Genomic DNA, 72,089 nt, shown 5'->3' with positions numbered 1-72,089 from the left:
GAGGTTACTAGGGAGGAGTTGGTTTTTATTTCCCCAGATTTTCTTAAATTCTTTGGTAGGAATCTTAGACTTTACAAAAGCTGATGGATGAAGGATGAGATTGCTCTTAGGAATTCAGGATATGCCTTTATTCTCTGTGTCCTTTCATCTTTGTTTACATGTTGATGGTATTTGTTGTGTGTGTTCTAGGTGGAAAGGTTCAAGGCATACAAATGAGGAAGGTGCCATCATCAAAGTGACACTGTTTTAACGAACTCTGAGAACTGGCCTCTGGTCAAATAGCAGGATAAAGAAAATGTCACTCAGAATGTGCTGTCCCAGGAGCATCCTAGGTATTAGCCAATTTTTCAATAAATGCTGATGCAAATATGGATTGGATTTTATACTACTTTTCTAAATTATTATACATAAAACACCTATAATTATTCACAGTAAGAAATGTGGAGATGACACACAAGTGCTTGCCCTCATCCCACACACTGGGGCAGCAGATGCCACTACAGTAAACAAATGTGTGATGGAGGTGTGGGAAAGACAGTGTGTGGTAGAGATGGAGAGAAAGAGAAGTACAGCAGTTCATGTGCTGTGGATAGAGGTGGAGGTTCAAAGGCTGTGAGGAACAGACAGATATGAGGAGCCTTTGCTGCCACTTGAAGCCATGTTGATGTCCTGGAGCGCTGCTGTTACTGGGGCCATACAGACTGAGTCGCCTTTCTGGCCATCTGAGGCCATGAGGATGTCTGGGCCATGGCTGTTGACAAATGCCATGTCTGAGTCCATGGCCCTGTCACAGCCTGGGTCTGTGTTGATGTCCATGCCCCTTGTTGTCACCAAGAACCACTCAGATATCTGTGGTCTGGACTATTGCTTAATGCCTTTCAGTTGTCTGGGAGCCCTACTGTCACTGGGGGCCAATTTGATCTAAGTGTCCTATGCTGCCTCCTGTGGTCATGGTGGTATCCTGGTCCAGGCTGCTGCTGAGGGCCACATCTGGGTCCAAGGAACTATGTAGCCTGAGTCTGTGTTGATGTCCACAGGCTGAGTCACCACCAAAGGTCATACAGTACTCCATGGACTGTGCTGCCACCTGAAGCCATAGTTATATCCTGGCCCATGCCTATAACAAGGGCCATGTTTGGGCGAGTGGCCCTACAGCTGCTTAGGTCTATGTTGATAACTGAGGCCTGGGTTACCATCAAGGGTCATTTGAATGATTGTGGTCTGGGCTGCATGGGGATGTCTGGACCTTGGGTGCAACTGAGAGCCATGGGACCATGGTCCTACTTTAGCTGGAGTCTGTGTTGATGTCCATGGCATGTGTTACCACCAAAGGCTGAGTGGACATGCAGTAGTCCATGGTCTCTACTGCTACCTGAAGCCATGTTGATGTCCCAGTACCAGGCTTCTCTGACTCCACCCTTCACTGGATGCAATAATTCTGATTTGACCCCTCACCAGCTGTATTACCCAGAAGAACTAGGCCCACCTTTTGACTGGTCAGTGTGGGGAAGCTGGCCCTGATGGCATGAGTGTGGGAGAGCTAGGCCCAACTCTTGTAGGCCCCTTGGTGTCTTAGGCTTGGAAGAGATGCCACCAATGTCAGGTAGGAGAACTGGTCCTTAGAGTGGGAGAATGTCCTCACCCCTTGCCAGATGCAGCACTCAGGAGATCAGGCCCCACTCCTTACCTGGGCAGCACTGTAACTGAACTTGGTGGCATAGGTATCAGTGAGGAAGCTCTGAGTGTGTGAATTTGGGAGAGCTGGTCTCGACTCTCACCTGGGCAGTGTGGGAAACTTGGCCTGAACGGCATGAGGGCTAGGGAGCTAGCCCTGCTGTTTGGGAGCTATAGCATGCCAGAGAGCAAGCCTCTAAATCATGAATATATTTTGTCTTATCAATAAAAACCAGGTGTCAAATATCAGGGTAATAACCTAAAAGATCAGAGAAGCAAAGAAGCGGCCACCAGAGACTTCTTTCCTCCTCAGATCCCGTGAACAAATGGGAACAAGATCCTGTCTTCACCTACCTTACATTCCTGTGTCCACCCCCAATTGTGCTGAGATTAAAGGCCTGAGCCTTCCAAGTGCTGTGATCAAAGGGATGAGCCTCCCAAGTGCTGGGATTAAAGGCATGCATGTCTACCACCCAGCTCTATGGTTAACTAGTTATTAGCTCCAAACTCTGATCTTCAGACAAGCTTTATTTGTCAGAACACAAACAAAATACCATACAACAAGCCCCACACCTTACCAGGGCAGCACAATAGAGCTGGCCATGGTGCCATGGGCACAGGAGAGCTAGCCTGAGGGTGTGAGAGTGGGAGAGATCGCACTGCCTCTTGCTGGCTGTGGCACTCAGGGAAGCTGGTCCTCACCCTCACTGGGCAATGATGGAGAGCTGTCTCTGATTATGTAGGTGAGAGAAAGATAACCCTGATAGCAAGGGACAACTGGTCCCATAACTTTATAACTACCACAGGCAGGAGAGCTGGCCACACTCCTCACCTGGGCAAAGTGGGAGAACTGGCCCTGGTGCTGGGTGCAGGAATGCAGATGGACTGACCAACTCAGCTAACACCCAGGCCCAGATCCAGGCCATTGTGCTGGCCAACTCTAACATTTACCCCATCTAAGAACTGCTGGAGCATATGAAGGGACCAGCCCAGGGTCTCCATGACACAGGGCAACAACAGGATATCTGAGGGGAATCCTCATAAGAATACAATATTGATAGTGTAGTAGAAGCCAGAGGCCTTCTGGGAGACTCACACCTTTGATCCCAGCACTTGGGAGGCTCAGTTCTTTAATCTCAGCACAATTGGGAGGTAGAGACAGGAACATAAGGTGGGTCGAGACAGGATCTCAGCCCACTTTGGTCAGAGAATCTGAGGAGGGAAGAAGTCTCTGGTGGCTGCTCCTTTGCTTCTCTGATCTTTCAGGTTATTACCCTGATATTTGACTGCTGGTTTTTATTGATAAGACAAAATATATTCATGCTTCAGAGCCTTGCTCTCTAGCATGCTACAGCTCCCAAATAGCAGGGCTAGCTCCCTAGCCCTCATGACTTTCAGGCCAAGCAAGTGTGACTAACAGACAATAAGCATAGCTTTTCTATGACCTAGTATCCTGGCTAGTTTTGGGTCAACTTGACACAATCTAAATTCATCTGAGAGAAAAAACCCTCAATTGAAAAAAAAAAGTCTCCATAAGATCAGCCTGCAGGCAATTCTATAGGACATTTCTATAACGTGTGATTGGTCAATGGGGGGTGGGGGGCTGCCCACTGTGACTGAGGATAGCCCTGGGCTGCTGGTTCTGGGTTCCATAAGAAAGCAGAACAAGCCAGCAAGCGGCACTCATCCACAGCCTTATGCATTGGCTTCTGCCTCCAGGTTTCCATCCAGTTGTGAGTTCTTATGCTGAGTTCCCTTGGTGGACTGTCATTCATGTAAGCCTGTGGTGGTATTGTGTTCCCCAAAATATTGTGCACCCTAATAAACTTATCTGGGGTCAGAGACAGAACAGCCACAATATTAAACATAGAGGTTAGGCACTGGTATCACATGCCTTTAATCCTAGCATTCCAGAGGCAGAAATCCATCTCTTCAAAGATACAGCCAAGCATGGTGACTCACGCCTTTAATCCCAGAAAGTGAGCCTTTAATCCCAGGGAGTGATGGTAGAGAGCAGAAAAGTATATAAGGCATGAGAACCTGAAACTAGAAGCATTTGGCTGGTTAAGCTTTTAGGCCTCTAACAGCAGTTCAGTTGAGACCCATTTGCATGAGGACTCAAAGCTTCCAGTCTGAGGAAACAAGATCAGCTGAGGAACTGCTGAGGTGAGGAAGCTGTGGCTTGTTCTGCTTCTCTGATCATCCAGCATTCACCCCAATAACTGGCCTCAAATTTGATCTTATTAATAAGACTCTTTAAGATTCCTGCTACATAAGCCAAATAAACCTCCCCCAGCCACAACAAGTTACTCTGGTCATGGTGTTTCATCACAGCAATTATAACTTTATGTGACACATCTACTGTCAGAAAACAACATCTCATCACTGGCTTATTCCACTCACCAAAATTTAGACACTCTGTCTTCATACAAATATATTTTCAAGAGTCTGTGTCTTGGTACAAGGGATGATAATTTATGGACATATTTTCTATCAAGCACAAAATCAATCCCGTCTTGACAATAACTGAGTTATAGATTTCTGATACATGTAAACTCCACCTATCTTCCTCAAAATAACCAAATCTTTACACTATTATACCAGAAGGTGAAAGCACACAATGTAACCATGTGTATCAGATCAAGGTGCTAGTCACATAGTCACCAGGTTTTGGTATGCTTTCATCCTAGGTACCCTATAAGCTTACATTTTGAATACCTAGACCCAGCTTGTTGCTCAATACTCAAAGGTTGGGGCAAAAATGTCATAAATAGATCATAAAGGCAAGCCTTTGAAGGGCATAGGCCATCTCTTTGCTCCATTCTGTGATTTCTGAAATGACAGATTTTATTTTATCAGTTTCTTCAAGGCTCCTCTCACTCATGTTAAATTTCATCAACCTACTCCTAAATGACCAGTTAAAAAGCTACTGCCACATTTATAAGAGTTTAATATAATGGCATCTGACTGCAGGGACCAAAGCCTATATTACTCATTGATTGGCACCAAAGAAACCACTTGAAACCTCGTCAACTTTTAACAACAATCTCTCATCACAAAGAGTTTCTGGACCTTTGACTTGTGTTCTTGTATGTGGTAGGACTCAAAATGTCAGCAGTAGATACAATAGTGAAAAGACTTGACTAAGGATATTTTTATCTTCAAGATAATGAAGTGCTGGCAGAGGACTTGATTTATCATGGAATCTGCAGAAATTTAAATTTACTCTAAGGCATATTCACCTTGAGTGACCTCAGAGAGAAATGCCAAAACAGCAGCCATACTGTCTGTTTGTTACCTGAGGTCTAAATCATAAGTCATGACTTCAAGGGGATAGGGGTTGTTAGTTAAAGTGTGCCTATATGAATGGCAAATAGAAGAGATAGGAAAATAATTCTCTAATTCTTAAAGATATGATTATCAGAGAACTTAGGGGAACTTTTTCACTGAACAAAAATTACATCACAATTTAACTTTCTTCTCTTAATAATACTGAGACACATTTGTGTTTCTAAATGTTGGTCCTATATATACCTCCTGTGAAACCTCTGCACACAAGATCCACCTTAAACTCTCTTTACCATGTTGTGGGAGCACAGTCCACAAATGGACTCAGGTGAGATTCTCAGTGCTTATGAGAAAACTCCAAGAAACCAATACAAGATTCTTGTGGTCTCAGTTTAATACCCAATTACGCACTAACCAATCTATTTAAAATGCTGGTGGGAAAGATGGCATTGGACAGTCCCTGAATGTTATCTTGAGAGGCAAGAGAAGGACTATAGCTATCTGAATCCAGACTAAAGAAGCATTTGTGGATGCTGTGGATCCTTCATGGCCTTTTAACTTACTTATTGTCCCCACTAAATTGTCCCCTGCAGGAATTATATATAGCACAAGACGATAAACCTTAGGAATGGATTTATTTATAAAATAAGGGCCCTAAAGTACTGTTTAACTTGTTCTTTGCCACGGACTGGATCTCAGCTAGACCACCAGACCGAGGGAGAATGGGGTGAAGGTACTCAGGATAAGTGGGATTCGGCGAGTGACAGACAGCCACTGCAAGCAGATCTGCATGGTTCCGTGTAGCCTGGCACCTTGATTCGGGCAGATTGATGAGGGGTCGCCGGGGGCATAGACCCGAGGGCCGCGAGCCCCCCTTTCCCACGTAACTACCTTATCCACGGCATTTGTCACGCAGGCAACACCGTCGTGGGCGTGGCAGTTCCCCCTTTTTTGTTTTTAAGGCGGAAGGCATACAGGTCCTCACGCACACTGCCTAGAGATCTGGTTATTGTCCTGAAAAGACAAGGGAAAATCACGATAACATAAACTACAATTAAGGCAAGAATGCCTATAAAAATAAAATATTGAATCCAATCTAAGGGATTCATGGCCTTAAGGTCTTCTTGTAATCCTTGTGCTAAGACATTCAATGAGCCAGCTTGTATACAAGCTTGGCTCATGGCCGATATGTCCTTTTGAATGGCTTCTAAATCATGAGTAATGGAAGAATCCTTCCATACCCCCAACAAATGATGCTTAACTTTATCCCAATTCTCAGAGGAATTGTAAGGAAGTGGAGTCACACAAATAGCCTTGTATTCTTGATGACATCTAGTTTCCATAAGTTTCTTAATATTGGCCACATCTTGTCCTAAGGCTAACACTACTTCTTCTAATATATTAATCTTTGCCTCTAATTTCTTGTCAATAATTGCTTGTTCAGATAATGCAAAGGAAATATTCTTATTTAAATCATTCACAAATTGAGCTGTATGAATCTCCTGAACCAGGGCGGTGGTAGCAATGGCAAAAGTAGTAATAATAGATATTAATGCTGCTATCCCTAATATCAATGCTGCAACAAATCTTCTCGGCCTTATTAATTCATGAAGCTGTCTAAGTACCTGTAAAGCTGAATTATCATACCAAGTCATGTTATGTAATTGCATGGGCATCATTATAAAAGGTGGTCTTTTCACAATCATCATAATCTGCATTTTTTGTCTTTCCCTTGGTGAAATACAATTAGTGATAATGCATCCAAAGCAAGTTACATGATATGAGTTAGACCCAAGAGCAGAGATATTTACATGTGCAGCAGAGCCTAGCAGCAGAGCAAAAGGATAGGAAATACACACTCTAACCGCAATGGGAGATGAGGTAGTTTCTTTGGGTCTTTTCTGAGACACTGGGCCTGAAGCAGCAACAAGCCGAAATAAGTCTGGATGTTTTTTCATGTTTCCGGAGGGGGTTCTAGCGACCCACACCAGCTCAACATACCCTGGTGAAAACCACCTAGTGATTTTTTCACCATGGCCCACAAATGTGTAATTATTAAACTTATCCTTATGCTTTGAGAGATAATCTTCATACTTCTTTTCTCCAGAAGAGGCGGAAAAATCCCAAATAAGCAATTTAGACAGTAAAGGATTATAGGAGGAGGCTGCATGAGGAAACCCACAATGCAACCAAGTAGGAAAAGCAGTAATACCATCATCCCAAAATTGATTCTTATCCCGATATTTAGTGATACAGGAATCAAGAGGCATAAAATTGACAGACTTAAAAGTTTCATTTATAGCGGGATGTCCCAGAGTAAGCAATTGAGTCTCCCAGATCCATCTAGGATCTCCTTTCTTACCGGTAGAGCTGGGGGCATCAGTTAAAAAGGTTCTGTAGCTGGTGGAGAGACACCCAGGAGGAGCTACTCCTTGCAGGGTGAAGCAAATTGGTAATGAATCTGAGCTTCCTGTAAAGTTTATAAATGAGGAAGCGCTTGCCCTTTCATCTGAATCTTGGAAACCCCCGATGATTTCTGTCTGATTGCTCAATACCTTATAAGTCTCATCATCCAACCACCCCGCTACATGTAGAAGGGGAGGACCAGGAATATAAGCCCAATAAGTAGAAGGGCTGGTAGAGGCCGTAGTAGGCCCGACAGCAATCAAGGACAACATGGCTACAAATAGCATTTTTAAAGGAGGGTTAGAACATTGTTGTGAGACAAGTGCTTTTGCTTCATTTGCTAGATGTTTCAGCTGGGTCCATGTTGGAAGCTTCTGTGACTTCAGGGTCAGCTTCTTCATTTCCTGAGTCAGCTGGGCCATCGCTAACTTCTCCTTTCGCTTTTGCAGTTTTCTGTGGCACCGGCCTGATGAGTTGGTCTGGAATACACATGTGTGATTCTGTATCCTGTGGAAAGATACAAGCATACCCTTGCCCCAAAGTTATCAGAGGGTCGGGTCCTTTCCAGGATCCCAAAAGCAAGTCTCTCCACAGAACTCATGGCAATGGTGATGCCATCTCTTTTACTGCCCAATGCTTAAGAGCAGAGGAATTATTATTTGAGTCCATGTTCAAATGATTTAATACAAATAGAGAATGACTTAAAACATGATGGGGGGACATATATGAGTTAGCATTCTGCAATCTTTCTACTTGTAATTTTAATGTCTGATGAGTTCTTTCTATGATGGCCTGCCCCTGTGGGTTATAGGGAATCCCTGTCGTGTGACTAATTCCCCATTGCGCTAAAAATACCTCAAAAGGTTTTGAGGTGTAGGCAGGTCCATTGTCAGTTTTGATATGCATGGGTTTCCCCATGATCATGAAACATTGTACCAGATGCTGAATCACATCTTTTACTGCTTCTCTTGATCTGGCAGACGCGTGGACAAAATGAGAAAACGTATCCACTGTTACATGAACATACTTCATCTTCCCAAAGGAAGGAATATGAGTTACGTCCATCTGCTATAATGCAAGAGGCTTCAGTCCCCTAGGATTAACCCCCATTTTTAGACTCTGATTTTGTGGAGGGCAATGAGCGCACTCCTTAACTATATGTCTAGCTTGCTCTCTAGTTATCTGAAAAGCTTGCTTTAATGCATTAGCATTCTGATGATGCAGAGCATGACTTTCTTGTGCCTCCTGTACTGTAAGGAGATTAATTCTAGTTAATAAGTCAGCCATGCGATTACCATGGCTCAGGGGTCCTGGTAACCCTGTATGACACCGAATATGTCCTATGAAAAGTTTCTCTGTCCTTTGCCATAACAGAGCTTGCAGTTCCTTAAGCAGAGGCTTAATAGTAGAAGAACCTGTTAAACTCACTGTTTCTATGGCGGAAAATAAATTAACCACATACTTTGAGTCTGTATAAAGGTTAAGGGTCTGGGGAAAATGTCTAAGTGCAAGCAGAACTGCACGTATTTCCGCTTGTTGAGCTGTTGTCTGCAGTACAATTTCTATTAAAGGTTCTTTCCCTTCCGAGTATATCGCAGACCTCCCACTTGCTGACCCATTTGTAAAAACCACAATACCCTCTGCTAGGGGTTGAGAGACACATATCTTTGGAAATATGAGAGGAACTTCTTTTATGAATTCAATAAGAGGGTCTTTGGGGTAATGAAAGGTGATTTGTCCTAGGTATCCCATTAAGGAGAGACACCAATCTTCTGATTCTTGTAATAAGAGTTCCAATTGTTCTTTAGTATATGGTATAATTACAAAGGCCGGTTCCTTGCCAAACAATTCTCTAGACCTAATTCTGCCCTTATATATAAGTTGTGCACAAAGAGAGGGATAAGATGTAAGTACCTTCTTATGTGTGTGTGGTAGGTGTAGCCATTTCAATACATCTTCCTGCCATAGGCAAGCTGTTGGAGTATAATCTGTGGCAAAAATAATTAAATACTATGGAGCCAAATAGTCTATTTGATGTACTTTAGCTCTTTCTAAAGCCTGTTCTATATGTTTTAAAGCCTGTAAGGCTTCAGGAGTTAAGTGTCTTATTGACCTTGGGTGAGCTTCTCCATGTAATATTTGATACAGGGGGCTTAATTGTCCTGTTGTGATGTCTAAATATTTTCTTACCCAATTTACATTTCCTAACAATTTTTGAAAATCATTGAGGGTCTTCAATTTATCTACTCTGATAGATGCCTTTTGGGTTGTTATATAATTATCCCCTATCCATTGTCCCAGGTAACTAAGTGGCCTATTTTTCTGAATTTTTTCTGGAGCTACGACAAGGCCATAAGCTGTTAAACTACTAATTGTCTCTTTGAGAATTTTTTCTGTTGTATCTTTATTTTCATGAGCCAATAATATATCATCCATATAATGAATGATATATGCAGAGGGAAAAGTTTTTCTTATTGGTAAAAGGGCCATATCCACAAATTTTTGACATAATGAAGGACTGTTCTTCATTCCCTGGGGTAATACTTTCCAATGAAATCGTCTATAGGGTCTCTTAAAATTAACTGAGGGTATGCTAAAGGCAAATCTAGGGCAATCCTGAGGCTGTAATCTTATTGTAAAAAAGCAGTCTTGTAAATCAATGACTATAATGTGCCAGTCCTTCGGTATGGCCACAGGGGATGGGAGTCCTGGTTGTAGGGCCCCCATATCCTCCATTGTAGCATTTACTGCTCTTAAATCTTGTAGTAGTCTCCATTTTCCAGATTTCTTTTTTATGACAAATACAGGAGTATTCCATGGGCTATTAGATTCTTCTATATGCCCTTTTTCCAATTGTTTTGATACCAGCTGTTCTAATGCCTATATTTTTTCTTGTGTCAGGGGCCACTGACTAACCCATATAGGTTATCAGACTTCCACTGTATAGAGTCTGCATAGAGATCCTTTGCAGTGGCCCCTATGTAAAATGCTGTTCCAGCTCAGAACTTCCTGTCACTAAATGCACATCAAGTGACTCCATTAAGTCTCTTCCCCATAGGGTAAATGGTAGAGAGGGTAGCACATAAGGTTGTATAAACCCTTCTTTATTGTCTGTTTGTCATTTTAAGAGCTTTGAACTCTGCATTACTCCAGAAGCCATTCCTAATCCCATAAGGGAGGATCCTGTTCTGTGTGTTGGCCAAGAGGAAGGCCAGTCCTTTCCTGCTATGCAGGTTCTGTCAGCACCTGTGTCCAAGAGTCCTTGGAAGCTCTTGCCATCCAGGGTGATTGTCTTAAAGGGTCGTTGTCCTAAATCTTGCATCCAATTGACTCCTTCTATGGAGTCTGAGGAGCCAAACTGTCCTGACCCCCTATAGCTTTTCATAATAGGGTTAGGCATTTTTACGTAGGGGAGTAGAACAACCTGTGCGATTCTCTGTCCCTTGTGTAATTGAATGGTTTCTTTTAAGGGCCTGACCATCACTTTTATGGTGTCTAAGATATCTGCATCTAGCACTCCAGGGAGGACTTCAAAGTTGGTAGCAGTATTAGAGCTTCTCCCCAAAATCAGTCCTACCATTTGTGGTGGCAGGGTCCCTGTAATTTTTGTATCTATGACTGTTACCCCATCCCATAGGGACAGGAGCAAGTCCTGAGGACATGATATATCTAATCCAGCACTCTCTGGAGTAGCTCTAGGCAGGTTAGTGAATTCTGGCGCAGCAGGGTTTAACCCTGGTGTTAACTGTACTTCCTTTTGGACATTCCCCTTTTCTTTCTCGGGGCTAAGGGGAAGCCCCAAAGCTAGTTTTTTGTCTGATGGTCAGGCTTAAGGGGGAACTCCCTCCTTAGTGAATTTTGACTTACATTCATTTCTCCAGTGCTTCACTTTTCTACATCGTGAGCAAATCCCAGGAGGAGTTCTTCCTCCTCTCTTCTCAGCATTCGGGCATTCCTTTTGCATATGCCCTGATTTTCCACACTTATAACAGGTCGGGGAGCTATCAGCCCCTCCACTACTTATTTTCTTAACATAGGCGCTAAACCATTGTCCTTTCATTGCTACAGCGTAGGCCATTCCTTGCACTACAGCTGGTGAGGCATCCATGCATGCTTTTAAAATTGTCCTCCTTAGAGAGGTGCTGCCCCATGCTTACCTTCTGGATTACCTGTGCTTAACCGGTGAGCCTTTACCGGCGGGTCTGCAGAACCCTGACAGGAGCCGATCCCTACTTATGAATAAAAGAGAGAAAGGGGGAGAGAAATTACCTGTCCTTCAAGTCCCCTGTTCGAGCGCCACCTGCCGCGGACTGGATCTCAGCTAGACCACCAGACCGAGGGAGAACGGGGTGAAGGTACTCAGGATAAGTGGGATTCGGCGAGTGACAGACAGCCACTGCAAGCAGATCTGCGTGGTTCCGTGTAGCCTGGCACCTTGATTTGGGCAGATTGATGAGGGGTCGCCAGGGGCATAGACCCGAGGGCCGCGAGCCCCCCTTTCCCACGTAACTACCTTATCCAAGGCATTTTTCTCACAGGCGACACCATCGTGGGTGTGGCAGTTCTTCTTGCAAAATTAGTATATCAGGGGAGGACCCAATGTCAGCAATGATATAGAATCAATCCTTGCTGTATTATTTTACCCTTAACCAACAATCAGTTTTTAAGTGATGCAAAACTCTATGGATTTTCAAATTCCATTTGAAGAAAGATTTCTATAGAAGGATAGGGAGTCATTATCCAGCTGGCAAGCTATGGGATTTTCTCTCACAAACTGAATTTATGATTACAAAGATTGTCCAATGATCTCCCATGCCATAGGAAGATACTTATTTTATTGATGATTCTTCTAAGTATTTAGGAGGGATACATAGTCCAAATATTCATCAATCTACTAATATATTTACCTCACCCCAAAAGGTAGAACTGACAACTTTGATTCATCTATAACAGTAAATTCATAAACCATTAAATATCATTTCAGATTCTGCTTGTGTTGTATGATTATTTCCAGGGATAGACTAATACTAGTGCACACTCAAACCTCCCTGCATTTGTTGTAGGAAATAAGCAAGCTAATACATTAAATTTCCCCATATTTACTGCTTCTGGAGAAAATTGGGAAAGAGTATGCATCTGTCTTTGCAGAAATAACCACTGAAATAATATGGATTCCTCTTTGGCTCTTTGGTCCCCAGCCTTTAAGGACAACAGTGGATGGCAGGGACACAGAGGAAGTCACTAAAAAGATAGAAAACCTCAGTCAATATAGTGGCAGAAGCCACAGGCCCATCAACACCAACTAAGCTAGCATCTGGGCCCTCATTCAGGGTTTTGAGTAGGTCTACCCCATTATTGACCACCATTTATGAGTGCCAGGGTAGTGTGAGAGAAGCTGGTCCTGAAAAGCCAGAGACTCTAAAAGTCAGAAGGTCCTGGACAGACATTACGCAGATACTAAGAGACCATGGATGCCAACCCAGACCATTATACCCAGCAAAACACTCAATGAACATAGACAGAGTAAACGAAATATTCCATGGTAAAACCAGATTTAAATAATATCTCTCCACAAATCCAGCCCTACAGAAAGCATTTAAAGGAAAAATCCAACGTAAGGAAGTTAGATACACTCATGAAAACACAGGCAATAGATAGTCTCATACCAACAAATACCGAACAAGGAAAACATACAAAACAACCACCAAAAATTAACAATAATTGGTCATTTAATATACATCAATTTCAATGGTCTCAATTCACCTATAAAAAGACACAGGCTAACAGAATGGATACAAAAACAAGATCCATCCATTTGCTGCATACAAGAAACACACCTCAACTTCAAAGACAGAACCACCTCAGAATAAAAGGCTGGGAAAAGACTTTCCAATCAAATGGATTTAAGAAGCAAGCTGATGTACCTATCCTAATATCTAATAAAATAGACCTCAAGCTAAATCAATCAAAAAAGATTGAGAAGGACACTACATATTTATCACAGGGAAAATCCACCAAGATGAAGTCTCAATTCTGAATATTTATGCCCCAAATATAAGAGCACCTACATTCATAGAAGAACAAGAAGCAGTAAACTCACCCAGGAGAAACAGATGCCAGGAAATAATCAAATTGAGGGCTGAAATCAATAAAATAGAAACAAAGACAATGATACAAAGAATCAATGAAACAAAGAGTTGGTTCTTTGAGAAAATCAACAAGATAGATAAGACCTTATCCAAATTAACCAAAAAGCAGAGAGAAAACATCCAAATTCACAAAAGCAGAAGTGAAAAAGGGGACATAACAACAGACAATGAGGAAATCCAGACAATCATCAGGTCATACTTCAAAATCCAGTACTCCACAAAATTGGAAAATCTAAAAGAAATGGATAATTTTCTGGATAGGTACCCCATACCAAAGTTAAATCAAGACCAGATAAATGATTTAAATATACCAATAACCCCTAAAGAAATAGAAATGGTCATTAAAGTCTCCCAACCAAAAAAAAAAAAAGCCCAGAACCAGATGGATTCAGAACAGAGTTCTACCATATTTTCAAAGAAGAGCTAATACCAATACTCTTCAAATTATTCCACACCATAGAAACAGAAGGAACATTACCAAATTCTTACTAGGTTACAGTTACCCTGATACTCAAACCACACAAAGATGCAACAAAGAAAGAGAATTACAGACCAAGCTCCCTCATGAACATTGATGCAAAAATACTCAATAAAATACTGGCTAAGCACATCCAGGAACACATCAAAAATATTATCCACCATGACCAAGTAGGCTTCCTCCTAGGGATGCAAGGATGGTTGAACATACAAAAATCTGTCAATGTAATACACCATATTGTAGATGTAACCGGCTTATTAAATAAGAAACACAGAACCAATTGCAGAGTTAAAAACCATGAGGTCAGAGCAAGAGCAGAAAACCTTACCCTTCACTGCTTCTGCTGTTCTTCCTCTCTGCAAGAGAGCTACCTCTGTGTGTCTTATCTTTTTTTATAGATTTTCTGTTCTGTTTTCTCATTGGTTGTAAACCCAGCCACATGACCTCCTCATCTCTACCTGTTTGTACAGACCTCCAGGTCTTCTATGGTTGCTATTGAGATTAAAGGCGTGTGTCTGCCATGCTGGAAGTGTCCTTGAACATACAGAGATCTACCTAGCTCTGCCTCCCAAGTGCTAGGATTAAAGGCGTGCACCACTACTGCCCAGTTTCTGCTCTGGCTTGCTCTGACCTCAAGGCAACTTTATTAACATATAAATAAAATCACATTTTAATACAAATAAAATATCACTATACCATATAAACAAACTGAAAGGAAAAAAACCACATGATCATCTCATTGGATGCTGAAAAAGCCTTTGACAAAATCCAATACCCCTTCATGATAAAGAATCTAGAGAGATAAGGAACACAAGGAACATACCTAAATATAATAAAGGCAATTTTCAGCAATTCGACAGCCAATGTCAAATTAAATGGAGAGAAACTCAAAACGATTCCACTAAAATCAGGAACAAGGCAAGGCTGGCCACTCTTCCCATACTTATTCAATATAGTACTTGAAATTCTAGCCAGAGAAATAAGACAACATAAGGAGATTAAGGCGATACAAATTGGAAAGGAAGAAGTCAAGATTTCACTATTTACAGATCACACAATAGTATACATGAATGACCCCAAAAATTCAACCAAGGAACTGATATAGCTTATAAACACATTCAGTAAAATAGAAGGATACAAGATCAACTCAAAAAAACAGTAGCCCTCTTATATACAAATGAAAAGGGGGCTGAGACAGAAATCAGAGAAACATCACCCTTTATAATAGCCACAAATAATATAAAATACCGTGAGGTAACTCTAACTAAGCAAGTGAAAGACATGCATGATAAGAACTTTAAGTCTCTGAAGAAAGAAACTGAAGAAGATATCAAAAAATGGAAAGATCTCCCATGCTCATGGGTAGGTAAAACCAACATAGTAAAAATGGCAATCTTACCAAAAGCAATCTACAGATTCAGTGCAATCCCCATTAAAATACCAACACAATTCTTCACAGAATTAGAAAAACAATACTTAACTTTATATGGAAAAAAACTAGAATAGATAAAAGAATCCTGTATAATAAAGCAACCTCTGGAGGCATCATGATCTCTGACCTCAAGCTCTACTAAAGAGCTACCGTAATAAAAACAGCTTGGTACTGGCATAAAAACCAACATATAGACCAATGGAATCCAATTGAAGACCCTGACATTAATCCACACACCTATGAACATATGATTTTCAACAAAGAAGCCAAAACTGTACCATGGAAAAAAGAAACCATCTTCAACAAATGGGGCTGGCATAACTGGATATCAACATGCAGAAGATTGCAAATAGATCCATATTTGTCACCATGTACAAAACTCAAGTCCAAGTGGATCAAAGACCTCAACATAAATCCAGTTAAACTGAACTTGACAGAAGAGAAAATAGGAAGTAGTCTGGAACAAATTGGCACAGGATCTACTTCCTAAATATAACACCAGTAGCAGAGACACTGAAAGAAACAATTAATAAATGGGATCTCCTGAAACTGTGAAGCTATCGTAAAGCAAAGACATGGTCAATAAGACTACATGACAGCCTACAGAATGGGAAAAGAGCTTCACCAACCCCACATCTGACAGAGGACTGATCTCCAAAATATATAAAGAACTCAAAAAGTTAGACATCAAAATACTGAACAATCCAATTTTTTAAAAAATGGACTACAGAGCTTAACAGAGCATTCTCAAAAGAAGAACCTCAAATGGCTGAAAGGCATTTAAGGAATTGCTCAATATCCTTAGTCATCAGGGAAATGCAAATCAAAACAACTCTGAGATACCATCTTACACCTGTCAGAATGACTATGATCAAAAACACTGAAGATAGCTTATGTTGGAGAGGATGTGGAGCAAGGGGAACACTCGTCCACTGTTGGTGAGAATGAAAACTTTTACAGCCACTCTGGAAATCAGTATGGCGGTTGTTCAGACAATTGGGACTAAGTCTTCCTCAAGACCCAGTTATACCACTCTTGGGCATATACCCAAGGAATGTTCAATCTTACCACAAGGACACCTGCTTAACTATGTTCATATCAGCATTATTCCTAATAGCAAGAACCTAGAAACAACCTAGATCCCCTCAACTAAAGAATGGATGAAGAAAATATGGCACATATACACAATGGAGTAATACACAGCAGCAAAAAACAATGATAGCAAGAAATTTGCAGGCAAATGGATGGAACTAGAAAATATCATCTTGAGTGAAGTAATCCAGACTCAGAAGGACATACATAGTATGTAATCACTCATAAGTGGATACTAAATGGGAGGGAAGGGATGGCCAGACTGTAACTCACAACTCCAGAGAGGCTAGCTAACAGGGAAAGACCCTAAGAGAGACACATGGATGACCCTATGAAGGATAAATGGATGAGATCTGCATGAGTGGACTGGGGGTGTGTGTGACAGAGGACGAGGAGTGGGGGATGAGAACATAGAGAAATGGGAGGGTCAAGCTGGAACAGGGACAGAGTGGGAGGGCAGGGAGGAAGATACCGTGATAGATGAGGACATCAGGGGAATAGGAAGAGGCAGGGTGCTGGAGAGGCTCTCAGGAATCCACAAGGTTGACCCCACCTTAGTCTGTAGGCAGTGGTCCAGAGGGTGCCTGGATAGGTCTACTCTGGTGACCAGCCTAGCAAATAACATAGCTGTCATCATAGAGCCTTTGTCCAGTGACTGATGAAGGCAGATACAGAGATCCATGGCCAGCACCCAGCTGAGCTCCAGGAATCCAATTGATGAGAGAGAGGAGAGATGCTGCAGGGGAGGGATGTGCCTAGACTCAGTGTGCGGGGCTCTACTGACTCCCCATGGGAGACCTCGATTTGGGTGATGTGGGGATGTGGGGTGGTTTGGGAAAGAGTGCTGGGGGATGGGAGGATGGAGGAGGGGGAATTTGTGGATAGTATGTGGAGTAGAAAATTTCTTAATAAAGAAAAATGAAAATCGTGGTCAGTTTATAGATTCCAAAGACTTTGCCTAGTGGTCATAAAGTCATTGCTCACAAATAGTGAAGACAGTAAGTGGTTATTAGGAGGGTGAGAATGGTCCAGAGTGATTTAGCTCTGCACCTGCACCATTCTACCCCTTCTACATCATTGGAGTTCTAATCACTTGATTAGACATTGTAGTAACAGCTTCTTTCCAGGAAATTTCATTCACATGTAAATATATATATACACATACATATATATATATATATATATATATATATATATATATATATATATATATATATATATACACAGTGGGTACAAATTGATCTAAATCATATCAGATACCAAAAGTGGATAATTGCACCCTAATTCTTTTGCATTAACTTCCAGATTCTTTTCATTATCTCTGTTAAATAAATTCAAGTTGAAGCAAATTGCTCCCAAGGAACAGAAAATGAAAAATGCTTCACTGTAGTTCCTGGAAATTTGTATGATCTACCAATGGCTGCATGCCATAGAATAGATGGATGTCTTCATATTTTAATTAGCTGAAATGTGTTTTGATTTGTATGTTAATGAACAAAGTTTGCCTGGAGATCAGAGGTCACATAGCGAGGTCATTTAGCAAGCCAGAAACAGAAGCACACACCCTTAATCAGATCACATGGCCGGCAGAGTCTCTGTATGGTCAAGAACACAGCCAAGCATGGTGACATGAGCCTTTAATCCCAATACCAACCATAGAGAACTAGAGTTCTGTACAGACAGGCAGTGACAAGGAAGTCATGTGGCTGGTCTTAGAGCCAATGAGAAGGCAGAACAGGATGGTAATAGAAACACAGATTAGATGGGAAGAAGCTATCTCTGGGCAAGCAACAGCAGTGACGTGGTAAGATAATCTAGTTGTGGCTCTTCGCTAGTTCTCTGATCTATATGGCTATTACCTCTGTATTTGGCTCTATGTTTCTTATTTTACAAGACGGTTTAGAAATTCATGTACATTTGGCACCCAACATGGCAAGAATTCACTAATAAACCACTAGTGGCCTTAGAGGCCAGGGGTTACAGACCCCAGGCCTGGCCAGAGCTACAAGTGATCTGGCTACATGCAGCTGGAGCTACTTGTAGCCAGATAGCCAACTCACATGGTCGAAGCTTAAAGGAGCCAGAGGTACAAGTGGCTCAGGCCTGAAATGGTTCAAGCCAGAGCATGTGGCTGGGCTTTAGCTTTTAGCTTTTTTTTCTTCTCCTGAGAGGTAGTAGGCTCGCTCTCTCTCTCTCTCTCTCTCTCTCTCTCTCTCTCTCTCTCTCTCTCTCCCTCCCTCTCCCTCTCTCTCTCTCTCTCTCTCTCTCCCTCTCTGTCTTTATGGCTCAGACTGCAACCACACTAGGTAGATGTTTTGAAATTCCTTTGGACTTCTACTGTTGCTCTATGCAGAGTTGATAAATCAATTAAGATATCAGATATCTTAAAGGGAGTAACCACTTAAAAGAGAAAAAGGTTCCCACATTTAAAAACATAGGAAAAATCTTTACAATGGATGGATATTGGTCTTTGATAAAACATTAGGCAGTCTGAAAATGGATCAATTACATGAGAGGATTAATGTTGATGGGATGTATATAACATCAATTATACATATTTGTTTAATTATCCTTATTTTAGTATTAAAAAAGTTGGTCAATTTAAGTGCAACGATAAAAACTTTACAAAAACCTGTTTTAATGAATTATAGAGAAATTCAGTCTAAGACAGAAGAATTTAAGGGTGAAATTTTTTCAGGATTGGATTATAAGGTTACAGAGAGATAGCCTGTTTTCAAACAATCAAAGTTGATTTATCTGGTAACCATACAGCAACTACCTGATCAAGGGCATGTACAAACTAATTGGGCTCCAGTTGAAATGTTAGATTTGAGGAGGTTTAAAGAAGCTATAGTATCCTATGGCATACATTCTCCATTTGTGAAGCAAATGTTAAACTCCTGGTCAACTGGTAATAGGATTATTCCTCAAGACTGAAAAGAATTAGTAACCAGTGTCCTGGAACCTTGAGCACAATTACATGGCACATGTGATACAGAGATGAGGCTAAGAACATAGAAAGTCAATGAACAGCTAGAGGTCTGGAAATTTCCCAGGATCAGGTTCGTGGAAAAGGCCAAGATGCTGAAATACAAAGACAATGTTTATATGATAACCAAACCTTAATTCTACACCACATGGCAGCCATGAATGCATGGGACAGAACTGAGGAAACAGGAAAGAAAATTGAGTCATTCGCAAAGGTTACAGAGAGCCTGATAGAATCCTTCATGGAATTCTTACAAAGGCTATCTTCAGCAGTAAATAGAATGCTCACAAATTCAGAAGCTAGCCAGATAATAATCAAATCTTTGGCTTTTGAGAATATGAATGCAGCATGCAAAAGAATAATCAGGCCATTAAAGGAAAGATCTGTACCTTTGGAGGACTGGATCAAAACACAGTTAATGTTGAGTCTCATGACCATGATTATATGTGGATAAGAGAAGCAATTTCAAAAGGTTTGAGGATGTAAGAGGTTTTGGGTATGGAAAGCAAGGTCATTTGAAAAGGGAATGTAAACAGGGTGTTCCTAGAAGTAATGTTTATTCAAGGAACAACAGCAACAGAATGACCCTACATTCTAGAATATGCAGAAAGTGTGATATGGGCCCCACAACAACACTCCATGTGGACAATAATAATACCACTAAGCTGACAAATATCACCCACAGACCAGATTTGGACTACAACATATTCACAGCAATTTTGAGATAGCTAGCAGAGATTATCCAGTTCCACAGACTACTTGAACAAAGACTTGAGATAAGCCCTGAAATTTGGCATTATGCAGAGACTAGACAACAAATGATAAAGCTAACATGTAAAACTTGACAATTAGCCCAAAATTTTTCTTTTCAGAATCCCTTAAAGATGCCTTTGCCCACAACCAGCAGGAAGCAATTTTAAGAACACAATGCCCACATTCCCAAAGGAGTGGTGTGAGGCAGGTGGTTTGTGGTGTTTCTATGGGTTTGGGATTTGGGATAATTTTCATTGTTTAGGAGGGTTGGTTACAAGTTGTTAATGGTTAGAAAAAGGGCTAAGCAAAGGAGGTTAGATTTAAGGTTCTTGTTTGAAAAAATTATATATATACATAAATGATAGAATAGAGGGTAGATTATTGGGTCTACTCTGAAAAGAAAAGTAAAAAGAGGATATAGATATGATGTAGATAAAACGTTAGATTATTGAAACTACTTCCAAAAGACAATTACAGGGTTTTGGTTTTTTTTTTATTTATTTTATATAAGAGACTTTTCTAGTCATTGTACATATCAGCCACAGATTCCCCTGTCCTCCCTCCTGCCACCCCCCAGCCTTACCTGCCAGTCCACCCCCCATTCCCACCTCCTCAAGGCAACATCTCCCCTGGGGAGTCAGCAGAGCCTTGTATATTCAGTTGAGGCAGGTCCAATCCCCTCCTCCCTGCACCAAGGCTGAGCAAAGTGTCTCAGCATAGGCCCTAGATTCCAAAAAGCCAGCTCATGCACCAAGGACAGGTCCCAGTCCCACTGCCTGGGGCCCACCAAAACAGTTGAAGCTACTCAACTGTCTCACTTATCCAGAGTGCCTAGTCCAGTTCCATGAGGGGTCCCCAGCTACTGGTTCACAGTTCATGTGTTTCCACTACTTTGATATTTGTACCTGTGCTTTTTTAAATCATGGTCTCAATGTCTCCTGCTCATATAATCCCTCCTCTCTGTCCTCGATTGGACTCCAGAAGCTCCACAACAAATAATAGTTTTAAATACTTAACATTGGATCGGATTTTTATATATTCTATACAAATTATATATATATATATATATATATATATATATATATATATATAGAGAGAGAGAGAGAGAGAGAGAGAGAGAGAGAGAGAGAGAGAGATTGATATTATTAGAAAATGCTGTACGAATATTTCTAATCTTGTTCAGGATATTGTATTTATACAGTTCACTTAATAATATAATGCAATTTGCTAATCCTTGAAAGTTACTATTACCAACTATTGGGATATAAAGTAATGAAAGTTAGTAGTTAGACATTATACTTGAACTAGTAGTCATATTAGATAAGTTTTAAAGGTCAAGAAGAAATATATATTAGATAGACAGGTCATCATCAAATCCTTCAGAGATCTATAGAATATGACATTTAAAATGTTTTAATAAATTAGAATTTTTTTTCTTTTTTTATGACTGACTATGAAACATGTCAGCTTCTGGAAACACCAATCGTCTTCAGAGAAGATATGGGCATTGCAGAAACTGCATACTTTCATTGTGGCAAAGTTAGCCTGGACAACAAAGTGTCCTAGCATCGACTTCTGACAAACAGGACAAAATGGACAGACAGGACACAAAACAAAGGACTACTGATTCTTGCCAAGATATGTGTGGTTATGGCTTTAACAACAGGTGTCTTCTGAGGTCAGGACAATATGGTGGCATTGCTGAAGTGGCCCTTGCAATCCGGAAAAGATACAGTTCCCCTTTCTTTGAAGGCAGCTGAACAGGCAGTGCACTGATGCTTCTGATGTGCAGTGGAACAGTAGCTGAAACAGTTTTCTTGAAAGAGTAACTAGGATAACAGAGTCTAACACCTCAATGGTAGACTGGCACTTAATAAAAGAGATGAAGCCACTCACAAGCCAAGAAGAATGTACAGCTGAATTCTAAAAACATCAACAATTTCCAGAATTTAAAATCCTGAATCATGATGGGACACTGGTGGAATTCAGGTTTATCTAGTACATGGTCTACTTTCACTGAATGTGAGGTCGAACTGTAGGACTTCTTCACAATCCTACTTCACAAATGAGTCTGTCAGATACTCTAAGCTTATAGGCTGAAGGTGATGCCCAATGTTGTGGAGAAACCTCAGTGACTGTTCAGGCAGATGGATGTTCCTGTCATCTCACATTTTTTTTGGAAGCCACCTGCTTGCACTTGCTGCTTTATTAGCTAATATTATTTCTTTCTTTGGTCTCTGAGGGAGTTGAAGATAAGATAGTTATAGTTAGAGTGAGTTAAAGATTAGAGAGTTATAGTTATAGTTAGTTTAAGATTAGAGAGTTATACTTAAAGCTTTCCTTGTTAAGAATTTCAGAAAAGAAACTCACTAAAGAGGTGTAAGTGTATAAATTTGAAAGACAATATAAGATAGTTCTCTGTTAGTAATATAAGTTGGGATAGAAAGTGATTCAGGTGCATTACTTACCAAAATAGGATAAATAATGGAATATTTTCTCTGAGTTTGTCAAATGCAAATGGACTAGACATTGTATAGGTATTTATTTGTTATATATAGTGTATATAGTTATTGGACTTATTGTACATAGTCTTTCTTATATTAGTTATAACTTTTTCTATTTTCTTTTTATTAGAATAAAAGTAGGAAATGTGATATTTTAATTGTGTTGAAATGCAATTTTATTTGTATGTTAATAAATAAAGTTTGCCTGGAGATCAGAGGTCACATAACAAGGTCACATAGTGAGCCAGGAATAGCAGTCAGGCAGTGTTAGCCCACACCCATAATCCAGTCACGTGGCAGCCAGAGTCTCTGTGTTGTCAAGGACACAGCCAAGTGTAATAACACGAGCCTTCCATCCCAAAAACGAACCATACAGACCTAGAAGTCTGTGTAGACAGGCAGTGATGAGGAAATCAAGTGGCTGGGCTTAGAGCCAATGAGAAGGCAGAACAGGAAAGCAATAAAAACACAGGTTACACAGGAAGAAGCTCTCTCTGGGGAAGAAATTGCAATGAGGTGGTAAGATAAGGCTAATTGTGGCTCTTTCCTAGTTCGCTAATCTCTTTGGCTATTACCTCTGAATTTGGCTCTGTGTTTCTTATTTAATAAGACTGTTTAGAAATTTGTCTACAGATTAACTCTAGTTTCTTTTCAGGGAGTTACAGGTCATTTTCCAGAATTGACCATGGAGGGTGGTGCTCAAAGTTTCTAATAAAGTAAATGTTTAACAGATTGGATTATAGGATAAATATTAGCAGAATTTTTTTTGGTTACCTGGCAGAAAACAGGTCACTCCCTGATACCAACAACAGAACAAATCACAGTTCTATAACTGGTGTGATGTGAAGATGGGCATATTAAGAAAAGCTCAAGAACAAGCCTATTTAGTGTGTTTCTGTGATGCATAACTTTATTTAAGTATTTATATTCCCCTGGGTGTAAGCATTTCTGTTTCCCATTGGAGACAGTCATTCAGCCACAATGGCCTTTCAGGATCTCTTGAATCAAGTCGGAAGCATGGGGAGATACCAGATCCTTCAGATGGCTTTCCTTCTGATTTGCAATGTCATGGTGACTCCTCATACTGTTTTGGAGAACTTTACTGCAGCCATCCCTGGTCATCGCTGCTGGGTCCACATCCTTGACAATGACACTGTCTCTGACAGTGAGAGTGAAAGCCTGAGCCAAGATGACCTCCTGAGGATCTCCATCCCACTGGACACCAACATGAAGCCAGACAAGTGCCGTCGCTTTGTCCAACCACAGTGGCATCTCCTTCATCTGAATGGCACCTTCTCCAATGTGACAGAGCCAGACACAGAGCCCTGTGTGGATGGCTGGGTATATGACCAAAGTATGTTCCTCTCCACCACAGTGACTGAGGTAAGTGGCTTCAATAATATCACCCCCTCAGTGAATTTGTCACTACAGTTTGGTAATAGCACAAATATTATATATTGTTGGAGCTTATTTACTGCCTGATAAATTGCAAGAGTCTTACTCAAAAATTTTAATGACTCAAACATAAAGATTTATGTTTCTGATCCTTTTGTTCTAGTAATGAGCTCATGTTAAGAAGTAATACTTAGAAGAAAATTAGACAACAGACCATTTAGCAAAATAACAACAGTACCTTCTTCCTCAGGACCTATCTCCTTCTAAGTCATGGGATTCTAAGAGGCTTTACATTTTCAGGCATGAACTTCTTCCTCTGTAGAAGTCTTCAAATCCAATCAGAAATGGTTGTTTCATATAACAGTCATGTCACTATTGCACCTGTGACCATGCTGTCATGTAGGTTGGTATTGCAGTGTGTAGGGTAAAGTGCTAGATAAGGCCATTGACAGCTTTTCTATACCTACAGTCTACATAGCAACATCTGCAACTATGAAAAGTAGCCAACAAGGAGAAATTTTCCAGTTTGATTTGACAGTGTTTTCTATGTTATGCAAAAAAAGAAGTGTGTGGTGTCTTCAGGAATAGGGTCTTAACATTTACTTACTGTACGTATCCATGAGCAATAAATAGTAACAGCCTGTGTACTTTTGGAGGGCTGTGGGACCTACTGAACAGTAACTCCTATAACATTATTTCTTATGCCTGGCACTGGGATTGCTGCTTAACATCCAAGGACTTTTGGGAGCATCATTGTCCACCCGAGTATTTTACTTTCTTTCAAATTCCTTATTTTAAATTATATTTTGGAATTGGCTTACTCAACAGTGAATTTTCATAACATTTTACAGACAACCTTCAGAGAGATGTTGGAGGGAGGTGTTGGAGGGAAGAATGAGTATGATGGAAGTAATGTGATTATATTTTAGTTTAAAATTTTTAAGAGCAATAAAAAGAATTTGAAAGATGAAGAAACATCCTCATACATGAACTCACAGAAATAGTGGTTATTTGTGTAACACCAGCACAAGATCAAGCCAATCAAAATTCCAGCATAGATTGGAGCAGAACTCAGAAGGCCCCACTCCTAGCTGAAGATCTATTAGGAGTTGATGGTTGCTAGAGGAGGGACTATTACCCTACTTTAGAGGAATGATCAGGACTAGGTTGCCTATGCTCCAGTGCACATACAGGCAACATTAAGCAAATAGTAGACTATACAAAAAGGACTTGAGGTTTGGAAATGGGTGTGTTCCAGAATTTCAGAGGTAGTTGTAGGGGATATAAAGGTTGGATAATATCATAGTGCTTTGCATTCATGCATGAAATTTCAAAGAATAAATTAAGTAATAATCAGAAAATATATGTAAAAGACATAATTCTTGTGTGTCTAATTAGTTTAACTGCCCAAGTGTTGTGACAAGCAAGCACTATTCAGATTTTATTTAAAATTTAAAACACATAGGAGGTTGTACAAAGCCACAGTTGTGGCTAAATATGTAGGTCTATGACAGAATGCATCTGCAGCACTTGTGAGGACCAAGATTCAGTATTCAACACTGCAAAATATTCCCAGTAGTTCACATTTTTTATAGACTAGAATGTTGGTAATTGCTAGTACACTGCACTCATGCAAAAATTTATAAATAAATAAGTTAAACAAAAACAATGATCAGGCTCTAGTTGTGCTGTACTCTGAGAGGAGTCATAGAGGAGGCTATGCATGGATGAATGTGAACTGGTATAAAAAAATTAAGGTTCATGAATCATTGAATTCTAGGGTAACTGTAGATGAATTTCTAACCAGTCTTATTAAATAAAGAACATGGATCTAAATATATGGGTGAGCAATGAAAGATCAGAGAAACAGAACAAGCCATACCCAACCACACCTTGCCAAATCCTCAGCTGATCTTGTTTCCTCAGACTGAAATCCTCTGAGTCCTCACCCAAATGGATCTCAGCTGAACGTCTGCTAAAAGTTAAAAGCTAAAAAGGCTCTAGTTCCTGGTCCTCATGCCTTATATACCTTTCTGCTTCCTGCCATCACTTCTTGGGATTAAAGGCATGTGCCACTACGCCTGGCTGTTTCCAGTGCGGCTTTGAACTCACAGAGATCCAAATGGATCTCTGCCTCTGGAATGCAAGGATAAAAGGTGTGTCCACCACTGCCTAAACCTATGTTGAATATGATGACTGTTCTGTCTCTGACCCTCAGGTAAGTTTTTCTTGGTGTGTAATATATCAACCACAGCCACATTTGAGAACTTCTTAGCATAGGTTACAAGTTACTAGTATAACCTATGTAACTACAGAAAGACTACTGGGAGCAGATTTATTAAAGCTATAACTGGATAGGAAATAATGAAAAGGGAAGGTGGAGAGGAAGATGGGTTCAGTGGAATAGGAAGCTCATGTTGAATAATTTGGAACAAATTATAGTGACAGGCTGTCATGCTGATTTCCTTCTCTTCCAGTGGGACCTGGTGTGTGGATCTCAGCTACTGGATTCAGTAGCTAAATTCGTATTCATGATTGGAATTTTGGTAGGAAGTTTCCTAGGTGGCCAATTATCAGACAGGTGAGTGTCTGTACTTTAAATTTCTCTCTACATGTGAGTATTTTCATCATCTGTAACTCATACACTCAGGAAACAGTAACTGCAGATAATGTTCCACTGGGTGTACCTTTGACACTAGAAATGACGAAACATGGGCAGACATTTCAGTTGGCGTTTAAAAGTCTGTGTGTTGTGTTGACACAGAACTAACATCCCATTAAACATTGAAGAGGTCAAAATGATTAAGAGACAAAGAAAAACATGGTTTAGAAAAATGAGAAAAGTCAACCTCAGGGATTATACAAATGCTTCCTGTGTCTTCTTTTTAACAACTGCATTACTTTGTCTTTTCCTCAGGTTTGGGAGGAAGTTAACCCTCACATGTGCTTTACTTCCAATGGCCATCACTGGGACCTGTGCAGCTCTGGCTCCCACCTTCTTCATCTACTGCTTACTTCACTTCCTGAAAGGGATTTGTATCTCAACCATATACCCGAATACTGTGATGCTCAGTAAGTCAAAGCTTTTGATGGACATTGTTCAAGCTTTTGTTGATGTGGATGTCCTTCCCACCATTAGGAGAATTCAAGATTCATTTTTCTTTCCTTTAAGTGATAGAATGGACAAGCCCTAAATTCAAAGCCCTGATGACAACCTTGACACTATGTGCTTCCAGTTTTGGAAGAATAGTAATGACAGGCCTGGCATTGACATTTCGAAACTGGCACCACCTCCAGCTGGTAATGTCTGTGCCAATATTTTTCTGCCTTATACCTGCAAGGTATGAGCTTTCTTTCCTCCTCTATGTTTTGCAATCCTGAGATGACCATGTCCATTAAATCGGGACATAAGAAATGCATTTGTCACTGTCTCTGTGAACTCATATATGTGTCAGTCCTGTTGTGTCCACAAGACAATGTTTATTGTATCATTACTCCTCTGGGTGATACAATTACAGGAAAAATTATTCATGGGTTCTTCATTTAGGGAACAGACATATGATGAATAAACATTCTCTACAGCCTAACAGGAAATTTGGAAATTATCGGGAGAAACATCCTTCACATTCTAGTTCTATGACCTCCATTAAAACCTGTATCCTAGTGAGGGGGACAGATCAATGTGACTCCAGGTCTTCATTCTAGGAGTGCAGATGCTCTGCATGGCTGAATCATTTCCTGTTGTCCTAGGCAACGTTCCTCATGATATCAGATTATACATTTTGTTAAAACTGAATAACTTATAGGTATTCATTTTAACACTACTATTCAAGAATAAATTTAGTATAGAAAATGACTTCTTCAGAATTTATGAACAATATCTTCTTGAGTAGGTGGCTGTCAGAGTCAGCAAGATGGCTGATTGTGACCAACAAACCCCAGAAGGGCTTACAGGAACTTAGAAAAGTTGCATGCAAGAATGGAGTGAAGAATTCTGGAGATGCCCTAACCATGGAGGTGAGCATAATGCAAGCTTGTTATGACATAAAGGAAACACAAGCTTGACATGTGTATGAGTTAGTGCCCAGGAAACAATGTGCCATCATTAAATCATTCAAAGAGGACTTTGTAAAACAAAATCCTTCATTGATGATTCCTTTCACTTTTAAACTTTTTATTAGCATATATAAGTTATACATAATGCATTAAGACTGAAATTTTATATGTGCATATACTGCATTGATTTATTTATACCCCCTGATTATTACCAAACGTAATGAATCTCATATACTTCTTAACTAGTCCTATTTCTACCTTCTTGTATCCTAGTCTCTCTTTTTATATCTTCTTTATTGTGATCTAATTTGTCCAGTTTAAGTCATTTACAGAAACATTTTGAGGATCTACCTACAGGAACATGGGCATCTTAGAAGTGGGTACATAACTGAAGAAATGTCTATTTATCCCTCAGCAACCATTAGCTGCCAATGTATCCTCAGAAGGGAGTATGGCTTTATGAGCTCCTATGCCCTAACAATGACTAACTACATACAGGTTGTGAAATGGAGATGGGGCTCATGAGCACTTCTCTCAATAATGTTAGCATTCAGACATGCCCCTTGGGGACCCACCCAGCATCCTGACAACATCATCTTATATAAAGTCCTCTTTAAGAGAAAACCCCTACCCATCTTCTCTCTCTTCCTTCCTTTCTCCTGACAGAAAAGGCACACACACCTCTATCTCTCTCTTTGTGTCTGTCTCTGTCTCTCGATCCTCTCTTCTCTCTCTCCCTCCCTCCCTCACTTTCTTTATCCTCTCTTTCAATCTCTCTTTTTCTCTCTTTCCCTCTCTTCCCTTCTACCTCTCCCCCAATAAAACATTCCATGTGGGTGTTGTGTCTGCATGGTGTTAGGGACTTTCTGCCATGCCCCCTTGGCCACTGCTGGCCATGTCTGCATGGCATATCTCCCTCACCTGCCATGGAGCACATTGGCTCAAACCCACCAAAGGCTCTCTCCTGCCATTTTACAAAAAAATATACTATCTACCCCCACAGATGGTATATTTACTGGCATAACAATGGCAAGTCTTATGCAGGTAATCATAGCTGATGAAAGTTCAAGATTCCAATGCATGTCTATAAAAGATGGAATCACACATTTTCCATCACTTCTTCTAAACCTTTCCTCTCCCTTTTCCATGACGTTTCTGTAACCTGCAAGGGGGTGATAGAGACATTTCCCTTGGAGATAAACACTGAATAGTCACTTACTTTGACAATTGTGAGTCTTCAATGACTTCTACTCACTACATACAAAATCTTTATTAAGGCTGACAGAAGCACTAACCTATGGACATGAACAAAGATATTTAAAGACTATTTAATTTTTTAGTGCTAAGAAGATTCCATTATGAGCCCCAGATGCCAGACGTGGACTAGTATTAAATGTTTTCATTTCTGAGTTTCAGTCCTGTAGGTACAGTCATTTGTTGTTATATCCCCACACTTCTCTTTTGAAATAGGAACATTTATTCTAATCTCTTGAAGTGTAGATGTAAATCATCTAGTTTATTATATAAAAGTTTGGATTATGAAGGGAAGAGCATTGTTGACATATTTTATTGATTTTCAAAATAAAGAAGTATTTCACGGGGCACTGAGAAAGAAAGAGACTCCCTTGAGTATCAGATGAACTTTGGACTTTGGACTTTTAAATGATTTGTATTTCTCCATAGACTAATTCCTATCAGAACATGGAGATAAGAATTGGAAAGTTATGGCTGGAATTTATTTGGGAGCTGGATGGCAGGCCTCCCAAGAAAGAATAAAAACAACAATATCCAGTAGATTCTGACCTGGTATTCTGTGAGTGCCCAGTATGCTCCAAAATGCTCATCATTTTGTGAAAACTAAACAGTTCTTGATGCTCTTGCTGAAGGTTGTGAGAACCACCATGAGGGAAGAGCTAGAGGCAACACAAACAAAACCTTCTCTGCGTGACTTATTCCGCACACCCAACTTGCGAAAGCATGTGCTTCTCCTGTGCCTTTTGAGGTAGGCTTCATACACTGACTCTTAAAATGGTAGAGGGATGAATTTTCCCAACCACAGAGTTGAAGATAAAAATGAGGGATTTTTATATCTGGTGGTATTCTAGAGGTTTGGGATATAGAAGCACAGAACTAACTATAGAGTGAGGGGTATGCTGTTTACAACACCCTGGCAGGGTTGTCAATGCAGAATCATGATGAATCTTCAGTCATGTTCCAGACTTCTCTGCATTTGCCATTTGTTATTCTCTATTTCAATGGAAATAAAAATTTTAATGTAAATTACACAAGTATATACTTTTCAATAATAGATACAAATGTAAAGTTATAATATCCTCACTTGGGGAAAGCCCAGTTAAGAACCCAGTCCACTTGCAAATGAAAAATTAGTTTTCTCCAATGGAGTCTCACCAAGGAAACAAACCACTCTTAAGGGTAGTTCCTATTCCCAACAGTACATGGCCAGCACAAAAATAACACAATGGTATCTTTGGAGGGGTTTTTGTTTCATATTGTTGTGTCAGGGCATTTTTCTAATCTTACAGATCATTTGTGTACACATTATGGCTTCCCGTGTTTTATAGGATCCTGTGTGTTTGAACATGTGTGTCTCTGCATCTGTATGTGTTTCTGTGCTTTACTCTTTTGCTCATTTGTTCTATCTGTTCGTTTGTCCTAATCAGAACTTTTATTGTTTTATCTTACCTTAGTTTATTATGATTATTATAATCCTAGAATTTTCATGATTCCTTAGATGCCTGTGTGCTTTCTAAAAAGAGACAGAAAGGGTGTGGACCCACATGGAAGGGAAAGTGAGGAAGAACTGGGAGGAGTTTGAGGGAGTAAAATTTAATCAGAATATGTTATATTAAATTATACCTGTTTTTAATGAAAAGGATCCCTGAAGCTAGTTATGGTCAGGATGTGCAAGAGGGCTATGGAGAAATTGTGAGGAAGAATTAGGGAAGAACACCATCAAAATACATTGTACATATTTGAAAAATGATTAAGAAAATATTTTTAAAATTAAAAAAGTTATAACCTTCACTAAGATCAAGTTAGAGGAAAAAATGCTAAAATCTGATTGGATCTATTATACATTCAACAAACACTCTGCCTCTCCTTAAAAATCCAACAGTAATATATCCTGTCAGAATAAATGATTTTAGGATGATTATTACATTATCTCTCAAGTAAATACAAATAGGTCAAAATACAGATAGGCCATCATAATTGAACAACTAATAACATCTTCTTGGGATAATCATATTCTTGCCTTTGGATGTCAACTCTAAGTAGTATGATGTGACTCTCCTCTTTGTTCTTACAGATTTACAACAGCAATTCCTATATTTGGCTACAGCATCCACCTCCAACACCTGAAAAGTAATGTCTTCCTAATGCAGTGTCTCTCGGCTGTAATGTCCATCCCAGCCTGTGTTGCTGCAATGTTTGTACTGAACCACATTGGCCGTAGAATAAGTCAACTGTTCCTCTGTTTCCTGTTTGGAATCACCATCCTGGCTACAGTGCTTGTTCCTGAAGGTGAATAAAGTTGGTGGTTAGAGGGGGAAAAATACCCAGTCCCTTTCATCAGTGTTTTTCAGGTCCTACTTATGAGAAAAAAAAATTACATCCCGAAATTTTTCAGTAAGCAGATATTTAGGAACTTTCCTCCATTCAGACACTGAGAGAAAAACCAAAACCAGTAAGTTTGGTTTAAATATGTGAAAGTCTAGTACATTCAAGAAGTATCTAGAACATTGGAGCCATTTATTCCCACGTTTCTACAGGTCAGTAATAGATCATTTACTCATTGTTCAAGTACATTTTTAATTAAAATGTAATTACATCATTTTCTGCTTTATTGTCCTCTCCAATCCCTCGGAAGTATCTGCCCCTCATTCGTTCTCAATGACATTTTCATAGCAGTCATGTAGGTTTCAGTTCTTATAATTCTGACCCAAATGATCATAATGTACTGTCACATCCTCTGTCCCACTGAGTCTTGTTGCTTCAACTTCAGTGACAAGGTGTTTCCCAAACTGTATGAGTGTAGTCATGACTCTCGGGACACTGCAAGTTCAAAGCTGATTTGCAGAGTTGTATCAAGATAATGAGGATTGCTTGTGTTGAAGTACAAAACAAGTACAAGGAAGTCAGAGTGGTCTAGGCAGCAGGACGGCCAGACTGAACCTGTGGTGTCATGTGGGTGTGGGCAAGGAGCACAGTTCCCAGGCAGTCCTGAAGGTGTGCTGAAGCTCGGGACTGTGGTATGTTTTAAAAATCTGCACAACTCCTGGATGTCAGCAGCAAATCCCTTATTCTTGAATCTTGAAACACCATGTCAAATGAAACTGATTCCAGCTTGCCCACGTCTCTCCTTCCATGACACCCTTCTACCATACTGAAATATAAAATGAATAATATCTCATGTGAATAATTGGAGTCACCCAAAATGCAAGTGCCATGAGATATACAACTTCTATTCTTCTAATTTTTATTATGTTTTTATAGCATTTATTTTGTTTCTGACATTCATGCAGGTGAATGTACTATGTCAGGTTCACCTTCCATCCTTCTTATCCATGGAACATTCCTCCTGAATATTCAAATGAGTACACAGTACTCTGTAATTTCCCCATGACAACCCTGTATTCTGTTGTAAGGACAGTGAGATCCTGGGTAGAAAACATGAAAGTCGATGAGTATATCCTTGATTCACCAAGCTCTCAACTTCAACTTCTGAAATGTGTCAGAGATACTGGGTGTAGGAATACAGTGAACCACAGTGTTAATTCTTCTTAAACCAGTACGTGCAGCTAGGTCACCTTTCTTAAATTATTAACCACTTTTACTCTCTGTATTCTCCACTTACAAGTAGAAAGTAAATTCCTTCACCTCAGAATGACCATTGTCCCTGATTTTTCTCTCCACAGAAATGCAGACCCTGCATGCAGTTTTGATAACACTGGCAGGAGCAAATTATGTTGTGATTATTAACAGTAATATTCTACATTCAAATGAGCTACTCCCCACCGTGATCAGGTACATGACTTGCTGTAAGCACCTGGGTAGTTATCAACAGCAATCAATTGTAGTGATTACAACAGTGACCGAAGTTTCTAAGAATTGGCTTTTTACAAGATAAATTAGTCCAACTGTACTCCAGTTGTATTAACTAATAAAGACCTCATGGGGCTATTTGGAGCTACCCAAAACATAAGTGCTGTGAGAAAAAACACTTCTGTCCCTTTCATTTATAATTAGGTTTTTATGACAATTGTTTGTTTTAGCAATTTCATGCAGATATAGACTGTACTGTGGTTGTGTTCACCCTCTATCACACTTACCCACGTGCCGTTCCTGCTGAATAGCTTCTTCTCAGCTGATGCCACTTCTACCTTCACACCTTTGTGTGCATGTGTCTGTGGGTATGTGTGCATCTGCACAAATGCACACATGCACTCGTACACCCCTGCATGTGCTCATTTACATGCCTTAAAGTGGGTGTGAGTAATGGATCTGGTCATCACATTTTCACAAATTCCTTTTCATCTCTTTGTCCCCTCTTCTGCAAGCCCTTCTTCCTGCCAGTAGAACTCCTTGTCCTCGTCATTTCAGTACAATGCCAAATTCTAAGCTGATCCTGTTTCCTCAGACTGAAAGCCTCTCTGTCCTCATACAAATGGATCTCAGCTGAACTGCTGCTAAAAGCTAAAAGCTTAAAAAGGCTCTAGTTCCTGGTCATCACACCTTAGATACCTTTCTGCTTCCTGCCATTACTTCCTGGGATTAAAGGCTTGTGTCTTTCCCAGGAAAGACAGGAGATTTCAAGTCCTGAGATTAAGGTGTGTGCCACCATGCCTGGATTCTATGTATGACTAGTGACTGTTCTGTTCTCTGACCTCAGATAAGTCTATTGGGGTGCACAATAGCTCAACCACAAACACGTACCTATTTCTTTCTGAGCTGTGTGATGTCATACATTCTAAGTCCATCCATTTTCCTACAAATGCTGTAATTTCATTTTTCTGGAGAGCAGAGTACTATTCCATTCTTATATGTATTTATACAGCACATTTTCATTATTCATTCAACTGTTGCAGGACAACTACTTTCATTCCAGTTCTTTCCTATCATAAATGTGTCTACAATATACATGAGGGTGCAGATATTTCTATAACAGAATGTGGAGGTCTAGGGGTTTATGTCCAAAAGTGCAATTGCTAGGTCCTTTGGTAGTTATAGTCTTAACTTTTTGAAAAAACTGCAAACTGATTTCCTCAGTGGTTGTATTAATTTGCACAATACCAACAGTGAATTAGTGATTCTTTCTCAGCACATTTTCTCAAGTATTTTTTGTCAGATTTCTTCATAATAGTCATTCTGATCAAGGTGAGGTGATATCTAGAAGTAGTTTAAATTTGACTTTCCTATACTAGCAGACATATTGGATATCTTTTAAAATACTATTGGCCATTTGTGTTTATTTCTTTCTTTTTAAAAGCTATCTATTCAGTATATTTGTCCATTTGTTGATCTTCAATTATATTTATTTGGCGTTTAATTTCTGCACTTTATAAATTCTGGAAAAAGCTGGGTGGTGGCGCACGCCTTTAAATCCCAGCACTCGGGAGGCAGAGGCAGGAGGATCTCTGTGAGTTCGAGGCCAGCCTGGTCTACAAAGCAAGTCCCAGGAAGGGCGCAAAGCTACACAGGGAAACCCTGTCTTGAAAAACCAAAAAATAAATAAATAAATAAAAATAAATAAATAAATAAATTCTGGATATTCCATCGTTTTCTGAAGTGTAGCTGGTAAAGATTTTCTTCAAAGCTTCAGGCTTTCTGTATACTCTGCTAATCATTTCTTTTGCTGTGCAGAAATTTTATTTTCACTTAGTCTCATATGTTGGTAACAGGATTTGATTCTGTGCCATTGGTGTTCTATTGGTGTTTGGAAAGTTAGCTTGCCTCATTATCTTAAATGGTCTCCATTATGTTTGTTCTAGACATTTCAGATTTTATGTTTTAAGTTAGAAGTGTTTATTCAATATTGAAATGATTTTTGCACAAAGCGAAAGAATCAATTTTTATTCTTCTGCTAGTAGTTGGCCAGTACCAATGGGTGAATAGGTTATCTTTTTCCCAGTGTTTATTTCTTCCTCCCTTGTCAAAACTCACTTTTTTTTAGCATAGTTTTGACATTTTATTTCCAAGTCCTCTGTTCTTTGCCACTGATCCTCTCTGTCTGCTTTTATGTGAGTCCCAAGCAGTCTTTTCACTATAGCTCGGTAGTGTAATTTGAGACTGCGTATTGGAATACCCCCAGCACTGTTCTTACTCTTGGGGTTCCTCTCACTAATCACAGCCTCTGTGGATCCATATGAATTCTTGTATGGAGTTTTCTAAACATGTGAAATATAACACTAGAATTTTGATAGGTATTATATTTATTCTGTAAATTAATTTTAGTAGTATAGCCATTTCCACAATATTAATTCTGTTAACTCAGGAATGTGGAATGTCTTCCAGTCATCTAGCTTCTTTTATTTCCTTCATACCTTTAATTTTCATTGTAGAGGTCTTTCACATCTTTGGTTAGATATATTCCTAAATCCTTTTGGGGGGAATTATTTTGAATGGGATGTATTTCCTAGTTTCTTTCACTGGGAGTAGACTGATGGTATAAATAAAGGATACTGACTTTTTATAAAGATTTCTATTCTGCAACATCTTTTGGTATTTAGTAGGTTAAAGAATTTTCTGGTAGAATCTTTTAAGATCTTTTGTCAGGGTCTGTCGGAGTGCAGCTCTAACCTGTCAAAGGGTTCTTGGGGTAAGGAGAGGAGAATGAGGAAGTATTAGAAAGATAAGAGACATAAGAAGGACAGAGACACAGGATAGCTTCGTGAAGGCCCGGGGTCAATACCCAGTCACTTTGAGTTTATTCCAATGGGCTTTTTAATACAATGCCAAGGAGCAAGGCAAAAGACATTCCCCTTTCAAAATCAAACCACAATGTACAGCCATGTGCAGACCCTTCAGAACACCTGGTAACCACACCTGTGGCCAAATCATTCATTATGCAGCCCTACTAGGTAAAACAAGCTCAAATTCTCTGACCTTGAGTAAGGTCTTAATAGGAAGCCTCTGTGGGCATCCACAATCTATTAAGTAAAGAATCATGTCATATGCAAATAGGGATAATTTGACTTATTCCTTTACTGATGTTATTATGTATTTTATGTTTTTCTCTGTCCTAGTTGCTATAGCTAAAACTTCAAGCACTATATAAAATAAGAGAGGAGAGAGTATGTTTTCTTGTCTCACTCTTGATTTTAGAAGTATTGCTCTCAGTTTTTCTTCATGCAATTATTGTATGAAGCCATTATTATTTTGAGGCATGTTCCATATATTCCTAAAGTTTCTAGAACTTTTATCATTGAAGCATACTGAACTTGTCAAGTGCCTTTCCAGCATCAACTGAAGTAACTATGATTTCTGTCCTTCAGTTTTTTTTATGGTATATTATCTTTTTTGCCTTACATATTTTCAACCGACCTTGTCTTCCTGGGATGATATCCACTAGGTCACAATATACAATCTCCTTCATGTATTCCTGAATTCAGTTTGCAGTTATTTTGTTAAGAGGTGGGAATGGGGGGTGTTTTGGGGGGGAAGCTTGGTGGTGGGAAGAAGGAGGACATGGGAATCTGTGGTTGGTATGTAAAATGAATAGAAAATTTCTTAATAAAAAAAGAAAGGGTAAAAAAATTTTTTCATATGTTAATCAAAGAAATTGATCTCCAATTTTCTTATTTTTTCTTTCTTTTGTGGTGTTTTTACATGTTTGTGATATCAGAATATTACTGGATTTATTAAATGGATTTGGTAGTATTCCTTCATCATCTATTTTAAGGAACAAATTAAAAAGGATGGGTCTTTGTCTTCCATGAAAGTGTAATGGAATCCAGCAGTGAATCCATCTGGTCCTAGGCTTTACTTTGAGGGAAGACTTTTAATAACAGCTCCAGTCTCATTGCCTGTGATGGGTCTGTTTAAGTTTTCATGTCTCAGGGCTTTAAGTTTGGTAGGTGATAATCATTTAGAAGTTCCTTTACCTCTTATGGGTTGTTCAATTTTTCAGAGTATAAGTTATTGCAATCAGTTCTAACGATGTCTGTATTTTACTGGAGTCAGTTGCAATGACACCTTCTGAGCTCTGATCTTACTAATTGTCATCTTCCCCCCTTTGTTTTTGTCAGATTAGCTAGGGGTTCATTAATCTTACTACCTTTTTGAAAGAAGGAACTTTGTTTGTTTGGCTTCATAAACTGTTCTAATCTCAATTGCAGTAATTTATTCCTTATTCTTTAATGAAAATATGTACGCAAAACTCCTTACACTTCATTATTCTGTGTCAGTTCTCTCTCTACACAGCTTCTATTCTACTCTATGCCTAGCTCCTTTCTTGCCTGATATTTCTCTACATTTATGTGCAGTCCCCTCTAAGTTCTATCTTAATTCTCTCATTTTAGTTCTGCCCCATCTAAGTTCATCCATCTAGTTCCTTTCCATCTTAGCTCCTCTCCCATCTCCTTCTTTCTCTTCTTGTTCTTCCTCATCTTGTTCTTCCCCATCTGGCTCTTCCTCATCTTCCATCTTGTTCCTCTAGTACTCTCTTCTAGCCCTTCAATCTAGTTCCTCCCCATCTAGTTTGTTCCTCTCCAGTTCTTACCCATCTAGTTCTTCCATTCTCTTTTCTCTTCTCCATCTCATCCTCAAGTTCTCTCCTGCAAAATCCTCTTCTAAGTCTCCTTATACCTCTCCATGTCCTCATCTCTGAAGTATTTAGTTATAAACACAAGCAATAGCAATCCTCTGGCAGAGCAAGGTCACCAGGCTTGAATTCTCCCATGGTCATAAAGGCAGATAGGAGTTTTCCCCCAGGCATTAACCATCAGGCTTTCTTTTGCAACCCAAGGAGGAGTGATACAGGAGGAGGTCAACTGAGAGCTATTGATTGGTTAGTATATCAGAAAAAGGGAATGTATGTGCTCAAACTACATTGCTAGAAGTGGTTGGTAAAAATGTTAGGAGTCTATAATGTTAGAAAGGCTGTATAAGAAAGGATGGTCTCAACCAACATTGCACAAGAAATAAAGCTATCCGCCTGACCTAGGAAACAGGCATCATTTCCACAGGAGTGTTATCTTAGTTCAGGAGATCCTTTGGCTTTAGATTCTTTATAGGTATTTTAGATAAGTACACTGTTAGGAGTTCTTGAAAGCACACATAGCATTACAAGAAAATCATTGAAGGAACAAGGAAAAAATACACAAAAGCTAAAATATCATCAAGACTCCTTAAGCCAAGACTTGACCTTCGGAAAAATCCTTGAACTTTCCATATAGTAGCTTTTGTCATAGTAGCTGAATTCAATTACATTTTCCTGCAGCCTGCAGCATTATTTAGTGTCCAAGTATTTTTTGTGGTCTCTGTAGTTTCTCTTATGGTTGATTTCTGGTTTTATTGTATTATGGTCTGATAGGAGACAAGGCATTGACTCTGTATTTCACTTCTTGGATTTGGATTGTATCCTATAACATGATTAGTTTTGGAGAAGGTTCCATTTACTGCTAAAAATGCATATGTCCTATATGTCAATGGAATATTTTATACATATATATACATATATATATATACATATATATAAATGTGTGTGTGTTTGTTGTGTTAAGTTAAGTTCATCCATAGTATACATTAGCTCTAAAGTCTCTATTTATACTTTGGAAGACCTAACTAAATTTGAGAATAGGGTATTCAAATCACTCACAATTATAACATCAGAACCTATCTCTTCTAAGTAGCTTTGATTTGAAGTTTGGTTTGCATGATAGCTACACCTGATGTTTACAACTGTTTGGCAGTTTGTTTTCTATCATTTGACAGTGAGTTTTTTTAGTATTTGCTGGATGAGATGTTTCTTGGCCACAACATACAATTGGTTCTTGCTTTTATAATTCTCTGAATTGGTCTGTGTCTTTTTAGAGGTGAGTTTAAGCTAATTACACTTAAGTTTATTATGGAAATGGTTGATATTTACTAACAATTTGTTAGGTGATAGTTGGGTTTTCTGCATTATTGATTGACCAGAACCTGAAGGAATAAGGGTCCCAGATGGAGAGGTGACAAGAGGGGAGGTCAATGGGTAAGAGTATAATGAAGACAGAAAGCTGGGATCAGGAGGTCTACATTGGCTGATGCCTCATGACAGCAAGTTGAATGAAAAGGTACAGCATCCAAAGTACTGTTTGCAGGGGGAAATGGGACAGAGTCATCAGAAAGCTAATACATGATGGGATAAAGTTAACCAGAACCTAATCAAGCAATGTTGTGAAAAGAGATCACAGGATATCTCAACTATGTCACAGACCAATTACATAGAAGCCTTGGGACTAATAAGACCCAGCTGCAGACAGGACCCTGCCAAGTCTGCCCCTGGACAAGGACACAGAATTACCATTCCATTTGTTCTTTCATCAAGGAAGTTAAGAAAGGCTTGGACAGGCCTGGATCCCATCAGTTAATATTTATTTTCTTCCTCCAATATTGATTTTGAGGGTTTGCTGAGTTGCTATGTTGGACATGGTTGTTTCTTTCCCAAATGTACTTTATTTATCTGTGCTTTTGATTAAGTGTATGTATGCATGTATTCACATGAAGAAAGCTGCCTCTCATCTTCCTCCTTGCAGATCATTAACTAAGAACTTTCTGCAGTGTTCACCTGGTTGTCAGGAATCACTTTAATTTGTATCTGTCTTGAAATGCCCTCATTTCTCTATTAGTTTTTAAAGATAAATTTACTGACTGTCATGTATTTGCCTCACACTTGTTTATATTCAAATCTTGGAATATTTCATTTGATGCTCTTCTGACTTGTATGGTTGCTGGGGAAAAGTCTGGGATAATTCTGCACTGGGTCTTTGTGTGTGAGTGGAGGCCTTTCTCTTGCTGCTTTCAGGATTCCTTCTTTACTTGTGTTTTGACATCCTTGTAGATGTAACCATCTTGTTAAATAAGAAACACGGAGCCAAATACACAGTTAATAGCCAAGAGGTCAGAGCAAGAGCTGAGAGCTGAAAACCTTACCCTTCACTGCTGCTGCTGTCTTTCCTCTCCACAAGAGGCCTACTTCCTGTGTTCTGCCTTCTCATTGGTTGTAAACCCAGCCACATGACCTCCTTGTCACTGGCTGTCTGTACAGACCTCCAGGTCTTCTATGGTTGGTATTGAGATTAAAGGTGTGTGTCTCCATGCTGGCTCTATCCTTGAACACACAGGGATCCTCCTAGCTCTGCCTCCCAAGTGCTGGGATTAAAGGCGTGTAACTACCACCACCCAGCTTCTGCTATAGCTTGCTCTGAACCCAGGGCAACTTTATTAACTTACAAATAAAATCACATTTCAGTACAAATAAAATATCACCATACATCCTGACTCTAATATATCATGGAGTATTTCCTCTCTTATTTTGTCTGTTAGGAATTCTGTACACGTCTTGAATTTGGATGTCTGTCTTCTGTACATTTGGGGAGTTTCTGCTATAATTTACTTAATGGTCTGTCTATTCCATTTCATTTTTCTTTTTCTTCTTCAATACCATGAATTCTTGGGCTTGGCCTCTAGGACATGTCCCAGATCCAATAGGGATATGCTTGTGCTTCTTCTAGGAGGAATGTCTACATGGCATTCAGCTATGAGGACTGGTGAAACATGATGATATTGAATGAGTTGATGAAATTGTCAGGGTTGTGTGCCAAGGATCAAGGGTGGGACTAGATACTAAGCACCAAAGTGAACAGCTGGAGTCAAATCTTGGCCTTTTAGATTCTATGGACCTGCTGGAGGCAAGACACTAAACTTAAGAAGTGAAATCTGTCTGCTCTCAGAGGGATGTGGTTGGCACCACAGGCCAAAGTAAACTATGGGATTACAGAAATATAGACTCTTGGTCCTGGAATAACCTTTAACACTGGAAACTTCAGAATGCTGCACACATAATGGCCTCAGAGATGATAAAACCAAAGCTCCAGTTTCTCAAGGGATGCTGGGAACAATGGAGACAACTCTGCACTGAACTCTGAGAGCACTGGGCTGGAGACCAGGTTGCAGAGTCCTCTGTGATCTTGCAATAATGGGAAACCTGAGTGCCTTGTGCTCTCTGGTCCTATTGAAGCTGGAGGTTTGATCACCTGGTGATCTATTATCTCTCAGAAACTTAAGGTTGGTTACCTAGAGCTCAGTCTTCCTGAGAAAATGTAAACCAAGACACCTGCTCCTCTCTGTTCCTACACCTAATCTCTTCTCCTTTAGTATTTTTTTGCCTCCTTCTTGTTGACATTCCTAGTTTCACACCCTATACCCATAACCCCCACCACACACACACACACACACACACACACACACACACACATACACACACACACACACACACACACACACACACACACACACAAACACACACACACTTCCATAAAAGCTAAAATGTTAGAACTGCATGTAAGGGAACACATTATGTATGACTTTTAATTTGACCTAACAAAATTACTATCAAATAAAACAGATATTTCCAAAGCAAGTAACAAAAATCTTACAGTTAAAATATTCTGCACATTGAATCATGGTTAATGTAATCACAAATACATTGAGTTCCAGTTTGCTAGATTTTTTTCTGAATTATGCTTCATTTTCCAAGGGCAAGAGCATTGGGATTCACTGGTACTGCTGGTAATGTTGGGGCAGCTGTGGCTCCAGTTTTAATGACCCTCACGATGTACTCTGCCTCATTACCTTGGATCATTTATGGAGTCATCTCCATCCTTGGTGGCTTGGTTCCTCTTCTCCTTCCTGAAACCAAGAATAAGCCTCTACCTGACTCCATCCAAGATGTGGAAAATGAGTGAGTAACACCTCTACCTCCCATTTTAGAGGACTTGTATGTTAATGGTCAATGATGTGGAAAGCAAAATAGCATTCAAACCATCACTCTTCCAAGCAATCAGGCATTTAGGCTTTTTCCCATGTGGTCATTGAGTTTGGTATAGGAGTCTATCCTGTATCCCTTCATAAGGTAGATACAAATTGGGTTGGATTTCTCTAGACACAAAGACCAGCTCTACTAGGATGTGCTAGGAGATTTATTGATAAATAGGCAAATTTATGTCTTCTGCCCACTCTGCCTTCATGTAAAACACATAAAGCATATGTGTTAATGTGGTGTATGTGTAATATATATATATATATATATATATATATATATATATATATATATATATATGTGTATGTGTATGTATATGTATATGTATGTATGTATATGTATGTATGTATATGTATACAGAGGCCAGAGAAGGGCATTAGATGCTCAAATCATACTTTTCCCATTCTGAGGATTCCATCAATGAACCAGGAGCTGGTATGGAGACCAAAGAGTACTACAAAACTACAATTAGAGGCATTTATGTCCATGCCCAGATTTGTACACAAGTTCCTAGGATTTGAACTCAGAACCTGCTTCTTTTGCAGAAAATACTCAATGCACTGAGCTTACCCATTAATTCAACCATGAAACAGATGTTCTTGCCTATATTTCACAAGTATGCACAAATACAAATGGCATTTCATCCTTAAGAATCAGAATCATCTGTCAGCCCAGTGAGTGCTGGCAAGCTGTCTGAAACTGACAGTTTCTGAAGGCTTAGTGGTCTGCCATGATCACTAAATAACTTAGAGGAAATAGAACCAGACACAGATGACAGTGATTTTTGCTGTGAGATTCAGATCATCTTGGTTTCATTAAGTATGAAAAGTTCACAACAGAAAGAATGACAAAGTCAATAATGAGATTAAACAAAAAAGAATGAGGAGGATTTTTCAATGTTGGTATATTTCCTGTGATATTTTTCCTTCAAACCTCCTGAGAGAATGCTATGACCATCAAGGGAGTAAGTATCAAAGCTGACTCCTAGAGGTTACTAGGGAGGAGTTGGTTTTTATTTCCCCAGATTTACTTAAATTCTTTGGTAGGAATCTTAGACTTTACAAAAGCTGATGGATGAAGGATGAGATTGCTCTTAGGAATCAGGATATGCCTTTATTCTCTGTGTCCTTTCAGCTTCGTTTACACGTTGATGGTATTTGTTGTGTGTGTTCTAGGTGGAAAGGTTCAAGGCATACAAATAAGGAAGGTGCCATCATCAAAGTGACACCATTTTAATGAACTCTGAGAACTAGCCTCTGGTCAAATAGCAGGATAAAGAAAATGTCACTCAGAATGTGCTGTCCCAGGAGCATCCTAGGTATTAGCCAATTTTTCAATAAATGCTGATGCAAATATGGATTGGATTTTGTACCACTTTTCTAAATTATTATACATAAAACACCTATAATTATTCACAGTAAGAAATGTGGAGATGACACACAAGTGCCTGCCCTCGTCCCACACATTGGGGCAGCAGATGCCACTACAGTGAACAAATGTGTGATGGAGGTGTGGGAAAGACTTGTGGTAGAGATGGAGAGAAAGAGAAGTACAGCAGTTCATGTGCTGTGGATAGAGATGGAGGTTCAAAGGCTGTGAGGAACAGACAGATATGAGGAGCCTTTGCTGCCACTTGAAGCCATGTTGATGTCCTGGGTCCCTGCTGTTACTGGGGCCATCATGGAGTGGGCTTTACTGCCACCTGAGGCCATGGGGATGTCTGGGCCAGGGCTGTCGAAAAGGCCATGTGTAGCATCAATCTTAAAAGTTCTTATTGATAATATCAAACACAAGGCCAGATTTTTGGGGTGAATACTGGAAGATCAGAGAAGCAGAACAAGCCATAGCTACCTCACCTTGCCAGTTCTTCAGCTGATCCTGTTTCCTCAGACTGGAAGCCTCTGAGTCCTCATCCAAATGGATCTCAGCTGAACTGCTGCTCAAAAGCCTGAAAGCTTAACCTGCTCTAGTTCCTGGTCCTCATGCCTTAAATACCTTTCTGCTTTCTGCCATCACTTCCTGGGATTAAAGACTCACTTCTTGGGATTAAAGGTGTGTGTCACCATGCTTGACTGTTTCCAACCTGGCCTTGAACTCACAGAGATCCAGACGGATTTCTGCCTCTGGAATGCTAGGATTAAAGGCATGAGTGCCACCATTTTCTAGCCTCTGTATCTAGTGGCTCTTCTGTTCTCTGAACCCAAATAAGTTTATTAGGTTGCACAATATTTGGGGGAACACAATACCACCACAGCCATGTCTGAGTCCATAGCCCTGTCACAGCTGGGGTCTGTGTAGATGTCCATGGCCCATGATGCCACCAAGAACCACTCAGATATCTGTGGTCTGGACTGTTGCTTGATGCCAGTCAGATGTCTAGAAGCCCCACTGTAACAAGGGGCCAAATTGATCTGAGTGTCCTGTGCTGTCTCCTGTGATCATGGTGATATCCTGGTCCAGGCTGCTGCTGAGGGCTACATCTGGGTCCAAGGACTTACTGCAGCCGAGTCTGTGTTGATGTCCATGGTCTGAGTTACCACCAAAAGTCATACATTATTCTGTGGTCTGTGCTGCCACCTGAAGCCATGGATACAGCCAAGACCAGCTACTACAGAACACCATGTTTGGGTCTGTGGCCCTATAGTTGCTGGGGTCTATGTTGATAACTGAGGCCTGGGTTGCCATCAGGGATCATTTGGATGACTATTGTCTGTTCTGCCATGAGGATGTCTGGGCCTGGGGTACAACTGATGGCCATTGGTCCATGGTCCTACTTTAGCCAGAGTCTGTGTTGATGTCCATGGCATGTGTTACCACCAAAGGCTGAATGGACTTACACTAGTCCATGGTCTTTGCTGCCCACCTGAAGCCATGTTGATGTCCCAGTACCATGCTTATCTGATTCCACACTTCAATGGATATGAGAGATCTGGTTTGACCCCTCACTAGCTGCAGTACTCAGGACAGCTGGCCTCACCCCTTGCCTGGGCAGTGTGGGATAGCTGGCCCTGATGGCATGAGCTTGGGAGAGCTAGCCCCAACCCTTGTAGGCCCTGTGGTGACTTAGGCTTGGAAGAGATGCCACTGATGGCAGGTGGAAGAACAGGTCTTTAGAGTGGGAGAATGCCCCCACCCCTTGCCAGATGCAGCACTCAGGAGATCAGGCCCCACTCCTCCCCTGGGCAGCACTGTAGAACTGAACTTGGTGACATAGGTACCAGTGAGGAAGCTCTGAGGGTGTGAACTTGGGAGAGCTGGTCTTGATCTCACCTGGGCAGTGTGGGAAACTTGGTCTTAAAGGCATGAGGGCTAGGGAGCTAGCCCTGCTGTTTGCTAGCTGTAGCATGCAGAGAAGAAGCCTCTAGAGCATGAATGTATTTTGTCTTATCAATAAAAACCAGCAGTCAAATATCAGGGTAATAACCTGAAAGATCAAAGAAGCAAAGGAGCAGCCACCAGAGACTTCTTCCCTCCTCAGATTCTCTGACCAAAGGGGGCCGAGATCCTGTCTCGACCCACCTTATGTTCCTGTCTCTACCTCCCAATTGTGCTGAGATTAAATAACTGAGCCTCACAAGTGCTTGGATTAAAGGTATGGATAACCACTACCAGCTCTATGGTTAACTAGTGGCTAGCTCCAAACTCTGATCTCCAGGCAAGCTTTATTTGTCATAACACAAACAAAATACCATACAACAAGCCCCACACCTTACCAGGTCAGCACAGTAGAGCTGGCCATGGTGCCATGGGCAGAGGAGATATGGAGGGATGGGCAGATGAGTGAAATTGGGGTGCAAGATGTGAAATTCACAAAGAATCAATTAAAAAATTAAAAGAAAGAATTGTGAAGAAAATAACAATGTATTAAAGGAAATTCTGACAGAGTTTTTTTTTCATTTTTCTTTATTAAGAAATGTTCTACTCATTCCACATACTATCCACAAATATCCCCTCCTCCTTCCTCCCTCCCTCTATCCCTCTTTCCCAAGCCACCCCACATCCCCACATCCCCTAAATTGAAGTCTCCCATGGGGAGTCAGCAGAGCCCAGCACACTGAGCCTAGACAGGTCCAAGCCCCTTCCCACTGCACCAAGGCTGTGCAAGGTGTCACACCACAGGCACTGGCTTCCAGAATCCTGCATCCCCCTGCCTGGATGCCCCCCAAGCAGTTCGAGCCAAACAACCATCTTCCATATCCAGAGGGCCTAGTTCAGTCCCATGGGGGCTCCACAGCCACCATTTCATGGTTCATGGGCTTCCACTAGTGTGGCAGGTCATCTCTGCACATCCTCCCATCATGATCGACATCCCTTGCCTGCAGTACCTCACCTCTCTCTCATCGATTGGATTCCCAGAGCTCAGCCTGGTGCCTGGCTATGGCTGACAGAGTATTTTTATAGTCAGAGATAATTCCCAATTTCAGAATAGTATAAGGGTGGCCATCTTCCCTTAGCTCTGATGTATACCTCAGAAAGGTTGTCATGGCTGACTCTTTCATTGGGTTCTAGTCCTGGCCATTTGGCTGCAGTATTTAAGGGCCTCTGTGAAGCAGTGTACAACAACAGAAGGATTTCTGGAGGAAAGCTACTCATTTCCTGTGGCCAGTAAGGTATGTGGGGAAAGGAGCATGAGGAGGGATAGGGGGATGTAAAGAAGAGAAGAAGAGAAAGAGGAAAATGACAAGAATATACAAGTGGAATGGAGACAAGAACCAAACACTCTCTTCAAAGGTGTGTCCCGGTAAGCTGCAGGTCTCCAGAAACACCCCTGTGGTGGTTTGAACGAAAATGGCCCCCTAAAGGAGTAGCTCTGTTAGGAGCTTTGTTGGAGCAGATGAGGTATTGTTGGAAGAAATGTGTCACTCAAAGAGACATACTTTGAGGTCTCCAATGTGCTCTAACTGCTCCCAATGTCACAGTCCACTTCCTGATGCTGGAAACAAGTAGGACTCTCAGCTCCTTTCTCCAGCACCAAGTCCCACCATGACAATAATGTACTAAACCTCTGAGTTAGTGAGCCACCCAATTAAATGTTTTCCTTTATAAGAGTTGTCATGGTCATGGTGTCTATTCACAGCAATAAAAATCCTAATTATGACAGAAGATGACACCAGGGACTGGGATATTGCTCTGATAGGCCAGACCATTCTTTGGTTTAGAGGGATTTAGACACTGGGTTAGGAAAGCAGTGAAATGCTTTAAGCACTGCTCAATGGTCCACACTAGTAGGAGTATGGAAGACGGTAGTACTGAGAATGACTTAAACTATCAGGGGTCTGGCTCGATATGCTTCACAAGAGAAGAATTTTAGTATGTTCCCTAGAAATCATTCTTATAATAGTTTGGTGAAGAATGTGGGTGCTTTTTGCCCTTGTCTGAAGAGTCTGCCTGAGGCTAAATTGAATATTTTTGGATTAATTCCGTTGGCAGAAGAAATCTCAAAACAGCCTAGCATACACTTTGTTGTGGGATTATTAGTGGTGACTCTAATGAAGATATATAATGAAAAGTAACAAGTTGAGCAAATAAAAAATAAAATTTACATATTAAGAAAAGAGGCTCAGGAACTGGAATAGAGCTAAATCCTGTACTTAAATGGATAAGATAATGGAATAAAGGAAGTGGTGACCTCAGGCCAAGACCCCACCCAGCAGATTTCCAACTTGCGAAAAGGAATTAGAGAATGGCTTAGACCCAGGTGAGGTGATGCATGTCTTTAATACCAGCACTGGGAAGGCAGAGGACAGTAGGTCTCCAAGTTTGAGGCCAGCCTGGTCTAGAGATCCAGATCAGGACTGCCACCCTTAGGCACTGAAAGGCAGAAAGCTAGTAAAGATGTGACTGAGCAAGAGGGGCATGTTCCAGCCACAGTAAGAGGCAGCACTTGGCAGCTTTGGCCACATAGTTTAGGCTTTAGAGTTAAGAATAGGGTTGGGGGTTGGGGAATTAGCTCAGAGGTAGAGCGCTTGCCTAGCAAGCGCAAGGCCCTGGGTTTGGTCCTCAGCTCTGGCAATAAATAAATAAATAAATAAATAAATAAATAAATAAATAAGTTCTTAGCTGGGCGGTGGTGGCACTCACCTTTAATCCCAGCACTCAGGAGGCAGAGGCAGGCAGATCTTTTTAAGTTTGAGAAAAAAAAGAGTAGGGTTGGGGATTTAGCTCACTGGTAGAGTGCTTGCAAGGCCCTGGGTTCGATCCTCAGCTCAAAAAAAAAAAAGAATAGAAGAAACAGGTTATAGAATTTGCCCCTCAGATTAAGGAAAACTGGTGAAACCAGGAATGTGTCAGGTGTGTCCCTGAATGGAGGACTAGAGAGGCCATTGCATGAAGCTGTGGATTGAAGTCTGGCTTGCCTTGGAGAACCAGAGCTGTTAGAGATGCCAGAGTTGTAGGATACCTGCTGAGGAGAGCTGCTAATAGGGAGTGGAGCCAACCCAAGAGAAAGAAGTATGTTGCAGTCAACAAGCCTGATAGGAGTTGGAGAACTGAAGAACATGTTGAAATCAGACATGGAAATACAGAGTGTAGAGGTTGCCCAGCTGGTTTTCAGTCTTGCTTTGTTCCAGTATTTCCTCACCATACTGCCTTCCCTCCATTTTAGAATGGTAATGTATATCCTTTTCCATTATAAGTTAAAAGGATATGATCATTTTTTTATTTTGATTTTACATGGGGTTCCAGTTAAGAGATTGTATCAGTCTCAGAAGAGACTTTGAACTTTAGACTTCTGAATAAGTTTGAGACTGTTATAGACTATGGGAACTGTGGTAGTTTGAATGGAATTGGCCACCATCATCTCATAGGCTGTGACACTATTAGAAGGTATGACTTTGTTGGAGTGGGGATGGCCCTATGGAGGAAGTGTGCCCCTGTGTGGTGGGATTTGAGGTTTCCTTTGTTCAGGATGCTGCCAATGTCTCAGTCAACTTCTTATTTTCTGCAAGATGTAGGACTCTCAGCTATGCCTTGAGAACCAGGACTGCCTGCATGCCACCATGCTCCCTGTCATGATGTTAATGGACTAATCCTCTGAAACTGAAATCGAGACACCACAATTAAATGTATCCTTGTTAGAGTTGCCATGGTTATGGTGTCTCTTCAAAGCAATAGAAACCCTAACTAAGACAACCCAAAACTTATAGAGCTTATTGGTTTCCTTGCAAAAGTACTAACACCAAGGACCAATTCTTCTACAAATGAAATTATGAGATCCATATCCAAACTGTAACAAAATAATAGATTAGTTTTTTTCTTTCTAATCAAAAAATAAGGTTTTAATTTTAACATAGTAAAAATACATATAATAGAACAGTTTTCAAGCAAGAATTATAGTTAGAATATCTAGTTTATTTGTATTTAAGAAAATTATAGAAAATATAATATTATCTATCCTATATTTCTGAGTCTAAAGTTTCATATCTAATTTATGTTTTATTATAACCAAGGAGAATTTTAACTATAACTATTTAGTCTTCAACTACATCAAAGACCCCAGAAGGATATAATACTACCTAAGTAAGCAGGAAGAGTATTATAAGCAACTTCCAAAATTTCTGAAAATGACTGAGATAGCTGCATGCCTGGACAGTCATTCAAAGTTCCTCTGTAATGCTGGGGCATCTGTCTTCAGCCTCTAGGTCTAGAGTCTCTCAGTTGCTTCTCTCTGTGTCCTATAGAATATCTGGCAGTCTTCTCTGTGAAGCAGGAACCTGAAGAACCATTTTGTCCCATCTTGGCAAATTTCAGTGGTCATTTTCCTATGGGTCCTGCATGTCTAGTTTATACAGCATATTATCAGCAGTCCAGGCAAGAGCAGCCTCTTGAATATTCTACAGTTTATAGAAGGACAAATTGGTGTGGTAAGAATAATGAACAACATTTTTTAAACACCTTGAAGAAAGCTCAAATTTACCTAAAATTGATAATGCTGTTAGTCTGTTTTCTTTTGTATTGAAAAAATAATGTAAAAGCATTATGCTTAAAAGGACAACAATTCTCCCACTAGACACCAGAAACTAACAAATAAAAAGCCTAGAGCCAGAAATGGATTTTTTCGGAATTTTGAGACAGTGAGATCCCATAGACTCCTAAACAATACAGGCTGATGCCATTGCTCTTGCCAGGAAAAACCTATTTCTAAAGAGACCACATGCTTGAGTCACAAAACATGGCAAAATGAAGCAAGTTGATTGACCTGGAAGTTTCATTCCTAGCTTTCAAAGAATTTGAAGGTGCTTTACAAGCTATCAGAAGGGGAAAGTAATCAACAATTTTACCTAGCTATAAGCCCTGCAAGGTAAAAGAATGACTGGCCTAGACAGACATGCCAGCTGGTACAATCATGGCAGAAACAACAAAGGATTAACTAAGTACTTTGTTATTTGATTTAAGGTTCATAGAGATGCAGAATCTGGTACCTGGAAGACAATAACTCAGTCAGTCAGTGGCACCCAGATATGTGATCTGGTGTAGTTGGCACATCAAAAGGTGCCCGAGGGCCACAAGCAGAATAATTCTTGAGTCTGGCAAGATCCACCACCCAATCAGATCCTGTGTTCCATCTTGAGAATGGGCCTGGTCCTTCTGGGTTAGATGGGTTGGGGATGGAGCTGTGGAAAGGCAAGGAGCAAGTCAGAAATGAGATCCACGGGCATCTTCGTTGCTTGTTGGACATCCTGATCTGCCCTCTGATTTCTTTGACTTCAGGTGTGTTGACTGTTTGATGTCTGGTGTAATAGATGACTGTTGCCTCCTTGGAAGCCAGGCCACTTCAAGAAGACATAGAATTTCCTCTGTTTTTAATACTTTTTCCTTCAACAATTAATGAGCATCTTTCCTTGTAAATCATGATGTGGACATAAAGGGTAGCAAAGACATACATGCTTTCTGTGTGTTTACTCATTGTCCTTTCCCCAGGGTAGAGCTTGAGTGAGAGCAATCAGTGCAGCCTTTTGGGCTGAGTGCCCTGTGGCAAGGCTAGTGTCCATTTGGTGATCCATTAGATAGTTACTGCTGTCACTGCTCTCCTGAATCTATTGATGACCAGACTGATTCCATGGATAAAATGATCAGCCTCTACCTCACACAAGGAAGTGTTCCAGAGATCTAGGCAACTGGCCTGAGAAATGCCCAGCAAGTCCTCACAATCATGGAGAGGGACATCAGAATTGTCATCAGGCATCAATGTCATAGGGTTGAGATTCTGTACAGCAGTAAAATTAGTATGGGGCTATTCAAGTAAGAGACTCTAATATTGAGTGATGTGGTCATTCCAGCCATTGGCCCCTCATAAGAGAGTTTCCACAGTATAGGGACCCACTAGAGTGAGATTCTAGTCTAAGGTGAACATTTCAGCTTCCCTTACTTATACAGTGGTTGAAGCTATGACATGCAAACAAGATAATCAACTGGAGGCCACTGAATCCAGACACTTAGACAGATATGTTATGGGTCTGTCAAGTCTCAGGGTATGAGTTAAAATACCCTTTGCAGTCATGAATATGACTACAATATGAATATGACATGTGAATAAAAATGTACAATGATTTTGTGACATCTGGTGGGGCCAAAGTTAGGGCTCAGAAGAGACTACTTTAGTTCTTGAAAAGCTTGTTCCTCGGTTTCAATCCATTTCAAGGGCTGGTTTCATGTAGAGGCAGGATAAAGTAGCTATTTCAACAAGCCCAGGAGTGCAGAGCCTGTAATATCCTTAAGCCTCCCTGACCCAGAAACTCATGTACCTGCTTCTGGTATTGGGGAGTGGGGATCCAGAAAATGGTTTCCTTCTGAGCAGCACTGAGAGTTCTCCTACCAATTCTCCTACCTTGAGCAAGCTTGTATCCCAGGAGACTCTGTCCAACACAAATGAGCCTTTTCATAGAGGCAGCATATCCCAATATCCGCAGCAACTGGAATAAGTCCTTAGTATCTTTTGAGCAGGCGGCTGTGTTGATTGCTGCCAGTAAAAGTTCATACTTCTACTGGAGGAGAGTTGAGTCAGGATGGGACGCCCTGAATCCTCTTAAAACTTTTTGTGGTGCTTCCCCAAAGAGCATTATATCACCCCACTTATTTACCTCCCAGAGATCTGGGACTGGAAGATAATCTGAGGTCTCTAGTTTATGGACAGGCAAGAAAGGTGTATTCCAACCCAACAGGCATGAGGTAAAGATTTTAGCTTCCAACAGCCTCTAAATATGGGAAGCAATTTCAACTCTAGCCCTTTGGTTCATGGGATATTGTTAGACCCTTACCTGTTTGGCTGTAGCCAAGAGACTTACCTCAGTTATGGGGTGCTGTGTTGCCAAGCCCAGAGGATTTTCCTTAGTCAATACACTAAGAAATTGTTGAGCTGGGTGGTGGTGGTGCATGCCTGTAATCCCAGAACTCAGGAAGCAGAGGCAGGTGGATCTCTGTTAGTTCAAGGCCAGCCTGGTCTACAAAGCAAGTTCCAGGACAGCCTCCAAAACTACAGAGAAACCCTGTCTCATAAAACCAAAAAAGAAAAGGAAATTGTTGCAAGTCCTGAATCAGAGGCCCTGTGTCTGGATTTGTTTCTGCTGTGGAATCTGGAAGAACTAAGATATATTGTACAGACAGAGAAGCAGTTAACCTAAGTTGATAAGCAGATGCAAAGAAAATTTAGCTTTCTGAGGAGTAAAGGTGAGGTGGTGACTAATTTTTGTAGAAGAACTCTGCCTTCTACAAAAGAAGAGGGAAAGGCAATTTGAGACCACCACAAAGGAGTAAATCTCCTGTAGTGGATAGCCATCCCAGCATTGGCCTGGAAGTTCCAACCCCCACTGAGGCTTCGGTAATGGTCATGCCCACAAGGCAGGGCAGAGGAGGAAGTGGAAGACGGAGGATCTAGAGGAGGTCTCTCTCTTGGTTTAGGGACCCTGGACGCTGGGGGTAGACAGAGCAGAGTTCTCCAGAGAACACCGCCAGACTGCACTATACCTTTGCCATACCCTGCAACCTATCCCTTCATTTGTAAGTTACCCCACAAAATAAACCTCCCTTTTAACTACGTGGAGTGGCCTTAATAATTTCACCAATATCTGGCGCTCACGTGGGGCAAATTCCAAAGGCCTAGGCGGCTCCCTCCCTCAGCCTCCTCCACAGCTGGCGGGTACCTAAACCCACCTGCAAAGTTCCATTTAACCAGGGGACGCCTACACAGTTCCATTCCCGAAAAAGGGAGCAGCTAGTCCTGTCTCAGTTCCCTAGCTTAGCCCCTAGACCAGCGAAAACCCGCTGTGAGTGAGGCAATCCCACTCCTCCCTGAGTGCCAGCTCTCCACCATCCTGGCTCCTGCCTTCAGTTGCCACCAGCCAAGGCTGCCAGCAGACTCTGCTTTGGAGCTATACCAACGCCTCCTGCTGGCTGAAAAGTGCTACTACACCCCCCAAAACCAAAGAAAGGTAAGCTTCTTTCAAGTAAAAGTACTTGATAATTTTACACCTTAAAACTGACTAACAAATTTTGAGTAATTCTTGTAATATGGCTGACAACATTACCTCACAAGAATTTAATAACCTTTTTGCCTGTATGATCAATGACATTTTCCTGGAAATATATGACCTCCCTAAGGCATATCTGGCCTGTACCATTTTGACATTCATTATAATAATTCACACAGTGTTCAAACACTGGTTTAATAATAAGAACAAAGATGAGTCATTATTGGGACTGATACAGGCTTTAAAAGATAACAATGAAGGCTTACAGAAAAAGAGTCTCTCTCTGGAATCTGCTAACCAGGATTTACAGGCTTTCAAAGATAGCAATGAAGGCTTACAGAAAAAGATCCTTTCTCTGGAATCTGCTAATCAGGATGTACAAAGTAGGCTTGTACCCAAAATTGATTTTATTGATAATAAATGTGAACATTAAATGGATACAACACTAACTCTCCAGACACTACATAAGGAAGAAAGATTATCATTAATTGATAAGATAAGGTCCATGGAATCATGTGTTTCTGTAGAACATAAAAACTTCCATGATTCCATGAGAAATGTGGAGTCCCTTGCAAGAGAGGAGGTTCACTCCCTAGAACAGACCCTAGGTGCTCATTTACAAGCCCTGGAGGAAACTCTCAATAAACATGACAAGGGACCTAATAAGCAGAAGGGCAAGACCATACAGGTTGTAACATTTCCAAATGGCTCTCACACAATGGCTTATCCTGTTATCATCCATGAGAAGCCAGCAGATGACACAAACCCCCAGCCATATACAACATATACATTACAACCAATTTCAACAAGGGACTTCAAAAATATAAAGGAAGCAGTAGTTACATATGGGATACACTCCACATATGTAAAACAGATGTTAAATTCGTGGTCTACCTCACATAGAATCATTCCAGATGACTGGCATCAGTTAATTTCAGCTATTCTAGAATATAGCCAGCAGTTACAGTGGAAAAGCAGGTTGAGAGAAGAGGCAAGAAATTTAGAACAACAAGGTAAACTCAGAGGTTTTGAGATCTCCCAAGATCAAATACTTGGTGAGGGATGTTTCACTGACAGGAATGTACAAGCCATTTATGATGAGCATACAATATCCCTATGCCGTACAGCAGCACTAAATGCTTGGGAAAAAATTACAGAACGTGGAAAAGCAACTGAGGTATACACAAAGATATTTCAGGGACCACATGAACCCTTCACTGATTTTTTACAAAGGCTGAACACAGCTATAACAAAAGCTGTATCGATAAAGAATTAAGAAAAGTATTAACTGAGTCCTTGGCATTGGACAATGCTAATGCAGAATGCAAAAGAATACTTACACCATTAAAGATCAGATCAGCTCCTTTGGAAGAATGGATTCAGTATACTAATAGTGTTGAATCTCTTAACTTCAGTAAAGAGGCTTGGATAGGAGAGACAAATCCCAGAGGTGAAAGAAGGCCCTGTGGTACCAAATGTTTTAAATGTGGTACACCAGGTCATATAAGTAAAAACTGTACATGGGGCAATCCTAGAAGTAATACTCCTTCTAGGAATAGCCTAAACAGAAGAACCCAACCACCTCCTGGATTATGTAGAAGATGTGGCAAAGGCTGACATTGGACCAGTGAGTGCAGATTAAAAATAGATATACGAGGCAACCCTTTACTGGCGGGAAACACCTCAGGGGGCCTCTTGCAGGCCCCCAAATCAAATGTGGTAAGAGCATTCCCAGCCACTGTGGAAGACATTCCCCTCCAGGACAACTGAATAAACCAATGCCTAATGTAAAAATTAATACTGCAATGGATGATAAAACAGCTCTGATAGATGAATCACAGTTTACAAAGAACACAATAAAACAAATATTTTGGCAGACTCCCATAAATGAACAAAGACCAAAGCTTAGAATTCGAATTAATGACCTGGTTCTGGAGGGCCTGGTAGACACAGGTGCGGATGTGACTATAATTACACCAAAATCGTGGCATCCAAATAGGACTCTTCAAGAGGTAGATGTCCAACTTTTAGGAATTGGCACCCTATCTCAGATAAAACAGAGTTCAAGATGGGTTGAATGCATAGGGCCAGAAGGACAGAGAGGAAGGCTGAAGCAAATGTAGCAGTAAATCTATGGGGCCGAGATCTGTTACAACAGTGGAATACCCAGAATAAAATTCCTACACTCTCAGAAAAGGAATACAGGCCAATGCATGTTTCTAGGAATAATATCATAACATGCTATAAAAAACAGTCACCAACCATTTAGGCTGTACACAAACAGAGCACAATTGCTGTTGAACTCTCAGAAGTACCAACTGCCTTACCTTTAAAATGGCTAACTAATAAACCTGTCTGGGTCGGACAGTGGCCTTAGACAAAAGAGAAGCTACAAGCTTTAGAACAGCTGGTTCAAGAGCAGTTAAATGCTCAACACATTGAAGGATCTACCAGCCCTTGGAATTCTCCTGTATTTGTTATTTAAAAAAAAAAAAAAGTCTGGTAATTGGAGAATGCTGACAGATCTGAGAGCTATTAATAAATTAATTCAGCCAATGGGCTCCCTACAGACTGGGATGCCCTTGCCCTCTCTGCTACCCAAAGAATGGCCTATAATAGTTATTGACTTAAAAGACTGTTTCTTTACCATACCCTTACAAGAAAATGATAGAGAAAAATTTGCCTTCACAGTTCCTAATTATAACAATTCTCAGCCAGTCAAGAGATATCAATGGAAGGACCTCCCATAGGGAATGTTAAAGAGCCCTACCTTATGCCAGGACTTTGTGCAAAAACCATTGGAGATAATTCATGTAAAGTTTCCACAATCCATAATTTATCACTATATGGATGATACCCTATTAGCTGATCCAGAGTTAGACACATTAGAAAGCATGTTTGAAGAAGTGAAAAAAGTTTTGCCTCACTGGGGACTGCAAATTGCTCCTGAAAAAATACAAAGAGGAGATTCTATTAATTACTTAGGATATAAGATAGAGTTACAAAAAATGAGACCCCAAAAGGTACAACTAAAGAGAGATTGATTGAAGACTCTTAATGATTTCCAAAAGTTGTTAGGAAGCATTACCAAACTTACTGGGTATCATGGGAATACCCAAAGATGGACTACAAAATTTGGCTAATACTCTAGAAGGGGACAAAGAATTAAATAGTCCAAGAGAATTATCAACCAAAACTGAGAAGGGATTGGCTCTAGTAGAAAAGATAATTCAAGAAGCACATGAGGATTGTGTGGATCCAGAACTTAAATGCATTCTTGTCATATTCCCCTCTAGACATTCCACCACAAGTATTTTGATGCAGAGGGAAGATATTATATTGGAATAGATATTCCTACCATGTAAACCAAATAAAAAATTAAAGACTTAATATAGAAAAGATCTCTGATTTGACTCAAAAAGGTAAATTAAGACTTTGCCAGTTGACAGGCATGGACCCAGCAGAAATTGTAGTACCTTTAACTAATGAGGAAATTTCATCACTGTGGAAGGATAATGAATACTGGCAGAGAGCCTACAGTGACTTTTTGGGAGAGATTAACAACCATTATCCCAAAAGCAAGAGAATAGAATTCATAAAGAAGACTGAATGGGTCCTTCCTCATATTGTACCACAAAAGCTAATTTCTGGAGTCCTCACATTCTATACTTATGCAAATAAATCAGGGAAAACAGGATACAAATCAGGAGACTTAAGTAAAGTGGTACAAAGTCCATATAGCTCTGTACAAAAGGCAGAACTGTATGCCGTTCTTATGGTACTGATGGACTTCACAGAACCCCTCAATATAGTCACTGACTCTCAATATGCAGAGAGAGTTGTTTTACACGTTGAAACTGCTGAATTTATTCCAGACAATACAGAATTAACTTCATTATTCATACAATTGCAGGAAATCATCAGAAAAAGGGAACATCCTATATATATAACACATATCAGATCCCATACAGGTCTGCCAGGACCTCTAGCACAAGGTAATGATGAGATTGATCAGTTACTAACAGGTAATGTGCTAGGAGCCTCAGAATTTCATAAGAAACACCATGTAAATAGCAAAGGTTTGAAGAAGGATTTCTCCATTACCTGGCAACAAGCTAAAGATATTGTGAAAAAATGTCCTACTTGTTCCTTCTATAACCAAACTCCATTACCTGCAGGAAGCAGTCCAAAGGTTATACAAAGAAATGAAATTTGGCAGATGGATGTGTTTCATTTTGCAGAATTTGGAAGATTAAAGTATGTACACCTTACCATTGACACCTATTCAGGATTTCAGTGGGCAACTCCTATGAGTTCTGAAAAGGCTGATTCTGTGATTACACACCTATTAGAAGTTATGGCCATCATGGGAATACCTGTACAAATTAAGACAGACAGTGCCTCAGCATATGTCTCCAATAAAATGAGAGAGATCTTTGCTTATTACAATATAAAGCATGTTACAGGTATACCACACAATCCCATAGGTCAAGCAGTCATAGAAAGACCCAATCGAACTTTAAAGGATATGCTAAATAAGCAGCAACAGGTAACAATGACTCCTAGAAATAGATTGCATAGTGCTTTATTAACCTTGAATTTTCTCAATGCTGATGAGAAAGGAACAACAGCTGCGGAGAGACATTGGATGACAGACAAAACTCCTGAGCTAAAACAACCGGTTTATTTCAAAGATGTGTTGAACTCATAATGGAAACCTGGATATGTCCTATGTTGGGGAAGGGATTTTGCTTTTGTTTCAGCCATGGATACCAACAAAATTAATAAAAATTCGATTTGAACAGGAGAAACCCCTTGATGAGGAGAAGTAAAAGATCACCCACCAATGTGACATCTCTTCAGGTTGTAAGAAAAATTTAACAATCAAAGGTTGGGGTAGGGTTCTGCTTTTGTCTTTCCAGGATAATGGAAATACCCATCTTCCAGAAATCATAAGGCCTTGGATATCTGGATGTTTACAATAGAAAGAAAGAATCTATTGGTACCAATCTACACAGGGTAAGATATCACTGTCTAACATCTATATCTCTATCAATCTAGAATAGTTGTGGTTCCAATTTAATTATAAACAAAGCTGGCTTTGGAGATGGAATTGGCTCACTCCTTCTCTAAACCCAAGCATATTGATGAAAGAACAGGTTGAGAGATTCTTCAGTCCCATATCAGAAGAGCCCTCTGGTGTGAGACAGAAGGAAACCAATTATAAGGGACCATTGTCTTCAAGATCCTAATTATCTCCATGCTTATTCTTGATTTCTTGGAATCCTTTCTTACATGTCATGACATCTTTAAATACAAACCTTCCATTCTGATAAAAACTAAGTTTTTTCCAATAGCAATCTCTGAAGTCTCCAGAAGGAAGATGGGGCCCCAACAACAACAACTCTACCCAATCCAGAATGATGCCATGGTAATCATCATCATACTACACTTCTTGCCAGAATTTCAGACAATCTTACTCATTACTCTGAGACTTGCTGCAGAATCTACAGTTAGTGTAACTGATATTTAACTATCTGAGCTTTCTCACAATACCCAACAGAGATACCATCGCCCCCTAAACAGCAGGAAGCAATTCTAAGAAAACGAAGCCCCTTCTCCCTAAGGTTCATATTTCTCAGGGTTATGGATAATAGTTCTAGGGTTGGGGGTGGAAGACACTGTTAAACTCAGTACTCTCCTTAAGGAAAGAAAATATGTCTCAAAAAAAAGGGAAAAGAAGAAATGGAATGGATAGGTATAAGATATTATGGTAGACTATCATATACATTAGTAAACAAATTTAGTAATATAGCAGCCTTTGCACTGTTATGAATTCTTATATGTTGATACAAATATAAACCTTTTATATTCCTATTTAAGATAATTTGTATATTGATACAAATACAGAACTATGTTTGTTGTATTGTACACATATTTTTACTCTTATTTGAAATATTTGTATATTGATACAAATGTGAATTTATATCTGTCATACTGTATGTATGTTCTACTTCTGTTTAAGATATTCTGTATACTGATATATATTTAAGATTATTATCATATTGCATATTGCACTATACATTCCTACCTCTGTTAAAGATATTTTGTGTATTGTCACAATTTAAAGTCATTGTCCTTTTACTGTACATTTGCTTACAGATTGTTTGCCTTATTTATAGGAAGCCTTAGTCCTTAGGTTGTTTAGGTAGATAAGACTTATAGAGTTATTGTCACCTATGCTTGTCATCTCTATAATTATGTTAGGTAGGTTATCCAGATTTATAAATACATAGGTCAGATGGACAGGTAATCTTCAAACACTTCATGGACCTAGAGAATATGGCATTTAAATAACTTAGAATTCTGTTGACGTGAGACACAATTGCTCCTGGCAGCACCAATTTATCCCGAGAGAATGTTGGGCTTCTAAGACATTTCCATTTGGAAGTTTGTCTTCTTGGCACAAAATGGCCTACTGGGCAAAGAACTGCCCTTGCCTCAACGGCTGACAGTACAAATGCTGTCCTTTCTGAACAAGCGGGACACAAGGAAAGTGACCACTATACTTTGCCAAGACAGGGTAAGATGGTCTTTCAGAATTCCTGCTTCTGAAAATGGTCTGTCAGATACTCTAGGGCTGTAGCCAATTTGAATGCACCAACGATGCTGAGAAACATTAGGTGACTGTCCAGGCTCCTAGCTGTCTTGGTCTACTCTTGCAAGACTCCCAAAAGTTGCTTGCGTCTTTCTCCCATTTCTCAGGTATTATTATATTCCTTCTCAGGTCTTTGATGAGGTTAGAGATTAGCTGTTATAGTTACAACTTAGTATATATACATATATAATATCTTAGATAGAATACATTAAGTATTAGACTCAGGTTCTTTAGAATAGGACACCTTTTGGAATAATCTTTGTAACATGCCACCTACCCATTCCCTAGACTTCCCTGGATTTTATTATGTGTTTTTTGCTTGATATTGTTTGCACTTATTGTAATTCCAACTTATCTAAGTCATTATCCCTCATTACTCCTGGGCAATATTTGATAACCATCTCTTTGTATATAGTCTTGTATTAGGTTAGAACTTCCTTATTTAGACAAAAGGGGGAGATGTAGTGGATAGCCATCCCAGCATTGGCCTGGAAGTTCCAACCCCCATTGAGGCTTCGGTAATGGTCAAACCCACAAGGCAGGGCAGAGGAGGAAGCGGGAGACCGAGGATCAAGAAGAGGTCTCTCTCTTGGTTCCAGGACCCTGGACGCTGGAGGTAGACCAAGCAGAGTTCTCCAGAGAACACTGCTGGACTGTGCTATACCTTTGCCAGACCCTGAAACCTACCCCTTCACTTGTAAGTTACCTCAAAAATAAACCTCCCTTTTAACTACGTGGAGTGGCCTTAATAATTTCACCAATAGTCTCCTGTTTCTATTCCAGGTATGTTTAATGGTATTCATGACTCCCTCTACTGCCTACTTTTTATTTGTAACTAGCCCCATTAGAGATGTGTGTGAATGTCCAAGGGTCTTTGAGTGATAAAAATCAAATTTAGTTTCTGGTTATTACAAACAATGCTGATATGAACATAGCTGAGCAAATGCCCTTGTGGTACGATTGAGCATTCCTTGGGTATATGCCCAAGAGTGCTATAGCTGGGTCTTGGGGGAGATGGATTCCCAATTTTCTAAGGAAATGCCATATCGATTTCCAAAGTGGCTGTACAAGCTTCCATTCCCACCAGTAGTGGAGGAGAGTTCCCCTTGCTCCACATCCTCTCCAGCATAAGCTGTCTTCTGTGTTTTTGATCTTAGCCATTCTGACAGGTGTAAGGTGGTATCTCAGAGTCATTTTGATTTGCATTTCCCAGATAATTAGGGATGTTGAGCAATTCCTTAAATGTCTTTCAGCCATTTGAAATTCCTCTGTGAAGAATTCTCTGTTTAGTTCTATAGCCCATTTCTTAACTTGACTGTTGGGCATTTTGAAGTCTAATTTCTTGAGTTCTTTATATATTCTGGATATCAGCCCTCTGTCTGATGTGGGGATGGTGAAGACCTTTCCCATTCTGTAGGCGGTCACTTTTGTCTTGTTGACCGTGTCCTTTGCTCTACAAAAGCTTCTCAGTTTCAACAGGTCCCATCGATTGATTGTTTCTCTCAGTGTCTGTGCTACTGGTTTTATATTTAGAAAGTGATCTCCTGTGCCAATGCATTCGAGACTACTTCCTATTTTCACTTTTATCAGGTTCAGAGTAACTGGATATATGTGAGGTCTTTGACCCATTTGGACTTAAGTTTTGTGCACAGTGACAGATATGGATCTATTTGCAGCCTTCTACACATTGACATCCAGTTATGCCAGCACAATTTGTTGAAGATGCTTTCTTTTTACCATTGTATATTTTTGGCTTCTTTGTCAAAAATTATATGTTCATAGGTGTGTGGGTTAATGTCAGGGTCTTCAATTCAATTCGATTGCTCCACATGTTGGTTTTTATGCCAGTATCAACCTGTTTTTATTACTGTGGCTCTATAGTAGAGCTTGAGGTCAGAGATCATCATGCCTCCAGAGGATTCTTTTGGCTATCCTGGGTTTTTTGTTTTTCCATATGAAGTTGAGTATTATTCCTTCCAGGTCTGTGAAGAATTGTGTTGGTAATTTGATGGAGATTGCATTGAATCTGTAGATTGCTTTTGGTAAAATCACCATTTTTACTATGTTAATCCTGCCTATCCATAAGCATGGGAGATCTTTCCATTTTCTGACATCTTCTTCAATTTCTTTTTTCAGAGACTTAAAGTTCTTGTCATATAGGTCCTTCACATGCTTAGTTAGAGTAACCCCAAGGTATTTTATATCATTTGTGGCTATTGTAAAGGGTGATGTATCTCTGATTTCCTTCTCAGCCTGTTTGTCTATTGTATATAGGAGGGCTACTGATTTTTTTTAGTTGATCTTGTATCCTGCTATGTTGCTGAAGGTGTTTATAAGCAGTATCAGTTCCTTGGATGAATTTTTGGGGTCACTCATGTATACTATCATGTCATCTGCAAATATGGAAAGCTTGATTTTTTCCTTTCCAATTTGTATACCCTTAATTTCCTTATGTTGTCTTATTGCTCTGGCTAGAACTTCAAGTACTATATTGAATAAGTATGGGGAGAGGGGACAGCCTTGCCTTGTTCCTGATTTTAGTGGTATTGCTTTGAGTTTCTCTCCATTTAACTTGATGTTGGCTGTTGGCTTGCTGTAGATTGCCTTTATTATGTTTAGGTATGTTCCCTGTATTCCTGATCGCTCCAAGACCTTTATCATGAAGGGGTGTTGGATTTTGTCAAATGCCTTTTCTGCGTCTAATGAGATGATCATGTGGTTTTTTCTTTGAGTTTGTTTATATGGTGTATTACATTGACGAACTTTTGTATGTTGAACCACCCTTGCATCCCTGGGATGAAGCCTACTTGGTCATGGTAGATAATTGTTTTGATGTGTTCTTGGAGTCTGCTTGCCAGAATTTTATTGAGTATTTTGCATAAATGTTCATGAGGGAGATCGGTGTGTAGTTCTCTTTCTTTGTTGCATCTTTGTTTGGTTTAGGAATCATGGTAATTGTAGCCTCATAGAATGAGTTTGGTAATATTCCTCCTGCTTCTATTGTGTGGAACAATTTAAAGAGTATTGGTATTAAGTCTTCTCTGAAGATCTGGTAGAATCTGGAAACAACCTAGATTCCCTTCAACTGAAGAATGGATAAAGAATATATGGTACATATACACAATGGAGTACAACTCAGCAAAGAAAAACAATGACATCATGAAGTTTGCAGGCAAATGGATGGATCTAGAAGAAATCATCCTGAGTGAGGTAACCCAGACTCAGAAAGACAAACATGGTTTGTACTCACTCATAGGAGGATACTAGATGTAAAACAAAGATGACTAGTCTGCTACACAACTCCAGGGAGGCTCTCTAGAAAATGGGATCCTAGGAAAGACACAGGGATTGCCCAATGACAGAGAAATGGATGAGATCTACATGAACAACCTGGACAACAGTGGGAGTAATGAAGGGCAAGGTTCGAGGGAAAGAGGGCTTAGGGGAGCAGGAGATCCCAGCTGGATCAAGAACAGAAAGGAAGAACAAGGAATAACAGACCATGATAAATGAAGACCACATGAGAACAGGAAGAAGCAAAGTGCTAAAGAGGTCCCCAGAAATCCACAATGAAACATCCCCTGTAGACTACTGGCAATGGTCAAGAGAAAGCCTGATCTGACCTAGTCTGGTGATCAGATGGCCAAACACCCTAACGGTCGTGCTGGAACTCTCATCCAAAAAGTGATGGAAGTGGATTCAGAGATCCTTGGTCAGGCCCCAGGTGGAGCTCCAGGAGTCCAATTGTTAAGAAGAGGGACTGTAAGAGTGTGAATTTTTGAGACCAAGATTGGAAAAGCACAGGGACAAATAGCCAAACTAATGGAAACGCATGAATTATGAACCAAAAGCTATGGAGCCCCCAACTGGATCAGGCCCGCTGAATAAGTAAGACAATTGAATAGCTTGAACTGTTTGGGAGGCACCCAGGCCATGGGACCCAGACCTGTCCTTACTGCATGAGCTGGCTGTTTGGAACCTTGGGCTTACACAGGGACACTTTGTTCAGCCTTGAAGGAGGGTGCTGGACCTGCCTGTAGTGAATCTACCAGGTTGAGCTGAATCCCCAGGGGAGTCTTGGCCCTGGAAGAGATGGAAATGAAGGGGAGAGGTAGGGGGAAGGTGAGGCCGGGAGTGGAAGAGGGGAGGACAGGGGGACCCATGGCTGATATGTAAAATTAAAACACAAATATAATAAAAAAAAACAAAATTCGTATTTAATATCCTAGCTTTTTCTGGAGCCAGTAGGTTGAAAGAGCTATACATTCAGGAAGCTTCTTGGAATAGCTTAATAGATTGCCCAAGAGAGTCTTCTGAACCCTGGATAATCTCTGTGGTCTTAAACAAATTAGTGGGTTTTGAGCTACACCCTGAATTCCAGTCCTATGGTACCAGTGAAAAATATCCAGGGCCTGAAAACAAGCAGTTGTACTGGGGTCCCAATAAGAATACTTGGTTAGGAAAATGGTCTCAAAATTGAGTGGCTTTTCAACATCTGTCTTAGTTCAGGTTTTTATTGCTGCAAAGAGATTCCATAACCATGGCAAATATATAAAGAAAACATTTATTTAAGATGCTTGCTTAGGGTTTCAGAGGTTCCGTTCATTATCATCATGATGTGGAGCATAGCCATGTACAGGCAGACATTATGCTGGAGCTGAGAGTGCTACATCTTGTAGGCAACAGGAGGTTGACTGACTGTCACACTGAATAAAGCTTGAGAAAAAGACCTCAAAGCCCACCCCCACAGTGACACACTTCCTCCAACAAGGCCATACCTCCTAATAGTGCCACTCCCTTTGGGGGCCATTTTCTTTCAAACCATACATTCCACTCCCTGCACCCTGAAGGCTTATAGCCAAATCATAATGCAAAAATGCATTCAGTCCAACTTCAAAAGTCCCCATAGTCTATAATAGTCTCAAATTCATTTCAAAGTCCAAATGAGACTCATGGCAATCACTTTTTTTTTCAGAGTTGAGGATCAAACCCAGGGCCTTGAGCTTGCCAGGCAAGCGCTCTACCACTGAGCTAAATCCCCAACCCTGGCAATCTCTTAACTATAATCACCTGTAAAAATCAAAATCAAAAAGCAGATTACATGCTTCCAACATATAATGCACAGGATATACATTACTGTTCAAAAACACAGGAAAAGGAGCACAATAGAAATGCTAGACCAAAGCAAGACCGAAAATCAGCTGGGCAAACACCGAACTCTACATCTCTATGTCTGATGTCAAAATACTCTTCACATCTCCAATTCCATTCAGTTTTGTTGACTGCAACACACTTCTTTCTCTTAGGCTGCTTTCACTCCCTCTTGGCAGCTCTGCTGGGGAGGCATCCCAGGACTCTGGCAGCTCTAACTTCTTGGGTTCTCTAACGCAATCCATGCTTCAACTTCACAGCTTCACACAATGGTCTCTCTACTAGACCTCCATTCAGAAACACACTTGACACATGCCTGGACTTAGTGTCTTTATTCCATAACTCTTTTCTTCTATCCTTAACCCTAAATCCAGAACCATGTAGTTGAAGCTGCCAAGTTCTGCTGCTTCCTGGAGCTGGACCATGGCCCTGCATTCAATTACATCTTCACCAGCTTCCTGTCTTTCACTGTTGAAGCTTAGATGTCCTGAAACTTGTTCTGTACACCAGGCTAGCCTCAAACTCAGAGATCTGCCAGTCTTTGCCTTTTGCAGATCTGGTATTAAAGATGTGCCCCATCACACATAGCTCTCTAAGTTTTTCTTCAGTTCCTTTTCACAAGTTGGAAATTTAGTTAGGTGGGATCATGCCCTGAGATCACCACTCCCTTTATCCCATGTCTTAATCCTTTATCTTCTTGAACACAAGATTTAGCTCCATTCCACTTTCTGATGCCCTTTTTCTCAAGTATTTTTTCTTGCTCCTTTTCATAATATATCTTCATTAGAGTTACCACTAATATCTACATGAAAGAGTCTATACTAGGCTGTTTTGAGATTTCTTCTGCCAATGTAATTAATCCAAAACTCACTTTAGCCTCAGGCAGACCCTTCATTCCAATTTTAGTATATGTGCTGCCAAAGAGAACACTAGGCAGACTCTTCAGACAAGGGCAAAAAGCAGCCACATTCTTCAACAAACTGTTACAAGAATGATTTCTAGACAACATACTAAAATCCTTCTATGAAACCTCTTGAGTCAGCTCCTGACATTTCAAATCATTATCAACATCATCTTTTTCCATGCTCCTACTAGTATGGCCCATTAATCAGTGCTTAAAGCATTCCACTGCTTTCCTAACCCAATGTACCGAAGTCCATATTACTCCAAACAAAAGAATAGCCAGGCCTATTACAGCAATACCCCAGTTTCTGGTACCAACCTCTGTCTTGGTTAGGGTTTTTACTGCTGTGAAGAGACACCATGACCACAGCAACTCTTATAAAGAAAATATTTAACTGGAATGGCTTGCTTACAGTTTTGGGGGTTCAAACCATTATCATCATGATGGGAAACATGACAGTATGCAGGCATATGTGGTACTAGAGCAGAGAGTGCTACATATTACAGGTAACAGGAGGTCAGCTGGCTGTCATACTGAGTAAAGTTTGAGAAAAAGACCTCTAAGCCTGCCCCCACAGTGACATGCTTCCTAATAGTGCCACTCCCTTTGTGGACCATTTTCTTTCAAACACCAACAGCATCTGTATCAGTGGCTAAAGCAATAAAGGCCTTCATTGCCTCTGCTCCAATATGTTTCTTTTCTCTTTAAGTAAACAGAGGCAGAAGGAGTTACTGGCAATCATCCCAGGTCAGGCTATGGATGCAGAGGACAGATGCCAGGAGGACAGTTATGGCTTTGAATTTGTCAGAAAATGGGGGGAATGCTTTCCAGTCATATAGCTCTGAAATAGAAAATGTGATACAGACTTGAAAATGGTAGCACCCTTCCCGTAAGTCTATGCCTGCCCCTCTTCCAGGAGACAACAGAAAGACAGGGTCCAGGACTGACTCTGAGTCCAGAACATTGCAGGCATTTAAACAAGACCAAAAGCAGCCAAGGGGTAAGGAAATGTGATGTCTCCAACAGATGGGATTGTCATGGTTACAATGGGAGAGGAGGAGGAAATAAGTGGTATAGACCCAGGACAGGAAGTGAGGACAGTAGGGATAGAGGTAAAGGACAGAAGTAGATAGAGTGGGGTAGGAAAGAATGGAGTAGTCGGGTTGGAGGGAGAAGAGGAAAAGGAGGTTGGCATGAGAATGAGAGATGTGAACATGGTTTTAGGGTAGGGTAAGAGAACTTGTCATATGGTCCTAGGCTTCTGAAGGTGGCAGGAAAGGTGGCAAGAGATGAGTGACAGGGAGTTCTTTAGAAACCCAAACAGTAGAATAATCCCTAATAGTACAAATCTTAAGCCTAGGTGATGATATTTGAACAAGTTCCAACAATTGATCAATATAAGGGAACTGATCAGAGTGCATTAGGTTCCCTGAGACCTTTACCCAGACTGATTTTGAAATAGCTGGGTCTAAAGATCTGGCAAATGGCCATCATGTTTAAGGAGAACCAGTCAATTTCACAAAACATGTACAGGTTTTCCTTTGAGAGAAAAACCCATAGTCTTGCCTAAACCCTTGGGAGAAAAAATTTTAATAACATAATTCTTTATTGATTCTTTGGGAATTTCACTTTATGCACCCCAATCCTGCTCACCTCACAGTCCCTCCATATCTGCCACTCACTTTGCAGCATCCCCACATAAAGGAAACCCCAAAAAAGTTAATTAAAAATAAACATAAAACACCTCACTCCTCCATCTTCCCACCTCTCCAACACCTCTTCATTCATCCTGGTGGCATTGAGAGCTATGGTGTGTCACGTAGTTTGGTGGTTTGAAAAAAAATGGCCCCCAAAGGGAGTGGCACTATTAGGAGGTACGGCCTTGTTGGAGTAGGTGTGGTCTTGTTGGGAGGAACTGTGTCACTGTGGAGGCAGGCTTTGAGGTCTCATATATGTTCAAGATACCTCCCAGTGTATCAGTCCACTTCCTGTTGCCTGCACATCAGGATGGAGCAGCTACTCCAGCACCATATCTGCCTGCATGCCACCATGTCACACCATGATGATAATGGACTAAACCTCTGAAAAGTAAGTTCTTCCCAAATTAAATGTATTCCTTTATAAGAATTGCTGCCAGGCGGTGGTGCCACATGCCTGGAATCCCAGCACTTGGGAGGCAGAGGCAGGTGGATCTCTGTGAGTCTGAGGCCAGCCTGGTCTACAGAGCTATTCCAGGACAGGCTCCAAAGCTACAGAGAAACCCTGTCTCGGAAAACCAAAACAAACAAACAAATAAATAAATAAATAAGAATTGCTTTGGTCGTGGTATCTCACAGCAATAGAAACCCTAACTAAGACACACAGTACACTCTTTGTCGAATCAGCCCTATCTACAAATGTTCATTGCAATGAGTCATTGGTCTAGTTCAAGGCCTCTGGCCTCTGGCACACCATCATCACTGGACCCTCACCAAAACTCATCTTGGATATCCTTCTGTTGCCCCAAGTCACAGAAATCCTGTGACTATGGTTCTGCAGGACCAGTCCCTTCACATGCTCCAGCAGGTCATAGATGGGGTAGATGCTAGGGTATCCCAACCCAAGGCCCAGGAGTGGGCCTGGGTGGTAGCTGAGCTTTTCAGTCTGGGATGTTAGGACCACCCCTCAGGTAAGGGACAGTGTAGTAGTATTTGCTCTGCCCATGACCTTGGGCTATGTGGCCCAAAGAGACAGTGTTTCCTGCCTTTGTATGTGACCTCTTATAAGGAATTGGAGAAGGGTCTCATGCCTCTTCTCCCTGCTCCTGCCTGCAAGGTGGATTTGCCACCCCCCATCAGATAAGAGGACAACTTCATCTGTCTACTCCATTCTTTAATCATGAGTGTATTTCCTCAATTTATATCTTAATAAATTATATTGCCCACTTAATAGACTCACATTGATTGGTCATAATAAGTGGCACCCACATGACAAAAAGACCCCACACTCTCTATGGCTCCTGCCTGAAGCCTCTGTGGCAGTAGTGGCAGGTTGGCTCAGAGGCTTGTGTGCTCCCTGCAGATCAGCCTCACTAGCATCCTGAGCCACTCAGTCCCAAACATGTGGATCTGAGTCCCACCCATCCCTACTGGGGCTACCTGTGTGACCAAACACTAACAAACATGGGTAGCTACTGGCATTTCTCTGCCCTGCAGAGTGTGTACATCCCAAACTCCCCAGGAATGACCTGGCCCCTGCTCAGGTAACCAGCTGCATATAGCAGCCCTGCAGGGAACCTGTAGAACAGGCAGCTCAAGTGGCTGGTGAGTCAGTCACTTTCTGGCCAGGCAATTCACAAAGCAGTGGTTCTTGTAGCTGCTACCAGAAGCATGTGCTTTCTTGGGCAGACAGAGCACCAGAGAAAGGTGCCCACACTAGGTACCTTTCTAGTTCCATGCTTGTAGTGGCCAGATCAGGTCACTGGTTAAAGACTACCAGCAGTCTATTCCTTTACTTTTAAAACTGCTCTGTGTAACTGCTGCCAACTCTATCTTCTGAAACTCCTGCTGCCACCACCATTTTGTGTGCCACTGCTGCCATTTTGTGCTCAGCCACAGTGGAGCACATGCACACAGCTGGTCCCCCAGAGTGTCTACAGGTGTGCCAGGCAGCACTTCTAATTGCTCGATGTATTGCCTCATCTATTGTGGTAGGGATTACCTGGGTTAGTGTTTCAGTCACAGTGCATATTCAGAGAACTGAGTCAGCTCACACTAGACGTGTTTTGGTGCTACACTTGGGACATCCACAGGCCAAGCAATAATATTGCATCCAAATATTGCATCACTGAACAAACCAGCCACTCACTCAACCTGGTCAATTACATCTGGACACAAAAGATTAAAAGGATAATATTTTGAGGATTTTATCTGAGGCAAATTACCTGATAATTTTACACTTTAAACTGGTTAATAAAATAGAAAAGTAATAACATTTTCTTTACAAATTTTGAATACTCAAAAAATGGAAAAATATTACATCCAGGAATTAATTTTTTTTTTACTTGTATGATTAATGAATTTCTATAGGACATATACAACCTTACTGGAATGTATATAATATTCACTGTTATGGCAATTAGCATAATAATCCACATCATATCATTGGAAAAAATTGGTTCAATATTAATAGCAAAAATGAGGCATAAATGGGCCTGATACAGGCTTTACAAGGTAGTAATGAAGACTTAAATAAAAGAATTCTTTCTTTGTAATCTGCTAACTTACAAGAACTTTGGTCCATTAATAATAACCATACAACCAAGTTTAATTCTATTGATAATAAATGTGAATACTTAATGGATAAAAGAGTAAGTTTCTAGGGAACTGTTAACACTATTGAGATCACTTATAAGGAGGAAAGATTATTAATAATTGATAAAATAAGGTCTATGGATCATATGTTTCAGAAGAATATAAAAAGTTGTGTGAATCTATAAAATCTCTAGACATTTACAACAGAGAAGGTTCAAATGCTGCAACAGATTGTAGTTGCTCCATGGCAAGCTCTGGAAGAATCTCTCAGTAAGAATGACAAAGAAACTAATAACCAGAATGGAAAGGCCATAAAAGTCATAACTTCACCAGATGGCTCTTATACAATGTCTTATCCTGTCACCATCTATGAGAAGCCAGCAGATGATAGACATCCTGAGCCACATGTGGAATATATTTTACAACGTATTCATATAAGAGATTTAAAAACCATTTAGGAAGCAGTGGTCACCTATGGTATACACCCAACATATGTAAAACAGATGTTAAGTATGTGGTCTTCCATAAATAGAATCGTATCAGATGACTGGAATCAGTTAATCTCAGCTGTTCTAAAATATAGCCAGCAGTTACAATGGAAAAGCTAGTGGAGAGAGAAAGCTAGAAGCCTGGAACAGCAGGGTAAGATCAGAGGTTTTGAGATCTCCCAAGATCAAATTCTAGGTAAGGATGGTTTGCTGATAGAAATGTACAAGCTGATCTGGACCAGAGGTAAGTGCCTGGGATTATAGTCAGAGAGGTCCCTGCCCCTAGGTCCCACCCCTGGGCACCAGCCATCCTGGGAAGAACTGCCCAACTTGGCCCCAGTTTCTGGCCATTTGGCAGGCCCTGAGGGAAGGCCCATTTTCCAAGACTGCAGGCAGACCCTGGAATCTCTACACACTGACTCACACCCATCTGTCTGAAACCCCAGCCACTTCTGGAGACTTAGAAAACAGCCCCCAGCTTCTATCCTGCCCTGGAACACCCATCTGGACCAGAGGTGAGTGCCTAGGGTCACACTCAGAGAGGCCCACACCTAGATCCCAGAACTGGGCACCAGCCATTCCAGGGAAGACCTACCCAACTTGTCCCCAGGTTCTGGCCACAGGGCAGGACTCCATATCCCCACCAGGAAGGTTCCCACTTGTAGTGGATAGCCATCCCAGCATTGGCCTGGAAGTTCCAACCCCCATTGAGGCTTCAGTAATGATCACGCCCACAAGGCGGGGCAGAGGAGGGAGCAGAAGACCGAGGAGCAAGAGGAGGTCACTCTCTTGGTGCCAGGACGCTGGACGCTGGAGGTAGACTGAGCAGAGTTCTCCAGAGAACACCACTGGACTGCCCTATACCTTTGCCAGA

The 72,089-nt window shown here is 40.6% G+C and overlaps 1 protein-coding gene across 1 annotated transcript; it reads left to right on the top strand.

Moving 5' to 3' along the window:
- Nucleotides 1–23,746: 23,746 nt before the first annotated feature.
- Nucleotides 23,747–43,493, top strand: LOC118570592 (solute carrier family 22 member 19-like). The gene is made up of 10 exons (XM_036169252.1): nt 23,747–24,148; nt 26,638–26,741; nt 27,078–27,232; nt 27,333–27,501; nt 28,054–28,177; nt 30,103–30,218; nt 31,545–31,759; nt 33,154–33,262; nt 41,976–42,179; nt 43,433–43,493. Exons 1-10 carry the CDS (start codon nt 23,747–23,749, stop codon nt 43,491–43,493), a joined length of 1,659 nt encoding a protein of 552 aa, XP_036025145.1.
- The last annotated feature ends 28,596 nt before the right edge of the window (nt 43,494–72,089 follow it).

The sequence above is a fragment of the Onychomys torridus genome, chromosome 1 (genome assembly GCF_903995425.1).
Source record: "Onychomys torridus chromosome 1, mOncTor1.1, whole genome shotgun sequence".
Classification (NCBI taxonomy): domain Eukaryota; kingdom Metazoa; phylum Chordata; class Mammalia; order Rodentia; family Cricetidae; genus Onychomys; species Onychomys torridus.
The sequence above is the reverse complement of the archived record's forward strand: the minus strand, read 5'-3'. Positions and strand labels throughout refer to the sequence as shown.

Coding starts and splice junctions, on each gene's coding strand:
- LOC118570592 (XM_036169252.1), top strand. CDS start 23,747: ATGGCCTTTCAGGATCTCTTGAATCAAGTCGGAAGCATGGGGAGATAC. Junction 27,233..27,332: donor CCCGAATACTGTGATGCTCA/GTAAGTCAAAGC, acceptor CTTTCCTTTAAG/TGATAGAATGGACAAGCCCT. Junction 33,263..41,975: donor CTACTCCCCACCGTGATCAG/GTACATGACTTG, acceptor TCATTTTCCAAG/GGCAAGAGCATTGGGATTCA.